The sequence below is a fragment of the Bos indicus x Bos taurus genome, chromosome 6 (assembly GCF_003369695.1).
Source record: "Bos indicus x Bos taurus breed Angus x Brahman F1 hybrid chromosome 6, Bos_hybrid_MaternalHap_v2.0, whole genome shotgun sequence".
Taxonomy (NCBI): Eukaryota; Metazoa; Chordata; class Mammalia; order Artiodactyla; family Bovidae; genus Bos; species Bos indicus x Bos taurus.
Genome location: NC_040081.1, coordinates 218,933 through 291,021, shown reverse-complemented (window position 1 = coordinate 291,021; position 72,089 = coordinate 218,933). Strand labels below are relative to the sequence as shown.

General features: G+C 42.4%; 1 protein-coding gene across 1 annotated transcript; it reads left to right on the top strand.

The window, feature by feature from the left end:
- The first annotated feature begins 24,924 nt into the window (after positions 1-24,924).
- APELA (apelin receptor early endogenous ligand) lies at positions 24,925-50,988 on the top strand. Its single transcript, XM_027543677.1, has 3 exons — positions 24,925-25,200; positions 26,479-26,568; positions 49,019-50,988. Exons 1-2 carry the CDS (start codon positions 25,125-25,127, stop codon positions 26,565-26,567), a joined length of 165 nt encoding a protein of 54 aa, XP_027399478.1. The 5' UTR covers positions 24,925-25,124; the 3' UTR covers position 26,568; positions 49,019-50,988.
- The last annotated feature ends 21,101 nt before the right edge of the window (positions 50,989-72,089 follow it).

Sequence of the window (72,089 nt, the reverse complement as noted above, 5' to 3'; positions counted from 1 at the left end):
GATTCTTGTCCAAGAGCATTGCAGATGAACTTTGTCCAGTAGAGATATGACATATTTCTATTAAAAAGATAAGTCAAAGGTTACATTTTTATTGCCCTGTAGGACCTTAACCAGTTGCATAATTAATGTAACAATCTTATTTCATCATACTTCCTTTCAAAAACTATGAACATTCTTTTTCCCCTATAACCCTTTGAACCTGCTTTGCCATCCTTCTGGCTTCCTCATTAATGAGTTACATAAATCTCTGAAACATGCTCACTTTATATTTGTAAAAGGCATGGGAACTTTTAGGTTTTTTTTTTTTTTTAAATTTAAGGATTTTACAAATTTTAAAGGTTATTTTCCATTTACAGTTATTATGAAATATTGGCTATATTCCCCATGTTGTATCACATATTTTTGAGACTATCTTACACTCAGTAGTTTGTGTCTCCTTCCTCACCCCTATATTACATGTCTGTCCCCATCACAGTAACCATAAGTTTGTTCTCTGTATCTGTGATCCTGCTTCTCTTTGTTATATCTGCAAATTCATTGTACTTTTTAAGTTCCACATGTAAGTGATGTCATCAGTACTTGTCTTTCTCTGTCTGACTTACTTCACTTAGTATAATGTTTTCCAAGTCCATATATGTTTCTGCAAGTGGCAAAATTTCATTCTTTCTTATAGCTGAGTGATATTCCATTATATATCTATATATATCTATATCTATCTATCTATCTATCTATCTATATATATATATATCCCACCTTCTTTATCCAGTCTTCAGTTGATGGACACTAAGGTTGTTTCCATATCTTGGCAATGGTAAACAATAGTGTTATGGGTGATGGGACAATGTTTTAAAATTAGTATTTTTATTTTTTCAGATGTATGCCCAATAGTGGAATTGCTGGATAATGTGGTAGTTCCTTTTTTTAAAATTTTTTGAAGCCATCATAATGTTTTCCATCACGGCCACATTAATTTACATTTCCGCCAATACTATTGGAGGGTTCCCATTTCTCCACATCTTTACCAATATATGTTATTTTTGTCCTTTTTGATGACAGCCATTCTGCAAGATGTGAAGTGATAGCTCACTGTGGAAAGTCATATTTTTAATTTTTGTAAATTAAACTTGGGCAGATTTCAATCTACCCTTTTAAGTTCAGTTCAGTTGTTCAGTTGTGTCCAACTCTTTGCGACCCCATGAACTGCAGCACGCAAGGCTACCTTGTCCATCGCAAACTCCAAGAGCTTACTCAAACTCATGTCCACAGAGCCAGTGATGCCATCCGACTATCTCATCCAATGTCATCCCCTTCTCCTCCTGCCTTCAATCTTTCCCAGCATCAGGGTCTTTGCCAATGAGTAAGTTCTTGGCATTAAATGGCCAGAGTATTGGACTTTCAGCTTCAGCATCAGTCCTTCCATAAATATTCAAGATTGATCTCCTTTAGGATGGACTAGTTGGATCTCCTTGCAGTCCAAGGGACTCTACAGAGTTTTCTCCAACACCATAGTTAAAAAGCATCAGTTCTTTGGCACTCAGCTTTCTTTATGGTCCAACTCTCACATCCATACATGACTACTAGAAAAACCATAGCTTTCACTAGATGGACCGTTATTGGCAAAGTAATGTCTGCTTTTTAATATGCTGTCAAGGATTGTCATAGCTTTTCTTCCAAGGAACAAGTGTCTTTTAATTTCATGGCTGCAGTCAACATCTTCAGAGATTTTTGAACACAAAAAATAAAGTCTCTCACTGTCTGCATTGTTTCCCAAACTATTTACCATGAAGTGATAGGACTGGATGCCATGATGTTAGTTTTCTGAATGTTGAGTTTTAAGTCAACTTTTTCACTCTTCTCTTTCACTTTCATCAAAAGGCTCTTCAGATCTTCTCTTTCTGCCATAAGGGTGGTGTCATCTGCTTATCTGAGGTTATTAGTATTTCTCCTGGCAATCTTGATTCCAGCTTGTGCTTTCATTCAGCCCAGCATTTCACATGATGTACTCTGCACATAAATTAAATAAGCAGGGTGACAATACACAGCTTTGACGTACTCCTTTCCCAGTTTGGATCCAGTCTGTTTTTCCATGTCCAGTTCTAACTGTTGTTTCCTGGCCTGCATACAGATTTCTTAGGAGGCAGGTATGATGGTCTGGTGTTCCCATCTCTTTAAGAATTTTCCACAGTTTGTTGTGATCCACACAATCAAAGGATTTGGGTAGTCAATAAAGCAGAAATAGATGTTTTTCTGGAACTCTCTTGCTCTTTCAGTGATCCAGTGGATATTGGCAATTTGATCTCTGGTTCCTCTGCCTTTTCTAAATCCAGCTTGTACATCTGGAAGTTCACAGTTCATGTAATGTTGAAGCCTGGCTTGGAGATTTTTGAGCATCACTTATTGGTGTGTGAGATGAGTGCAATTGTGTGGTAGTTTGAACATTCTTTGGCAGTGCCTTTCTTTGGGACTGGAATGAAAACTGACCTTTTCCAGTTCTGTGACTACTGCCGAGTTTTCCAAATTTGCTGGCATATTGAGTGCAGCACTTTCACAACACCATCTCTTAGGATTTAAAATAGCTCAACTGGAATTCCATCACCCCCACTAGCTTTGTTTATAGTGATGCTTCCTAAGGCCCACTAGACTTTGCATTCCAGGATATCTGCCTCTAGGTGAGTGATCACACCATTGTGCTAACCTGGGTCATGCAGATCTTTTGTGTATAGTTCTTCTGGGTATTCTTGACACCTCTTTCTTTCTTTTTTTGTTTAATTTCTAGCACAGTTTTTTTTTTTAATCAATTTTTTTGAAGGATAACGGCTTTACAAAATTTTGCTGTTTTCTCTCAAACTTCAACATGAATCAGCCATAGGTATACATATATCCCCTCCCTTTTGAACCTCCCTCCCATCTCCCTCCCCAGCCCACCCCTCTAGGTTGATACAGAGCTCCTGTTTGAGTTTCTTGAGCCAAACAGCAAATTTCTGTTGATTATCTATTTTACATACAGTAAGGTAAGTTTTCACCTTACTCTTTCCATACATCACACTCTCTCCTCCCCTCTCCCAATGTCCATAAATCTATTCTCTATGTCTGTTTCTCCATTGTTGCCCTGGAAATAAATTCTTCAGTACCATTTTTCTAGATTCCATATATATGTGTTGCTGCTGCTGCTGCTAAGTCGCTTCAGTTGTGTCCAACTCTGTGCGACCCCATAGACGGCAGCCCACCAGGCTCCCCCGTCCCTGGGATTCTCCAGGCAAGAATACTGGAGTGGGTTGCCATTGCCTTCTCCAATATGTGTTAGAATATGGTATTTATCTTTTTCTGACTCACTTCACTCTGTCTAGTCAAGGCTATGGTTTTTCCAGTGGTCATGTATGGATATGAGAGTTAGACTGTGAAGAAAGCTGAGCGCCAAAGAATTGATGCTTTTGAACTGTGGAGTTGGAGAAGACTCTTGAGAGTCCCTTGGACTGCAAGGAGATCCAACCAGTCCATTCTGAAGGAGATCAGCCCTGGGTGTTATTTGGAAGGAATGATGCTAAAGCTGAAACTACAGTACTTTGGCCAGCTCATGCGAAGAGTTGACCCATTGGAAAAGATTCTGATGCTGGGAGGGATTGGGGGTAGGAGGAGAAGGGGACGACAGAGGATGAGATGGTTGGATGACATCACTGACTCGATGGATGTGAGTCTGAGTGAACTCCGGGAGTTGGTAATGGACAGGGAGGCCTGCCGTGCTGAGATTCATGGGGTCTCAAAGAGTCAGACATGACTGAGCGACTGAACTGAACTCACTCTGTATAATAAGAATTGACTCAAATGCATTCCTTTTTATGCATGAGTAATATTGCATTGTATATAGATACCACATTTCTTTATCCATTCATCTGTTGATGGACATCTAGGTTGCTTCCATGTTTTAGCTATTGGCAATAATAGTGCTGCAATGAACAGTGGGATACATGGGTCTCTTTCAATTTTGGTTTCCTCATGGTGGCACCCCACTCTACTACTCTTGCCTGGAAAATCCCATGGACGGAGGAGACTGGTAGGCTGCAGTCCATGGGGCCGCTCAGAGTCAGACAAGACTGAATGACTTCATTTTCACTTTTCACTTTCATGCATTGGAGAAGGAAATGACAACCCACTCCAGTGTTCTTGCCTGGAGAATCCCAGGGAGGAGTCAGCCTGCTGGGTTGCCATCCATGGGGTCATACAGAGTCGGACAGGACTGAGGTGACTTAGCAACAGCACGGTATATGCTTAGGATGAGATTGCTGGGTCATGGTGGTTTTATTCCTAGTTTTTCTAGGAATCTCCATACCATCCTCCATAGTGGCTGTATCAGTTTATATTCCCACCAACAGTATAAGAGTGTTCCATTTTCTCCACAATCTTTACAGCATTTATTGTTTGTAGACATTTTGATGAGGGCCATTCTGACTGGTGTGAGGTGATATCTTATTGTGGTTTTGATTTGCATTTCTCTAATAATGAATGATGTTGAGCATCTTTCATGTGTTTTTTAGCCATCTGTATGTTATCCTTTGTCAGTTGTTTCATTTGCGATTATTTTCTCCTATTCTGAGGTTGTCTTTTCACCCTGCTTATAGTTTCTTTTGCTGTGCAAAAGCTTTTAAGTTCAATCAGGTCCCACTTATTTACTTTTGTTTCTATTTCCATTACTCTAGGAGGTGGGTCAAAGAGGATCTTGCTTTGATTTATGTCATTGAATGTTCTGTCTATATCTTCCTTTAAGAGTTTTATAGCTTCTGGCCTTACACTTAGGTCTTTAATCCATTTTAAGTTTATCTGCACCCCACTCCAGTACTCTTGCCTAGAAAATCCCATGGGCGGAGGAGCCTGGTAGGCTGCAGTCCATGGGGTCGTGAAGAGTCAGACATGACTGAGTGACTTCACTTTCATTTTTCACTCTCATGCATTGGAGAAGGAAATGGCAACCCTCTCCAGTGTTCTTGCCTGGAGAATCACAGGGACGGGGGAGCCTTGTGGGCTGCTGTCTATGGGGTCACACAGACTTGGACACGACTGAAGGACTTAGCAGCAGAAGCAGTAGCAGGTGTTAGGAAGTGTTCTAATTTCATTCTTTCACATGTAGCTGTCCAGTTTTCCCAGCACCATTTACTGAAGAGGCTGTATTTGACCCATTGCATATCCTGCCTCCTTTGTCAAAAATAAGGTACCCATAGGTGCATAGGTTTATTTCTCAGCTCTCTATCTTGTTCCAGTGGTCTATATTTCTGTTTTTCTGCCAGTACCATACTTTCTTGATGGCTGCAGCTTTGTAATATCACCTGAAGTCAGGAAGCTTGATTCCCCCAGCTCCATTCTTCTTTCCCAAGACTGCTTTGGCTCTTCAGGGTCTTTTGTGTTTCCATATGAATTGTGAAATATTTTGTTCTTGTTGTGTGAAAAATGCCATTTGTAATTTGATAGGGATTGCATTAAATTTGTAGATTGCATTTCATAGTATAGTCATTTTCACAATATTGCTTCTTCCTACCCAGGGACAAGGAATATCTCTCCATCCATTTATGTCATCTTTGATTTCCTTCATTAGTGCTTTATAATTTTCTGTGTACAGTACTTTTGTCTCCTTAGATAAGTTTATTCTTAGATATTTATTTTTGCTGCAATGGTGAATGGGATTGATTCCTTAATTGCTCTTTCTGATTTTTCATTATTAGTATATAGAAATGCAAAGGACTTCTGTGTTTTGATTTTGTATCTTGCAACTTTGCGAAATTCACTGAATCAGTTCAGTTCAGTTCAGTCGCTCAGTCATGTCCAACTCTTTGCGACCCCATGAACCACAGCATGCCAGGCCTCCCTGTCCATCACCAACTCCCGGAGTTCACTCAGACTCACGTCCATTGAGTCAGTGATGCCATCCAGCCATCTCATCCTCTGTCGTCTCCTTCTCCTCCTGCCCCCAATCCCTCCCAGTATCAAAGTCTTTTCCAATGAGTCAACTCTTCGCATGAGGTGGCCAAAGTACTGCAGTTTCAGCTTTAGCGTCATTCCTTCCAAAGAAATCCCAGGGCTGATCTCCTTCAGAATGGACTGGTTGGATCTCCTTGCAGTCCAAGGGACTCTCAAGAGTCTTCTCCAACACCACAGTTCAAAAGCATCAATTCTTCGGCTCTCAGCCTTCTTCACAGTCCAACTCTCACATCCATACATGACCACAGGAAAAACCATAGCCTTGACTAGACGAACCTTTGTTGGCAAAGTAATGTCTGTGCTTTTGAACATGCTATCTAGGTTGGTCATAACTTTCCTTCCAAGGAGTAAGCGTCTTTTAATTTCATGGCTGCAGTCACCATCTGCAGTGATTTTGGAGCCCCCCAAAATAAAGTCTGACACTGTTTCCACTGTTTCCCCATCTATTTCCCATGAAGTGATGGGCCCAGATGCCATGATCTTCGTTTTCTGAATGTTGAGCTTTAAGCCAACTTTTTCACTCTCCACTTTCACTTTCATCAAGAGGCTTTTGAGTTCCTCTTCACTTTCTGCCATAAGGGTGGTGTCATCTGCATATCTGAGGTTATTGATATTTCTCCCGGTAATCTTGATTCCATATTGATTAGCTCTAGTAATTTGGTAATACTATCTTTAGGGTGTTCTATGTACAGTATCACAAAACAGTGAGAGATTTACTCCTTTTCTGATCAGGATTCTTTTATTTCTTTTTCTTCTCTGATTGTTGTATCTAGGACTTCCAGAACTATGTTGAATGTTAGTGGTAAAATGGACACCTTTTTCTTTTTCCTGATCTTAGGGAGAATGCTTTCAGTTTTTCACCATTGAGAATAATATTTGCTGTAGGCTTATCACATATGGCCTTTGCTATGTTGAGGTAGATTCCTTTATGCCCATGTTTTGAAGAGTTTTAATCATAAATAGGTGCTGAATTTTGCCAAAGGCTTTTTCTACATCTATTGAGACAATCATGTGGTTTTTATCTTTCAATTTGTTAATATGGTGTATCACATAGATTGATTTTCATGTATTGTAAAATCCTTGCATCCCTGGAATAAACCCAACTTGATCATGCACTTTTAGATGTGTTGCTGAATCCTGTTTGCTAAAATTTTATTTAGGATTTTTTAATCTGGGTTCATCAGTGATATTGGCCTGTAGTTTTCTTTTTTGTGTGTTGTTTTTGTCTGGTTTTGATATCAGAGTGATGGTGGCCTCATAGAATGAGTCTGGAAGTGTTCTTTCCTCTGCAATTTTTGGAAAGAGTTTTAGAAGGATAGTCATTAGCTCTTCTCTAAATGTTTGATAGAATTCTCCTGTGAAGCCATCTGGTGCTGAGTTTTTGTTTTTGAGGAGATCTTTTTTTATCACTACTTCAATTTCAGTGCTTATAATTGGGTTTTTCATAATTTCTATTTCTTCATGGTTCAGTCTTGGAAAACTGAACTTTTCTACAAATCAGTCCATTTCGTCCAGGTTATCTATTGTATTGCCATATGATTGTTTTTATAATCCTTTGTATTTCTGCATTGTCTATTGTAACCTCTCCTTTTTCATTTCTAGCTTTGTTGATTTAATTCTTCTCTCTTTTTTTCTTGATGAGTCTGGCTAAGTATTTGTCAATTTTGTTTATCTTCTCAAAGAACCAGGTTTTAGTTTTATTAATCTTTCCTATTGCTTCTTTCATTTCTTTTTCATTTATTTCTGCTAGGATATTTATGATTTCTTTCCTTCTACTAATTCTTCTTCTTCTTTTTTCAGTTGCTTTATGTGTAAAGTTAGGTTGTCCATTCAATGTTTTTCTTGTTTCTTGAGGTAAGATTGTATTGCTATAAACTTCCCTCTTAGAACTGGTTTTGCTGCATTCCATAGATTTCAGTTGTCATGTTTTCATTGTCATTCATTTCTAGGATTCTTTTTTATTTCCCTTTTGATTTCTTCAGTAAACTGTTAGTTATTTAGAAACGTGTTGTTTAACCTCCATATGTTTGTGTTTCTTACAGTTTTTTTTTCTTTTAATTGATATCTAGTCTCATAGCATTGTGGTCAGAGAAGATGTTTGATACAATTTCAGTTTTCTTAAATTTACTGAGTTTTGATTTGTGACCCAGGATATGTTATTCCTGGAGAATGTTCCATGTGCACTTGAAAAGAAGGTGTGTTCTTCTGAGTTTGGATGGAATGTCCTAAAGATATTAGTGAGATCCATCTCATCTAACATATCATTTAAGACTTGTGTTTCCTTATTGATTTTCAGTTTTGATGATCTGTCCATTGGTGCAAGTACGGTGTTAAAGTCTCCTACTATTATTGTGTTACTGTCAATTTCTCACTATGTGATACTCCCTAGGGTTAATTCTCTGGTAGTCCAAGGTCTTGGAGTCAGTGTTCCCACTCCAAAGGCTCAGGGTCTGATCTGTGGTCAGGAACAAAGATTCCACAAGTGGTTTGTTATGGCATTAAAGGAGAGTAAAACAAATATCCAAAAACAAGAAACCAAAGATGAACCCCAGACAAATGGCAGTTGCAAAACCAGGCAAATAATAATTAAAATCATGGAATATACACATATACACCCATGAGCAAAGTGAAAACTGTCCAACAAAAATAAAGTACAGTAGATTGATCTGGTGAACAAAGGAAATAAAAAAATATATATATTTACCAGTTAAGAACAAAACTAACTTAAGCACAAACTCGAAAACAAAACTAAAACAAGGTGCCAAGTGGGGAATAAAGCATTGAAAACAAAACTAACAAATATGTTGAGAAGAAAGGAAAGAAAGAAAGAATAGATATGCAAAGTTAAATAGAGGCAGATGAAGAAGATTTATATACATTAAAGATTAACTGCAAGGGGAAAAGTGCAGTAGGAAAGGCAAAAGAAGGAATAAATGCAGAAAAAATATAATAGGTTTTTAAAAAGTAAAAATTAAAATTATACAAAAGAGTAAAGAGAATAAAATGGAAGAAGAAAGAAAAAAAGGGAAAAAAAAGAAAACTCCATAGAACTGCAAAAGCCCAATGGAGAGGCAGAGGTTCATAACAACAATAGAAAGTGTGGCTGAATATACACATATACATACACACCTATAAGCAAAATCAAACAGTTAACAAAAACTAAGTACAATAGATTGACCCAGTGAACACAGGAAACCAAAAATTATATCTACCAGAACAAAACTAATTAAAGTACAAACTGGAAAACAAAACTAAACCAAGGTGCCAGTTGGGGAATAAAGCAGTGAAAATAAAACTAACAAATATGCTGAAAGGAAAGGAGAGATAGAAAAGAAAGAGTAGATATGCAAAGTTAGATAGAGGAAGATAAAAAAAGATTTATATACATTAAAGATTAACTGCAAGGGGAAAAGAACAGTAGGAAAAGCAAGCAAAGGAATAAATGTAGAAAAATTAATAATAGACTTTAAAAATTAAAAATGGAAATTAAAAAAAAAAAAACAGGAAAACTCCACAGAATTGCAAAAGCCCAACGTAGAGACAGAGGTTTATGACAGCAATAAAAAATGTTACTGAGGAAAAAGAAAAAAAAAAAAGAAAACCTCAAAAGCTTAATTGTATTTCTTAGTGCCATAAAATCGACAACTACAATGGGGTGGGGGGTGGGTGGTGAAGGGAAAAAAAAAAAAAAAACCTCCAAAAGAATCTACAGAACAAGTCAAAAAATAAAAATAATATATGTTTTTCTTGAGTCACTGCTGTCAGAGTACTTTCCCTCACTGGAAACCACAGTCCACCTTACCTTCCTAGGGTGCCCTCCAACATGTACTGATCTCTGGACCTGCTGTGGGGGCTGCTCAGATTCTAATCTGGTCCTACTCCTGTGTATTCTTGCCTCCAATGTCCACAGCTATCAGAGTATTTTCTTTTGTGGGAGCTCTCAATGACCTTTTATATATTCCATAGACACAGTCTGCTTAGTTGATCGTGCGGATTTAATTTGCAGCTTGTACAGTTGGTGGGAAGGTTTTGGGTCTTCCTTAGCCACACTGCCCCTGGGTTTCAATTGTGGTTTTATTTCCACAACCACAGGTGGGTTATCCACTGGGGTTTAGCTCCTGAAGCTTCCCTGGAGGGCTTGGATTTGCCCCTGTGAGGGCCAGGTGTGGAAATGGTGCAGCTGCTTGAGTTGTATGGTTTCTGGCAACACCAGGTTCTCAGGGGGATTGGCAGCTAGGGTAGCAGGAAATATAATGCTGTAGCCTGGAAAATCCCATGGGCAGAGGAGCCTGATAGGCTGCAGTCCATGGGGTCGTGAAGAGTCAGACACGACTGAGCAACTTCACTTTCACTTTTCACTTTCATGCATTGGAGAAGGAAATGGCAACCCACTCCAGTGTTCTTGCCTGGAGAATCACAGGGACGGGGGAGCCTGATGGGCTGCCGTCTATGGGGTCGCACACAGTCAGACACGACTAAAGTGACTTAGCAGCAGAAGGGTATGGCAACCAGTATTGGTATTCTTGCCTGGAGAACCCCCTCTCTGACAGAGAAGGCTGGCAGGCCACAGTCTTCAGGGCTGCAAAGAGTCAGACAGGACCAAAGCGACCCTGGGCACATAAATATAAGATTTTTTATTGTTTTTGCTGGTGGCAGCCCTGTGCCAATGAGAGTTGAGCATGAAGGTGGTGCAGCTGCTCGGCTTGCAGTGACCCTGGCAGCACCAAGTGTTCAGGGACACAGACTGCCTCCACGGAAGGAGTTATGGCCCTATTAGAGTCTTTTTTGGAGCCTCTTGTAGCTGGCGATCAGAAGCCTCTTTGGCCGGTCTTTCTCTGTAGCTCCTTCCATTCAGGCATTTAGAGGGATCCCTTGCCTGGGATCCTTTCCTGTTGTTCAGCACGTCAGACACATAGAGGGGACCCCCCTGACTGGGATCCTACTCTGCAGATCAGCACATCACGCACTTAAAGGGGGACCCTGGGTGGGGTCCTACTCTGTAGTTCAATATGTCAGGCGCTTGATGGGCCAGCCTCTCTATTGTTCAGCTGCCGATGCTGGCCTGTGGAGAGAGAGAGGCTATGCTGATGGCTCCACCCCCTATGCATGACTCAGCAGTATCGCCTTGCTTCCATGGCTTCCTGGCTTTCTTCCACAGGCATTTCCCACCCCAGTCTCCTCCCTCACATCCCTTTGATCCATCATTCTGCAGTCAACAGCAGCCTTCACACTGGGATTGCTTGACAATCCTCAAGGTCCAGCTCCCAGCCACTGCCCCTTCCAGGAAATCCAGATTCCTGCCTGGCATATGTATGGCTGTGGCAAGGACTGTTTGATTCTCATTCCATTTAGGCTGCCACATATCTGCTATTTCACTCTCAGCCTTAAATGTTTTTCCTCTGACTCAGACAATTGCCCCACTGTGGCGATCAGAACCCTGCTTCAGTTCCCCCAGCCACCAAGGGCAGGTCCAGTCCTACTAACCCTCCTGTTTTTTTTCCCCTAGTTCCTTTGTCCTACCAAGTTTTGCGTGGTTCTATATATTCTTTTCCACTGGTCAGGTCCTCCTGTCTGCTCTAAGCTGGTGTTCTGCATGCACTTCTGTGTCTGAAGGTATATTCCTGATGTATCCATGGAGAGAGATAAACTCCACATCCACCTACTCCTCCACCATCTTGTTCTCCCCTACAATGTCTACATTTTTTATTGACTATATTTGCTGACACCACACTTACTCCCAAGAAGCCCCAATAGCCACTTGAAGTATTAGTCTATGTTTCAAGTGGTTTTTATTTTCTAACATTTTCTAGCTTAGCTTCTAAACGCTTTAGTGTGAAAAATTTAAACATTAAAGAAGAAAGAATAGTATAACAAATCTCAGTTTTCAACAATGATCAACTATTTTTAATTGCACAGGCAATACATGCTCTCTATAAACAAAACAAAACCCTCAATGATGAAAAGAGCATTTAAAATTGCCCTGTGCAGACAGAGCCAATGATAACTACAGGATAATGCTACATTTTATTTTTTCGTATGCATACATAAGATGGGGATTTTGTGTTTCTTGTTTTTTGTTGTCAAGATGAGTCTATGCTGTACATGCTATTTTGGAAGCTTAGACAACCTTTAAGCCATTTCTTGAATTCTCTTCTCACATTTTCAATGGAATTCTTTATTTTATCTAGGCCTATGACACACTTAAATTGAAGAAAGTAGGGAAAACCACCAGACCATTCAGGTATGACCTAAATCAAATCCCTTATGTTTATACAGTGGAAGTGACAAATAGATTCAAGGGATTAGATCTGATGGACAGAGGGCCTAAAGAACTATGGACAAAGGTTTGTGACATTGTACAGGAGGCAGTGATCAAGACCATCCCCAAGAAAAATAAATGCAAAAAAGCAAAATGGTTGTCTTTTTTGTAAGGAGCCTGTACAAATAGCTGAGAAAAGAAGTGAAACTAAAGGCAAAGGAGAAAAGGAAAGATATTCCTTTTCTACATTCAGAGTAGAATCTGAATGTAGTGTTCCAAAGAATAGTAATGAGAGATAAGAAAGCCTTCTTCAGTCATCAGTGCAAAGAAATAGAGGACAACAATAGAATGGGAAAAACTTAGAGATCTCTTGAAGAAAAGACACCAAGGGAAAATTTCATGCAAAGATGGGCATAAAGGTCAGAAATAAATGACACAATAAAGGACAGAAATGGTGTGGACCTGACAGAAGCAAAGATATTAAGAAGAAATAGCAAGAATACATAGAAGAATTATACAAAAATATCTTCATAACTCAGATAACCACGATGGTGTGATCACTCAACTAGAGCCAGACATCCTGGAATGCAAAGTCTCGTGGGCCTTAGGAAGTATCACTATAAACAAAGCTAGTGGAGGTGATGGAATTCCAGTTGAGCTATTTCAAATCCTAAAAGATGATGCTGTGAAAGTGCTGTACTCAATATGTCAGCAATATGGAAAACTCATCAGTGGCTACAGTACTGGAAAAGGTCAGTTTTCATTCCAATCCCAAATAAAGGCACTACCAAAGAATGTTCAAACTACCACACAATTGCACTCATCTCAGATGCTAGTAAAGTAATGCTCAAAATTCTCCAAGCCAGGCTTCAACGGTACATGAACTGTGAACTTCCAGGTGTTCAAGCTGAATTTAGAAAAGGCAGAGGAACCAGAGATCAAATTGCCAATATCCACTGGATCACTGAAAGAGCAAGAGAGTTCCAGAAAAAACATCTATTTCTGCTTTATTGACTACCCAAAGCCTTTGTGTGGATCACAACAAACTGGAAAGTTCTTAAAGAGATGGGAATACCAGACCATCTGACCAGCCTTCTGAGAAATCTGTATGCAGGTCAAGAAACAACAGTTAGAAATGGAAATGGAACTACACACTGGTTCCAAATTGGGAAAGGAGTACATCAAGGTTGTATATTGTCACCCTGCTTATTTAACTTACACACAGACCATATCATGCAAAATGCCAGGACGGATGAAGCACAATCTGGAATCAAGATTGCCAGGAGAAATATCAGTAACCTCAGATATGCAGATAATACCACCCTTATGGCAGGATGTGAAGAAGAACTAAAGAGCCTCTTTATGAAAATGAAAGAGGAGAGTGAAAAAGATGGTTTAAAACTCAACATTCAGAAAACTAGGATCATGGCACCTGGTCCCATCACTTTATGAAAATAGATGGGGACACAATGGAAACATTGTGAGCCTTTATTTTGGGGGGCTCCAAAATCACTGTAGATGGTGACTTCAGCCATGAAATTAAAAGACATTTGCTCCCTAGAAGAAAAGTTATGACCAACCTAGACAGCATATTAAAGAGCAGAGGCATTACTTTGCCAACAAAGTTCTGTTAGTCAAAACTGGTTTTTCCAGTCCTCATGCATGGATGTGAGAGTTGGACTATAAAGTGGTGAAGAATTGATGCTTTTAAACTGTGGTGTTGGAGAAGACTCTGTAGAGTCCCCTGGACTGCAAGGAAATCCAGCCTGTCCATCCTAAAGGAAATCAGTCCTGAATATTCATTGAAAGGACTGATGTTGAAGCTGAAATTCCAATATTTTGGCCACCTGATGTGAAGAACTGCCTCATTGGAAAAGACCCTGATGCTGGGAAAGATTGAAGGTGGGAGGGGAAAGGGATGACAGAGGATGAGATGATTGGATGGTATCACTGACTCAATGGACATAGGTTGAGTAAACTCCAAGAGTTGGTGGTAGAATGGGAAGCCTGGTGTGCTGCAGTCCATGGGGTCACAAAGAGTTGAACACAACTGAGCAACTGGACTGGACTGAACTGAACACCTAATGATTATCTGTGCTTCATTCCTTACCTGTAGGTAGCACTGAAAAAAATTATTAAAAGAAATATGGTCTCCAAAATGGTGGAGGAGAAAGCCATCTCCTTAGTAATTCTGCTTTGCAATTTTCCTTCCACCCTATTTCACTGACATCAATCTTCCTGCATTAGATTTTTTCAAAGAATGAGACTAAACAGGAATAAGAGAAACAGAGCAGAATTACAGCAGAAAACTTAAAGTGAGGAGGTTGGTCACATTTTTTAATTTTATTTTTAAGGTGAGATTTTCATGGAAAATAACATTGTGTTGTCCTCTGTTATAATCAGGAGGAACCACTGAAATGTTAACCAGTCTTTTACCTCTCATGCTGAGATGTGGTTCGATGTCTAGGAAACTATTTTGAAAATTTAAAGTTGTTTCCATGAGATTGTAATTCCAGCTATACAACTTCCTTTAATGCATTTAACTCAGTGTGGCTTTAGTGTTATATTTTATCAGGTGCAACCATGCTGTATGGTAATTAAATTTGTGAAACATATTTTCCTTAAAGTAAACAAATAGACTCCATTGAAATTCCTTAATATGCAAGTTCCCTCCCTTTGTCTTGCTCCCTCTCCTTCTTTCTCTTTTCCTGGTTTGGTTTTCTTACTTGGTACTTTTTTGTTTTCCTTTCAAAATGACTAGATTACCATAAATATTTTCCACACACACACACACCTATAACACTCATTCAGTTGTGTCTGCTACTGATTGGCTTCCTCCAAAAAAGACAAAGGGTCAGTTAGAGGAGCCATCCTTCAGTTTGCAGTGGAGATCTGGCAAAATTGCTAAAATTGGTACAAGCAACTGCCCTTACAACTCTGCAGACAATTAAGTAATTGGATCCATATGTGTTGGCTTACAAAAGTTTTAAAAGAAATTAATGTGAGACTTTGCTTTCAGAAAGCAAAGGGACAGAAGTAAAAAGACACACAGTTATCCCCCTAGTTTAGTTCTTGATAAGTTAGTATTACATCTTCTACAGATATTTGTGCTTATATTACAGAGTAAGTAGATGTCTTAAAGCAGTTCACAAGAAAGTAATATCCTAACTTAAATTATTAAATGTCTCTGAGCACATACATACATGCATACATGTTCTACTACTATAACCATTTTATTTCTGAAAAATAACATTTGACTGGGAGTTCATCAGTCAGAAATCTAATATGATTTGTTCATTTGAAGACAAGATATGAATAAAACTTAAAATTCAAATAAAGTATTATTAAAAATATAAAATAGTTTTCACTGTAAATATTAAGGAAGGCTCCACAAAATCAAACACATAAAAGGATTGTTTTATTCCTGCAGCTGTGGTGAGATAGCTAGCAAATCAGAAGAGGGACTCTGATGTCTCACTGTCTGAGTTCAAACATTTTATTGTTTCAATCTTGACCTTTATTTCTCTCCCTAGTAACATCCTGCAAGATATCATTTCTCTTTCCCAGAGAATCCAGTCTGAGTTCTAGTTATGTACGCTTGGAAAACTGTTTCTCTATACCTAATTTGTAAAACAGACATAAGTGTTTTGCTGTGAGGATTAAATTAGTTAATTCAAGTAAAAAGTTCTTACAATAATGTTTGGCATATAGAAGGTGATAGAAGTTTAATGGGATAGACACATTAAACTTGTATCTAGCAAGAATCGTTATGGTGCATGTTTGTTCTATCATTAACTTACTTTCACCTTCTGAAAGCCTTTTAATGCCAGTTTTCTCATTTGTATGAAGTAAGAAATTGAATTTCATTTCCAACATTCCAGTTCAGTTCAGTTGCCCCGTCATGTCTGACTCTTTGTGATCCCATGGACTGCAGCACATCAGGCTTCCCTGTCCATCACCAACTCCCAGGGCTTGCTCAAACTCATGTCCATTGAGTCAGTGATGCCATCCAACCATCTCATCCCCTGTCGTCCCCAATACCCATAGAATATTTATATTTCTAGGATCTTTATTGGACTTCAATAGTATATAAATTAGTTTGAATATTGTTGTGTGTGATATGGGTTCAACAAATCTGAAACAGTCACAATAATTGAGTAATCACAAACATTTCTAGTTCAGGTGCCAAGTTTGGGGAATGCAGAGGTAGCATCATAATAAATAATAATAAAATTATCCTTCCAGCTGGGTCAAGAGACATGACAAACAACTGTAAACAGGATCCTTGTCAAATAGCTTATGTGGGTATTCACTGTAGAAAAGAGAGAGTTGAAAATTCTTCTTGATTAGTTATTGGGAAGAGAGTCAGGCAAAATGCAGCAATGCTAGATACCTCACCAACCACCCTGGGATAACATTAAATGGACTGGATTCTCTGGGAAAGAGAAATGAAATTTTTCAGGATGTTACTAGGGAGTGAAATAAAGGTCAGGATTGAAAGGGCGAAATGCTTGGAAATTGACAAACAAATTTTTCTGTACTTCATTAACTACACATCAATTAGTGTGTAACCTCTGAGAAGTCAATTTAAGACATGGATGCCTTGGGCTTACGTTTTTCTTTCTCATAAAATGCAACAAAATCCCTGCATATAACAACCTTTCACTTCATCTTTATTAAATCAGTTAATGAACCCTCTAAAATTTTCAGCCAAAGGAAATTGAAGCAGAGCCAAACATTAGGGTTTCAGAGAACTTAGAATTTGTAAATTTAAAGACTAAATACTTCATAGTTATAAAAAGAACTGATAAAATAACTTGATGAAAACCATATGACTTAGTGACAGGAGTTAGGACTAAAATTTCAATTATCTTAGCCTGACTCCTAAAATAATCCTATTCCCATCACACCAAATTACCTTCACTTTTGGTGATGAACAAAATCATCACAAGCCAAGATTCAAATATCAAGATTCTGCTCTATCATTTGAATGTTAAAATCTAGACCATTTGAGCTCTGTGGTTCAAAAGAGATTAAAAATTCCAAGATTATCAAAGTCTTAAATACACCTTCAAAGAATACCAACACATGTATGTATGATATAAAGTTACTAGCAACTTTATATCATACATAATTCATCCAATAAAAAAAATAACTGTTATCTTGGAGTCATTTGGATTTATTTTGAAAATTCTTGAGACTATTTTTGACTAAAACAAACATATAAACAAGGTTAAAAGAAGGGGTGAGACAGTAAATCCAAAAATATCTCACTTCTTTCTTTTAAAAAAAATATATTACTAATTGGGATTTTTCCTATGCAATTGACTGATTTTTACCTAATTTATTCTTCATTACAAAAACATATAAAGATCACCTATATACCTTTTTAACCTGCCACAATGACAACATTTTTCTTGATGCCATATGGTCAACAATTTTAACCCAGTAGCTTGAGTAACAATCGCCACAATGTAGTGGTGTCTGAATGTTTCACACATGTTGCTACCTCTATTATTTTTGTTCCAAATAAAAATGAGAGTCTGTGCTGTGCTTAGCCACTCAGTTGTGTCTGACTCTTCCTGACCCAGGAATGGAACCAGGGTCTCCTGCATTACAGGTGGATTCTTTACCCGCTGAGCTACCAGGGAAGCCCAGTTGAGAGTCTAGAGCAAATAATTGTTCCCTTCTACTCGCCCCCACCACAGTTTTTCAGGCATATGAGGGCTAGAAAGGTATCCATACTCTCAATAGTGTGTGCCTTTTTTGGAGTTATGGTTTCTTGTGAAAACATGTGTTTTGACTTAGATATTAGCTTGATGCAGCATTTATGCGGAGAAGGCACTGGCAACCCACTCCAGTACTCTTGCCTGGAAATTCCCATGGAGGGAGGAGCCTGGTAGGCTGCAGTCCATGGGGTCGCTAAGAGTCGGACACGACTGAGCGACTTCCCTTTTACTTTCCACTTTCATGCACTGGAGAAGGAAGTGGCAACCCACTCCAGTGTTCTTGCCTGGAGAATCCCAGGGACGGATGAGCCTGATGGGCTGCCATCTATGGGGTCTCACAGAGTCGGACACAACTGAGGCGACTTAGCAACAGCAGCAGCAGCAGCATTTATGATTGGTGATGTTTTTCCAGCTAGCCACATGTAGCCAAGAAGATGCTGGGGAAATTTTTGAGTGAGCGTTGTACTGAATACATACTTTATCACACTCAATGTTTTAGTTTTATACATTCGATATCTCTAACATGTCTAATTCACCATTTCCTCTAAGTAGAAAGAATGCAAATTTTTGTCACACATACTTTCAGAATCAATCAGTTTGTTGTCACACATGCTTTCAGAATCAATCAATTTTTTATTTGCTAGGATTCTGTTTTCTACAACTTCTGTTATTAGTTTTATTCTTCAGCATTAATTAGGGACCCAAGATTAGCAGTAGATAATTAAGGAGCCCTAGGAGAGCTAATACAGGAAATGAAAACTAAAAGGCATGGAGTTAGTGTAGACCCAGAAGTGGTCAAAATGGAACTAAGGATCAAAAGCCAGAGGTAGGTCAGTGTACTGGTGTGAAATCCAGAGTCAGAAAGCATAGAAGTAGAAGGAAATGAGGCCACAGGCAGTTAAATAAAGTCAGAGCAAGACTGGGAATGGGAAATAACATCATCTACCTAAGCAATCAGGAATCAAAGAAGAAACACTCTTGGGAAGGGAGACTCTAAATTAAGCAGTATTCTGTCTCCACCAGGATTAGTTTTAAATGTTTCCATCTATGGGCAGGAGCTAATCCCACCGCGAAGAGAGACAGATGATTAACCAGAAATCAAGAGCAGATCCTGGTAATATTAACATTTACTTTCCTAGGATAGAGTGGAATTTTATTCAACAGAAAGTTAGATAATGAATGTGTAATAATGAATATAACATAAAATTTCCTACAAGTTTTGGAGAATAGTTACAGAATATATCTTTTCAGATTTGAATGGCAACCTAATTTCTATCTTTGTCTAGGACAAAATCCATAAATAGCTATCCTAGTATTTGATCTAATTCCTGATTTTCTCTTTTTTCCCCACTATTTATCTTTTCTAGAATTTTTTTTCACGTATTAATTTTCTTTATTCCTATAATCATTTCTGCTTCCCTCATAGCTCAGCTGGTGAAGAATCCACCTGCAATGCTGGAGACCCCCGTTTGATTTCTGGATCCAGAAGTTCCCCTGCAGAAGGGATAAGCTATCCACTCCAGTATTCTTGGGCTTTCCTAGTGGCTCAGATGTTAAGGAATCTACCTGCAATGCAGGAGACCTGGGTTTGATCCTTGGGTTGGGAAGACCTGGAGGAGGACATGGCTATCCACCCAAGTATTCTTGCCTGGAGAATCCCCATGGATAGAGGAGCCTGGCAGGCTACAATCCATGGGGTCACAAAGAGTCGGACACGGACACGACTGAGTGACTAAGCACATAATCACTTCTAGAATCATTCTTGTTTTAAGTTCTCTTTCTTTTTTTTTAATATCTCATGATTTCCAAATTCAAGTCAACATGAATTCAATATTTCTAGGCTCCAGAAAACACATCAAAAAGAGAAAGGGAAAGTCTCTCCACTCAGGGAGTTTTATTTGTGTCCATGTGTCCTCAGGAAACTGTCAGACCAGGATGAATGTTTGATGGCACACAATGGAGGCACTAAGTGCTGTGGTTGTGAAAAGGCAGTGATAACAGAGGACATTTTCCAGATTCCTAGAACAGAATTGAAATCATGTTTAGTTGACAAGAATCAGGAAATGCTTATAGAGGAAATCTAGTGAATTTATAAGAAAATTAAATTAGATAAAGTTTAATGAGTAAACATTGAGTTTAAGAGTAAGGACCATGTCTGATTCCTCATTTTATTCATATGTAGTACCTAGAACCAGACTCTGGAATATGGCAATACTTTAAGTACACAACAAATATTTGTTGAACTGATCTTGAGTGATTGGATTAAACCCTGAACAACTAGTAGGATTTCAGTTAAGAAAAATTGGGATAAACAGAGCAAGTCTTTTCAAAGAAAAGAAACACATGGCATTAACAAAAATAAATAAGAGAAAATATGAGCTGAGAGTAGCCTAATTTAGATGGTTAGAAGTGTTTACAGAAAGAGCCTATTTGAGAGTTTAATGTTATTTTATACAAAACACTTTGGTTTCAGGATTCTGGTGAAAGTGTGAGCCCCGTACCGAGGACAAGGGGGCATAGAGTACGACAATCAGGCAGACTCTGTTTTAAGATGTCTGACCAAATGATCCTGAATGAGAGGCAGCCTAGGAGAGAGGCTGCAAGCTGGAGAGTACACTGTCGTAGGGAGAGAGCTACAGGAGCAAAAAGGGAGATGTGAGTGGAGACGAAGGTAAGACAGATGGGGTAGAACTGCAAGACAAATGGGTACAGGACTAAAAACAGGAGGAAAAAGCACTGAGTTGGGTGAAGACAAGCCTCACCTTGCCTTTGCCATCAGCTATTTAATTTCAGCAAGTCACTTCTCTGAGTTTGTTCTCTCGTCTGTAAAATGGAGATGAAACTCATCATATTATCATGTCTAAATAAGACATTTGTGAAATACTTGACATATAGAGCATACCACCATACAAAATAAGTGCGTTTATATAGAATTATATACAGAATATATTTATTTATAGAAAATATGAATATATAAAAGTATATTGATTTCCTAGGGCTGCTGTAACAAAGCACCCACAAACTGCTAGTTTAAAACAACAAGAACTGCATTATCTCATCAATCCAGGAGGCAGAAGGCTAAAATCAAGTGTTAGCAGGGTTGATTTTTTCTTAGAAGCTCAGGGATAATCTTGCCTCTCTCTTAACTTCTGGTGGTTGCTGGTGATCTTGGGTATCTTGTGCTTGTAGCTGCCTAACTCCAACCTCCACCTCTGTTGTCATGTGGCATTCTCCGTTTGTCCTTATGTGTCCCCATGTTTCTCCTTTTCTCATAAGAATGCCAGTCATTTTGGATTGAGGGCCCAGTCTACCCTACTATGGTTGGGAAGGTCCCCTGGAGGAGGACATGGGAAAATTAACAAGATGGCACCAGTTAGGCTCTCTAGCCCCATGCTCTCATGCCCTCTCTCCCTGTGTCCTGTAAACAGTGACTCTGCATGGTTATGTAACAGCTAAGATCACTTATAGCACTGTGCAGGCATATCAGGAGGTACTCATTTGGTCACAGGCTACTTGGTGTGGTTCACCTGTATGAGCTTCACCATGAAAGCCCTGGATACTGCTGCACTGGGGCTACATTGGAGCAACATCATGGTTATGTTACATGAGGTTATGTTTTGGCTGTTATGGCTATGTTATGGTTATGTTGTGTCCGCTGCTATGGCTGCTGCACCAGTCAGGAGAGAATAAATGCATCTGCAGTTCCTACAGCTCCTCACATATTCTTCCAGCTTCTCAGCTTGCATCTTGCCCGCCATGGGTTCAGTGAACAGTATGCACAGTGAGATACAGCAAGACAATTGGCACTGTGAGCAAGATCAGCAAGAGAGAGGCCATGACAACCCACTCCAGTATTCTTGCCTGGAGAATTCCCATGGACAGAGAAGCTTGGTGGGCTACAGTCCATGGGGTCACAAAGAATCAGACAGGATTGAAGCGACCTAGCATGCACACACTACCCCATTATGACCTCATCTTTTATTACATCTACAAAGAATCCATTTCCAAATAAGGTCACTTTCTCAGGTTCCAGGCTGAAATGAATTTGGGGAGGACACTATTGAACCCAGCATTAAAAGTATATTTTTAACATACCCTTATTTTCCCAATAGCTTAAATAGGCTGTTGTTACAAGAACTAGAATTTGGCTCTTAGAACGGAGGAGAAACAAATGATTAACAGTCTAGGTCAGGGAATTTGAATTCCACCTATTCTTCTTCCTGTTTATGTAGCCTTAGAAGCTGTACTCTCTTTAGTAGTTGCTCTTTCATCAGATCAACAGGGAGCTGAGTGTTTGGGGAGGACTAAGAACAGAAATGTGTACAATGTACTTGGCACAGTACTGGCCCAAAGGGATAGTGCTTACCTCTCCACTCCAAGATCAACTTGTGCTATGTGTGTGTTTGAGGTGGGGATGGTGAGGTGGGGCATGGGGAGGGGTCTGGTCTGCTCAAGTGAATGAGACGACTCACTATTTCATCCAGCCACAGGCTACATGCACTGCCTGCAGAGCCACTTGCACCTTTACAATTAAGACTTCCCCAGGCTGGCTTGTTCAATACTATCCTGAATGATTTGCACAGCTATTGACCCACATCCCACAGAAATGCTGGGTCACTTATCACTGTTCCATTTCTAGCATTTGTTTGCCCATCAGTTTTATACATAATATTGAAGTGAAAGTGAAAGTTGTTCAGTCGTATCCTACTCTTTGCAATCCCATGAACTGTACAGTCCATGGAATTCTCCAGGCCAGAATGCTGGAGTGGGTAGCCATTCTCTTCACCAGGGGATCTTCCCAACCTAAGGATAGAACCCAGGTCCCCCACACAGTGTGGGCAGATTCTTTACCAGCTAAGCCACAAGGGAAGCCCAAGAATACTTGAGTGGGTAGCCTATCCCTTCTCCAGCTGATCTTCCCAAACCAGGAATCAAACAAAGGTCTCCTGCAATGCAGGTGGATTCTTTACCAATTGAGCTATGAGGGAAGCCTATGCATGATATTTTTATACTGTGAAAATCAACTGCTTCATCATCATCTTCTTCCTAAGTTATTTTTGGAAACAATAATTTAAAATAGGCTTTGTAAATAGGTAATTATGTACATAAGTAATGACTTAACTTTCATACATTTGTAACACATTATCTTGCTAATCCTTTATAATTATTTCAGGTGGAGAACAAGGATTTTTATCTCAATTTAAAAAAATGAGAATGTTGATGTTCAAACTGGTTACATGACTTAAATACAGCAGTTTGCTGTATCCTGACTAGTGGAATATCTTCCACAGTACTTGTTTACATCCTAGGAGTTAACTGTTGGTCACCTGGTAATGAAACATAAAAATTTTAATCAGTATACACAGTTTGTGGTAGTTACTATATTATCCATAAAGAAGGCTGACTACTATATCTTTGAGTAGACCTAAGACTTGGCCTGAAGTTATAGTATCAAAATCTATATTGACCTGTTGCTGAATATAACACTTAAATTTATATTTGCTCAGTTTAACACTCTGTGTTTCCAGCTTGAAGCTTTCCAGTCTGCTGTGCTGAGAAGCTTGGGGGGAAGGGGAAGCAACAATATCTTCGCTATTCATGAGGCAGCTTTATATCACAAATCCATACTCTTGTATTCAACTGATGTTATAGAGTCATGTACAAATGCAGCACAGGTACATGGTGCCCTTTAACCCCATACTTTCAGTCTCCAGATGGGCAAATGTTCTCAAAATTTTAAGAAAATGATTTAAAAATTTCTGTATGTTCTTGCTTGTTGTGGTAAAGAATCTACCTGCCAATGAGGAGGCGCAAGGGACATAATTTCAATCCCTAGGTTGGGAAGATCTCCTGGAGTAAGAAATGGTGACTTGCCTGGAGAATTCCATGGACAGAGGGAGCCTGATGGACTATAGTCCACGGAATCATGAAGAGTTGGACACGACTGAGTGACTAAGCACAAACATGCTTGTTATGAAGTACTTGCATAAGCAGGTAGGCCAGAATTCCTACAGACTGATGTTGAAGATAAGCAAATTATGCATTAATATCAAACCTCAGGAAGCCCAAGGTTAAGTAGCAAGTGCCTGAATCTAGAAAAGTGAAATGCAACAAAATTCCTGGCAATTCACAATTTGCTTATGCTTTAAATTTGCTATTTGGGATCTACCTGTATTCAAGTGTATCTTCACTATCATTTCAGTTTGCTTTATTGTAAGTACAGTCATTTTCATTTATAACAGCTATATATGACAGGCAATAAATAAAACTACAAGCAATCTTGGAGTGTGTGTGAAAAAGATGACAAGAGATGCTTTGTCTTCTGAGCTCATTCATAATTACTGTGTCTGAAATATATCAGCTACCATATGTAAATCTTAACAGAATCTAGATTTCATAAGTTTATGGCTTGGCTGAACTTCCTTTTTTAAAATCCTGGGTGTACTGCAGATGAAAACTATCTGCATTACTTTAGAAACGGCACTTTATAGAATAAAAAAAAAATTCTGATTTATTTCAGAACATTCTAAATTCTAAGAATGTTTATTGATGTAAACCCTCATAGATTAAGCTATTTTGAGACTTGGGGCAAACAGTCACCACTTTGCAATAGGTTTGGAAAAGATAAAGTATTTCGGCACTTGCTTTGCCACAAAGCATTCGACGGTCTAAATTAGAGCTTCATAATGCCTTCTGAAAGGAAAAACAGACGTCCTGTCATTCCTCTGGGTTTCTGGATATGGCACCAATGTGCACAACGCAAAGTGTAAACAGATGTAAATAGTGAGGGAGGAGGCCAAGCCAGTGTGTTATTGCACACACTCCCCACAGCCTGATCAGACTCAGGCAGCCTCTCCCAGGGGCTGGCAGCTGACATTTCCACTCAAATCCTGGACTCTTGGCATCACCAATATTTACTTATGGAAATAAAGGGGTGTGGCCTTGGCCGGAGAGGCGGGTGGAGGAGGGGTCTGGGGCCTAAGGGGCTCTGACCGCCTCACAGCACCAGAAACCTTCTCTGCTGTGATCATTAACCTTTCTGGAGAACACAACAAGCTGTGCTCTGAGGTCTGTCTTTAGAATGTGAGGAGAGCCACACAGATACCACAGAGACTATTCAAAGAGGGGTTACCTTGTGAGCTTTAGCTCCACTGTGGATTGGCAGAAAAATGAGATTTCACCAGTTCTTTCTTCTATTTGTTATTTTTATGTTGAGTCTTCTACTTATCCACGGACAAAGACAAGGTAGGACTTTGCCCATTTGTAAAGGAGTAACTTGATTTCATATCTGTTTGTGTGAATGGGCTTCTGAGCCTGACTGTGTTTCTGTTGAAAATCACTTAGATGTGTGCTTGTTGGGGATGGGGTGGGGGAGGGGGGAGGGGGGAGGTGGGGTGGAAGGGAGGGTCGGTGGTTGAAGGGGGTTGGGAGTGAGTGTGTAGGAGTTCAGAAGTATGTTTTCTATCCTGTTAGGTCTGTTATTTGGATATTTTAAAATAATAGCTGGCTTTTAAAATGATGACAAATATTCTACCACTGTTTTTTCTAAATTCAAAGAAAATCGATCCCCAAACTATCATAGTTACATTGTCCTTATAAGTAAAAAGAGTTATTTCTAGATATATAGTTAGATGTGTCACTTTAAAAAGTGCCATTTGTAGTAGTAGTATGCTTATAGAGCCAAACAAACAAACAAACAAAAAGTCAAAACTGTGTATGGTCAGGATAATATTAAATTACTTGACACATTTTTCAAAGATTATATCTGTTCTGTTGTTCTTAATAGGAACTTAGTAAACAAAGTTATTTTAAAGTGTTTTTACTTCAAAACTAAACATCTAGGAGTTCAAAGCACTGGCAGATTAAAAAAAAATAAATTAGACAGTTTTTTAAGGAAAAAAGCCAAACCTAATTTAAATAGAGAGATGATAACATAGAAATCCAAATATGTTAGATTATTTCCTTGATAATATACTTATCCATTTACAACAGAAAATGGTGCATAACTAATTAAACATTCAGTTTCTGCCTTTTAGTTAACCAGAAGTTAGATCACGGAGATTAGTTCAAATGAGGTCTCTTGATCTGCCCTTTTTACATAAATAAGAAAAATGTTTCAAATTAGCAACTCTGGAAACAGATGATCCCTTCTTACTGTTTATAGCAATTGAATTGCTATTCAAATTGTTTCCCTTCTAAAATTAGAGAACAATTTGGAAAATATTCTTGTGAAATATTTGTGCTTAATTCACAACATAAACTAAAAGGTCTAGGAGTATTTAGAAAGAAGTCATGTAGGTGGAGAATTTTACTATTAGATCCCAGCATCAATATAAACTGTTAGGAATACCTGCCATGCATTTACATCCCATTAATTTTTTATATCACAATCATATATGAACAGATAGCAGATAATCACAGCATAATTTGGATCCAGAATATTCCCTCACAATCTTCAGATTAAACAGCAACTAATTTTCTGTAAATGCTCTAACATTTTCCTTCCGTCCTCCCCCTCCCCAGCTAATTTGGCAATGAGAAGAAAATTGCACAGACACAACTGCCTTCAGAGGAGATGTATGCCTCTCCATTCACGAGTGCCCTTCCCCTGAGGTATTTCTAATGGAAAATGGTTTTGGCAATGTTTACATTTTGGCAGTGTTCCAGATCAGCTATACCTGAGAATGTTTGTTCATATTTTGAATATGTGATAATGACTTTACTGTGATGTCCCTTGAAGTAATGCATACTATGGTTTGCATACTAACAGAGAAATGAAATGATATTTGGGAATTGCTCTAATAATTTGATGGGATGGATGAGGAAAATGCAGGAAAATCTTGATAACTGTTGAATCTGAGTGATAGTTATATGAGGATTAATACTATTTTGTGTGTTTGAAAATTTTCATAATTAAAAAATCAGGCAGCAGGAGAATTTAGTTAATAATAGATGTATCTGTAACTAGTGTTTTGAAAAAATCTGAATATCTCCCTATGTTATTCAGAACAAGCATATTTCCCATGAACACCATTCTAGGCTTGAAAACATTTAGACAACTTTTCCCAGCTCCATCAAATGGATGATGTATTAACCTCAATATTTAGTAGTATATTCTTCCTGAAAATATTTATTTTCAGATATGAAATCAACTTAATGACATAGCAGTTTTCCAGCTTCACTAATAGAATTAATATTGATGGTTGCATTTTTAAGGATATACTCTGAATAGAATTTTGTTCCTGATTTTACACCACCACCATCACCAGTAGTGTTGTTTGAATCAGTTAACTTCAAACATCACCCAAGTTTAAATAACTTCATACAAAAATAAGAAATTGACATTCCATTGTAATTATTTTAAGCTCTTCAATTCTAATGAAGTATATCTTTTTTTAAAAAAAAGTCATAGAAATTTCCTTCAGCCTGGTTAACATAACACAGGCAATTGCTAAATTAGTCTATTAATTTGGCCTGTGGACTGGAGCATTTATGGCACTATTCATTCAGGGGAATAATGGTTGCTGTTCAGTTCAGTCACTCAGTCGTGTCCGGCTCTTTGCAATTCCATGGACTGCAGCACGCCATGGACAGCCTCCCTGTCCATCACCAACTCCCAGAGCTTACTCAAATGCATCTCCACTGAGTGGGTGATGCCATCCAACCATCTCATTCTCTGTTGTCTCCTTCTTCTCCCGCCTTCAATCTTTCCTAGCATTAGGATCTTTTCAAATGAGTAAGCTCTTCACATCAGGTGGCCAAAATATTGGAGTTTCAGCTTCAACATCAGTCCTTTCAATGAATATTCAGGACTGATCTCCTTTAGGATGGCCTGGTTGGATCTCCTTGCAGTCCAAGGGACTATCAAGAGTCTTCTCCAACACCACAGTTCAAAAGCATCAATTCTTTGGCCCTCAGCTTTCTTTATAGTCCAACTCTTACATCCATACTGGAAAAATCAGTATGGATTACTGGAAAGACCATAGCCTTGACTAGATGGACCTTTGTTGCCAAAGTAATGCATCTGCTTTTTAATATGCTGTCTAGTTTGGTCATAACTTTCCTTCCAAGGAGTAAGCATCTTTTAATTTCATGGCTGCAGTCACCATCTGAAGTGATTTTGAAGCCAAAAATAAATAAATAAATGATTGCTGTAGCTAATATGTAATACATGCTTTTCAAACCAGTGAAGACTGTAGTAGAGCATTACATAAAGAAAGAGCAGTTCAGTAATAAGCATTTATCAAGAGGGCTGAGATAAAAAGCCAAAGTCTCTACACCTGCATCTGTAACAAGTTACTCTTTACTATCAAAATATGAAAAATAAATTTGGTCGCAAAATCCAGAAAAATACAGGAGGAAGTTCTTGATCAGCCAATTAGTAGAAACTAAAGCATGCTTTAAAAGTTTTTTATATATTAAAAATCCCTTGGTGTGTGTTGATAATGAATTTCAGTCTCAAATAAATAATGGTAAAATCTGTGCTTAGAAGGAATGGAAGTTCAAGATTTTTCCAGGACTTTTTGAAAGTAACAAGAGGCGTCTCACAGTAGCCAGGAAATTCCTGCATGTTCAGGAAAAGATGCCTCACAAATGCAAACAAAAGCCCTTTAGTAAGTCACAGGTTGTATTGGCTTTCTCCACAAACCACCTGCCATAAAAACTAGGGCTGTAGGTAAATAAGATAGAGTAGTGAAATTTGAACTGTCAAAGTTAAGGAAGATTTTGACCTGTAAACTAAATCTGTAAACCAAAGGGAAACCTAAGTTGAAAGCCATATAAAACATTTAATAATGGCAATACTTTACAAAAGGTAGGTAATCCTTTTAAAGAACTGCTCATGTTACAGCATCCATTTTCTCAGTGTTTAGGCTAGTCCTGCGTTTAAGCTATAGTTCTTTGAAGAATGTGTAAAAGTCACATTTTGGAATCCAGTGATAGTATAACAGCCAATGAAAGAGAAACATTAAGATAATTTCCCCGTGGGAAACTATATTCAATATCCAGTGAACCATAATGGAAAATAATGTGAATAGAAATATATATATATTCCTGAGTCACTTTGCTGTACAGCAGAAATTAAAACAGTATACACCAACTATACTTCAATAATTTTGTTGTTAAAAAAAAAAAAAAAAAAAAAAGATACTTTCCCAAGATCTTGCCAAACCAGTGCTCTAAGTGTTGTCTTCAGGTTTCATAGCCTGATTCTCACTATCCTGAATATTTGCATGTTTTTCATATGTCTTACAACAAAGATACTTTGACAACTGGATAAAATGCTATAAATATTTGTAGTGGAACTCTGAGGCTGAACTTTCCTTCATTGGTCCACTTTGTTTTCTACATGCTTTAGATAAAATCACCTGTCTTGACTTGATTCGGTTAGGGTTAAGGAAGATTGTAAAAGGACAGGTCAAGTAAACAGTTGACTTTGAATTTTTACAAATTAACCCTTTAGAGTGGTTTAGACTTTCAGCTCACTTGATGGGAAAGCCATGTTATCTTCACTCTATTTTTGCTTCTTCCAGAGTCTTTTTCAAAGACCCCCAGTGAGATAGATTTCCTAATAGTTGAGTTAATTAAATAAAAAAATTAATATAGTTAATTAAATATAAATAAATAGTTAATTAAAATAGTTAATTCAATATAAAATTTATTTTCTTGATATTCTTTTTTCTCAAAAATACTTTGGCAACACTTTCAGCTGTAAGTGAATTAGAGTGAAGGAAAGCAAAAGAAGGGTGTCAGGAAATCCAAATTCAAAGGTTGATGTCAGCGCTACAAAGTGAAAATGAGGTAGGGGCTTTGGACTCTTGATATCCACTTCCAACAGTGTCATCCTGCTATAGGCCTGATTTTATTGATAGTATATGCAAAGGTAACTACACATCTTGTTAACACATACTTTTTCTAGCTTTTTAATAATAATTATAATATATATTCATGGTATAATATTTTTTTCTAACAGTCTGGAAGAATATCAAATCAAAAGTAAAATACTTTCACACTCCCTTATCATCCATGCTCTTTTCTCAGAGGTAATGGCTATGAAAATAGTTTTGGTAAAGCTAAATTAACACATTAAAGGTAAATTAACACATTAATTTAAACTGAGACCCTTGATTGCCATCCAAATACAAGTGTTTATAGTTCTGTATTTTTAATAAAACAGTTAATAAAACTGCTTTTTAATAAAACAATTTTATTGAATCATAGTTGATTTACAATAGTATGTTTGTTTCAGGTGTATAGCCAAGTGATTCAGTTATAAATTTTTTTCAGATTCTTTTCCATTGTAAATTATTATAAGCTACTGGATATAGTTCTTTGTTGCTTATGTATTTTATGTATAGTAGTTGCTTCTGTTAATCCTCATTCTCCTCATTTTGTCCCCCATTTGTAAACCATAAATTTGTTTTCTATGTCTGTGAGTCTATCTTATATATATAGGTTCATTTGTATTATTTCATTCCACTCCCACAGTGGGGCTTTGGTATGCTTTCTCCACACCCAAATACTCTTGTGTGTGATCAACTTTGGTTCTGTCTGCCTTATTCTTAATCACTTACAGTCATGGGCTTCTGATCCCCCATCCACGTCTACCAAATCTCTGTTCTACCTCCAAACCTTTCTGTCTTGTGTGGCCCTTCTCAGTCTTTGGCTTATCCAAAAGCCAACTTCTGCCTTTAGCACGGAATCTCCACTTCAGTGGAGCACTTTGTCTCCACATTAGCAGGGCTCTCTGGAAATAACTCTTCTTACTTTTGGGTATCTCTCAATCCCATCTGGTTATATTTCAAACCTTTAATGACCTCTAGTTCCCTTTAACTTTTTGAAATCCTTATCCAACTCACAGCAAGAGATAATTCCTCTTCCCAGAGAAAATGGAGATAATTAAGGTTCAAACTGGACCCTGCCCTCAAACTACATGCATCTACATCTGCGTAATGTCCTGTTTTCCCTTCCTGGCCTTTCATTAAGAGATTTCTCTCTTGGTTATGGGTAATCTCTTCATATCTCAGGAACCTCGATCCAACAATTACTCCCTTTCTTCCCCAGCAGATTCAATATGTTAAAACTGATCTATTTCATCTTTTTAAAAAAAAAGAAAAAAAGGTGTGCCATTTATCCCATGGTGCTCTTTAGTGACCAACCCAGGTTCTTTTCTGCACAATCAGATTTCTTGGAAAAAGTAGTACTTCCTTTTTTCCCATTTAGTTTCAATGCACTGCTCCTGTAGCATTCTGGGAAAGGTCTCTAGTGACTTCCTTCTTCTTGAATCCAATGAATACATCAGCTGTCTCTGTGTCAATAATAGAATGAACTTTCCTTGGTTTCAGTGATACCATGCTCCTTTTTGACCATCTCTGGAATAAATCACTCTGCTTTTCAGGCCCTGTATAGGGTGTCCAACTGCCTATCTGGAGTCACCGCAGCTGCCCTGCAGAAACTTGAAGCCCATGGCCATAGTAGATATATAGATATAAGCCATGGCTTCTGCACAGCTATTCCTATAACTCAGCTCTCCGTTCCAATACCAGTCATGTCATCAGGAAGGATTTCCCTGATGATATTTTATGTAAAAAAGAAGTACCAAAATAAAATCTTAAAACAGTTCTTCACCCTACCCAAGATACTTCTGTTTTCCTTTTATTGTTTTTCTCCATAAAACCTAATGCCATGTGACATACATAACATATATTTACTTTGTTGTTTGATTAGTATCTTCCTCTCTTGTTGGAATGTAAGTTTCATGAGAACAGGAATTTGCTCTGGTCATAGCTATATACCTGGTAACTGTCATCAACTCTTCAGAAATATTTGATGAGTTATTGAATGAATAGCTAAAAATAGGTTATTTAATTCTTCTCACTCAAATATTTCTCCTTTGTTCTCCAAATTACCATGTATTAGGCACTGTGCTGTGAAATATACATGTAACTGTCCCAGCCTAAACTTCTGAGCACGGTGCCCCAGTGTTCAGTTCTATGTGATTGCCCAGGCTTTCATTTCTACTTGATAACCTGCTTCTTCCTTTATCTCTGTGACTATCTCAGTGCCTCTTATAACTCTCCAGCATGACTTCTACACCTTAACTACTCACTCCAGCCTCCAGGTCTCTTTCTAGAAAGTCCATTTTTTGTTTTATCATATGGTCTTTTTAAACTGTAATATCATACCTTATGAGCTTGATTAAAGTGTCACATCTTGATTAAAATCCTTAACTGTCTGTAGCCTTCAGGAGGCTGAAGTGAGAACTTCCATAATTTAGCAAGCATCACTTTACAAAAGGTATCTTTCCAGGAGCACCTCTTCTCCCTTGTCCTCTCTCAGAGTGGGTAAGAGTTAAGAAGGGACTGCCTGAGTTCTAGCTCTGGCCACACAACTCATCCCTTGTGAGCCTCCCTTCACTTTCAGGCCTGTAAAATTAAGCTAATAAAGGCATGTACCTTATCATAACCATACCTACTACATAGTAAGTGTTAAACAGATAATAGCTAGAACTGTTACCATTACTTTAAAGTCAGTCCATTCTTCACATCTTACTTTATAGTTACACTTCTGTTCATTTATTCTTTTCCTTACTATCAAGTCATGCTTTGAGACACCTTCCCTGGTTTTGATACCTCCTACTGATTTTATTAAGTGCCCATTTTTTGCTCTCAGCACTGTTTGTATACTTTTGTCAAAGTACTGGACTCACTGCATTGTAATAATGTGTTAACTGACTGGACTCCTTCCCTCCCCCACCACCCCATGGTGAAATTCTCTGAAGGCAGAGTGTGGGTATTCTGACTTTGTTAAATTAACATCTGTTAAGTGGGGGCACAGTACAGAATAGTGAGCCTTATTTAAACAGCTGACCACAGATATGTTGAAATAGAGAAGTTTATTACTCACAGGTCTGAAGCAAGCACCCAGCATGCCTCAAGGGGCCACATGGGAAAGTAATTGGCAGAATGCAGACAGAGAGAAGGGCCGTCATGCATGCAGATGGTGGTTTGCTTTGGATTCCTAGGCAATGGGTCAAATTGACTGATCAATTCAGAACAAGAGTGAGGTTTTGGTCTGCCACAGGGGGTCTTATCTAAGAGGCACATACATAGGTAAACAGACCCTAGGGGCAGGGAGGGTGTTGGTCACAAGGGCTATTGGGAAATCGCCTCAGGAACTTCCATCTGCTTGTGATCTTTCACTACTATCCAGGGCATGCACTTCATTCAGAGTCTGATACTGGTTTAAGGCCCCCACACATAATGCATTCCTGGCAGCAATACCATGGGTCTAAGGCAATGGCACCCCACTCCAGTACTCTTGCCTGGAAAATCCCATGGACTGAGGAGCCTGGTAGGCTGCAGTCCATGGGGTCATGAAGAGTCAGACACAACTGAACGACTTTGCTTTCACTTTTCACTTTTCACTCATGCGTTGGAGAAGGAAATGGCAACCCACTCCAGTGTTCTTGCCTGGAGAATCCCAGGGATGGAGGAGCCTGGTGGGCTGCCATCTATGGGGTCACACAGAGTTGGACATGACTGAAGCGACTTAGCAGCAGCAGCAGCAGTGTTGCTAGACTGTCAACATTCAGTTCAGTTCAGTTGCACAGAGGGGTCCAACTCTTTGTGACCCCATGAACTACAGCACGTCAGGCTTCCCTTTCCATCACCAACTCCCAGAGCTTACTCAAACTCATGTCCATTGAGTCGGTGATGCCATAAAATCATTTCATCTTCTGTTGTCTCCTTCTCTTCCTGCCATCAATCTTTCCCAGCATCAGGTCTTTTCCAATGAGTCCATTCTTTGCATCAGGTGGCCAAAGTATCAGAGTTTCAGCTTCAGCATCAGTCCTTCCAATGAATATTCAGGACTGATTTCCTTTAGGATGGACTGGTTGGATCTCCTTGCAGTCCAAGGGACTCTCAAGAATCTTCTCCAACACCACAGTTCAAAAGCATCAATTCTTTGGCCCTCAGCTTTCTTTATAGTCCAACTCTCACATCTTTACATGACTACTGGAAAAACCACAGCTTTGACTAGATGAAACTCTGTAGAAAAAGTAATGTCTCTGCTTTTTAATATGCTGTCTAGATTTGCCATAGCTTTTCTACCAAGGAGCAAGTGTCTTTTAATTTCACAGCTGCAGTCACCATCTACAGTGATTTTAGAGCCCAAGAGAATAAAGTCTGTCGCTGTTTCCATGGTTTCTCTATCTATTTGCCATGAAGTGGCAAATAGTGATGGGACTTGATGCCATGATCGTAGTTTTCTGAATGTTGAGTTTTAAGCCAACTTTTTCACTTTCTTTTTCACTTTCATCAAGATGCTCTTTAGTTCTTCTTCACTTTCTGCCATAATGGTAATATCATCTGCATATCTGAGGTTACTGATATTTCTCCCAGCAATCTTGATTCCAGTTTGTGCTTTGTCCCACTTGGCTTTTCACATGATGTACTCTGCATATAAGTTAAATAAGCAGGGTGACAATATACAGCCTTGATGTACTACTTTCCCTATTTGGAACCAGTCTGTTGTTCCGTGTCAAGTTCTAACTGTTGCTTCTTGACCTGCATACAGATTTCTCAGGAGGCAGGTAAGGTGGTCTGGTATTCCCATCTCTTGAAGAATTTTCCACAGTTTCTCCTGGTCTACACAGTCAAAGGCTTTGGCGTAATCAATAAAGCAGAAGTAGACATTTTTCTGGAATTCACTTGCTTTTTTTATGATCCAACAGATGTTGGCAATTTGATCTCTGGTTCCTCTGACTTTTCTAAAACCAGCTGGAACATCTGGAAGTTGATGGCTCACATACTGTTGAAGGAAGCATGTCTTGGAGAATTTTGAGCTTTACTTTGCCAGAATGTGAGATGAGTGCAGTTGTGCAGTAGTTTGAGCATTCTTTGGCATTGCCTTTCTTGGGGATTGAAATGAAAACTGACCTTTTCCAGTCCTGTGGCACTGCGGAGTTTTCCAAATTTGCTGGCATATTGAGTGCATTACTTTAACAGCATCATCTTTTAGGATTTGAAGTAGCTCAACTGGAATTCCATCACCTCCACTAGCTTTGTTTGTAGCAATGATTCCTAAGGCCCACTTGACTTCACATTCCAAAATGTCTGGCTCTAGGTGTGATCACACCATTGTCATTATCTGGGCCATGAAGATCTTTTTTTATAGTTCTGTGTTTTCTTGCCACCTCTTCTTAATATCTTCTGCTTCTGTTAGTTCCATACTGTTTCTGTCCTTTGTTGTTCCCATCTTTGAATGAAATGCCAAACTGAACTTTTGCTTCCCTACATCTATGCTGTAAGTGTCTGCACTTCCAGGTATGGCTCCGTCATCTTACCAGGTTCAAACTCTGCCTCTCTCCCCTAGGATTCTCTTCCAACTCTATTTTCTGTATGAGGCCCACGCTGATCCAAATAGTTTGAAATAATTTTCCACTCTCAACAATCACTATATTTTTACCAGTAGTTATTTAAAGGAATTTATCATATTCTACTTTATTTCATCAAATCATTAATATTGGAATACAAGCTCATTGACAATAAGACTTGGCCCCTAACATTTAGACTATAATCATCTATAGCCTGAAAGTAGCTTCAAGTATAGGGAATTCTTGAATGGAGTATAATATCTGTAGAATGTCTTGCTCAAAACTAAATATAATATAGAAAATTACTGTATTCTTGATCATAGCCCAGTTGAAACTGTTTACCTCAGACTGGGGCTTGAACCCATGTGCTAGTACTTGAATCCAGCCAAAACCCAGCTTGAGACTCGAAGCCGTGTGGCCATGACTTGAACTTAGCCAAAACCCGCAGCACCTTGTTTCCTTTATTAGGAAGCTCAGGTTCTTGATGTCTCATCACAGAAAGAATTCAGTGAGAGAAAAAGTGATACATAAGAAGATATATTCAGATTCAGAGAGAAGCAAACTCCACAGACCTCTGTGGCATTGTAGAGGGCAAGTGCAGCTGAAAAATGTGGCATGTGGCATGTGGTTAATTTGTATGGGCTGAGTAATTTAATATGCTAATGAACAGGAGGATTATTCCAACTATTTTGGGGAAGAGGTGGAGATTTCCAGGAATTGGGCCATCACCCATTCTCTGGTCTTTTGACAGTGCCTTGTATCTGTCATGGTACCTCTGGATGTGTCATTTAGCTTGCTAACTGAGGATCAAAGTCTAGTCAAAGTCGAATTGGCTGCCATCTTGGACCCTTTGATTCTAATCTGTTTATGTTGTGTCCTTGGGCTATGTCATTCTTCAAAAAGTCGTGCCCTGTCCCTTTCCCTCCTGTTACAGTGTCCAAGAATCATGTCAGAGAAAATCTTTAAAGTTCCTAATTTACTGATGATATCAAGCTCTTTTATAAAGACCCTGATGCCTTAATGATAATGCATACAATGTACTGAATTTATAAATATATAAAATATAGTAGTTATATATATTATTATAATAAATGTTTATTTCCCTATATGAAAAAATATATATATATGATAGACTAAAGCCTAATTTCAGAGTTTTCTTCACTTTGGAAACTGCTTCCTCATTACAAAGTGTATAATAATTCTTTTTGGAGATATTTGGTTAAAGTAGCTATTCTAGGGACTTCCTTAGTGGTCCAGCAGTTAAGACTGAACTTTTAATGCAAAATGTGAGGGTTGCATCCCTGGTCAAGGAACGTGGATCCCACATGTCTCATGGTGCAGCCAAAAAATTAAAATGAAAAACAAAAAATAGAGTACCTGTTCTCTATCATGTTCAGGAATCTAAAATATCTTTGTAGCATAACTTTTTTGTTCTCTGTTATTCAATTAGTGATATCAGTTAAAATTTATTATTACATAGCAGTAATATATTTGAAAAATATGCTGTTCTTAATAGCAAAAGAGTATTTAAGTGACTTGAGAAAAACTTTTTATTAACAACTTTTTATCAACACATTTCATTCTTGGATGTATTTTTTTTTTCTTTTTAATAGTGATGTATGGTATTAAATGCCACAGTTCTCTTGACATTATCATTAATATCAAAATATTAGATGAATTCTAAACTTTCCTGATCTTAAAATTATAAGCAGTTATCAACAGAAACTGCAGCCTGGTTTGCTGCAGTCCTTGTGGTTGCAAAGAGTTGGACACAACTGAGCGACTGAACTGACTGACAGATCAAAAGAAATGTTCCAAATCTTTTCAGTGTATCTACAGTTCCTCAGAATATTGCTAATTTATAAATAAAACCCCTGATAATATTTTAATTATAAATTAAATCCTGTTACCACTCAAAATAAAATAACAAGGCAAACCACATATCTTCTGCTTTGCTTTGTTAAAATTCTATTAGAGAAGAAAAATAAGCAGAATATACAGTCTTTCCCAAGGATTCCTCTACTGATTTCAGCCCTGCACACCTGTTGTCATATCCAGAGCTTGGTCACACACTGTCACTATTCCAACCTCATTCCAATGAAGCATTGACCATTGACTGGTCCCTTTCTTTTGCTAAGATTATATAATTCATTATTTCCATAATTGCTGCCAATATTACAGGTTTTCCTGATGCTCTGTCTTCATCTCATTGTTTTGGAAGAATTCTGAAGTCTTCAGACAGGCATTTTATTACTGTTGGAGAATATACAAGCAGTCGGATTGGAAATGCTTCAAATTCTTCATCCAGTCCCAAATTGTCTGGAAAAACCTGCATTTCTGTGGTCAACTTGCTGCATTGCACTCCACAATAACTGTTTCTAACTTTTTCTACTCACTTTAAGTTTTAGACCATTATTTTAAAGAAGATGGCCTTGCCTCATATCATAGAGAAAAGAGAAGTCAGCACATCGTATATCCCTCAGCTTCCAAGTATAAAACAAGACTCCTACCTAATCTAGTCCCCACTCTACCCACACCAACCCTCCTTTTCCTCTATGTGTCATAGAAGGTGTTACCTCCATCTATGCATGGATCCCTTTCCTTCTGACTTTCTCAGGAACCTCAAACTGCCACATCTTCTCAATGAGAATAAGAAAAGTTTATTTATTTAGAACTTGCTATAGCAAGGGAGTCAATTACTGTCACTCTTTGTCTATTATGAATAATTCTGTTCTGGACATTCATGTACAAGTTTTTGTTTGTACATATGTTTTCAGGTATTTGGGGTATATATCCAAGAGTGAGATTGTTGGATTATATAGTGTTTCTATGTTTAACTTATAGAGGAACTGCCACAATGGTTGCAGCAATTTATATTCCTAACAGCATTATATAAGGGTTCCAATTTTTCTATATTCTTACCAATAGTTGTTATTATAGCCATAGTAGTGGATGTTAAATGATGATTAACATTACAGTGATTTTGATTACATTTCTCTAATGATTAACCATACTGAGCATCTTTTCATGTTCTCATTGACCATGTGTCTATCTCCTTTAGAGAACTGTCTATCCAAATTCTTTGCACATTTTTTTTTCAATTAACTTACTTGTCTTTTAATAGTTAAGATGTAAAGTTCAGTTAAGTGCTCAGTTGTGTCCAACTCAATGCGACCCCATGGACTGCAGCATGCCAGGCTTCCCTGTCCATCACCATCTCCTGGAGCTTGCTCAAACTCATGTCCATCGAGTCAGTGATGCCATCCAGCCATCTCATCTTCTGTCATCCCCTTCTCCTCCTGCCTTCAATCTTTCCCAGATCAGGGTCTTTTCCAGTGAGTCAGTACTTCACATCATGTGGCCAGAGTAGCCTCAGCACCAGTCCTTCCAATGAATATTCAGGACTGATTTCCTTTAGTATTGAATGGCTTGATCTTACAGTCCAAGAGGCTGTCAAGAGTCTTCTCCAATACTACAGTTCAAAAGCATCAATTCTTCGGCACTCAGCTTTCTTTATGGTCCAGCTTTCACATCCATACTTTTATATATTTGAATACATAGCCCTCATCAGGTACATGATTTGAAAATTAGTTTCTTCCATCCTATTAGCTGTCCTTTCATTTTCTGTGTTGTCTTTTGAGCACAAAAGTTTTTAGTTTTGGTAAAGTTCCATTTGTCTATTTTTCCCCCCTTTGGTTGTTTGTGCTTTATGTGTTGTATTAAAAATACCATTGACTAATCCAAGGTCACAAATAATTTATATTTACATTTATATTTCCTTCCAAGAGTTTTATAGTTTTGTCTTTTATATTTATGCCTGTAATATTTAGAGTTAAATTTTGTGTATGGTGTGAGGAAGGGGTTCAACTTCTTTTGCATGAAGATATCCAAATTCTCTAACACCATTTGTTGAAATTACTATTTTTCACCCACTGAATTACCCTAGCACTACTGGCATTAATGTCAAAAATCTGTAGATCACAAATGTAAGAATTTATATCTGGACTTTCAGTTCTGTTTCATTGATCTGTATGTCACTCCTTGAATTAATCCTATGAGTCCTATTGATTATTGTAATATTGTAGCATGTTTTAAAATCAGAATGTGTGAGTCTTCCAATTTTGTAGTTATTCAAGATTGTTTTGGTTATTCTAGTTCCCTTGAATTCCCATACAGATTTTAACATTAGGTTGTAGTTTCTGCAAAAAGTCAGCTGTGACTTGGATAGCAGTATGTTTAATTTGGAGATCAATGTGAAAAATATTGCCTTTTTTTAAATTAATGAATTAGTTTTTGGACAGTGTTGGCTATTTGTTGCTGAAGGTGAGCCTTCTCTAGTTGTGATGAGTGAACTTCTCATTGCAGTGGCTTCTCTTGTGGAGCATGAATTCTAGGTGTGCAGGCTTCAGTAGATGTGGCTTGCAGGCTCAGTTGTTGTGGCACAGGGCTTCATTGTACCTATCATATGCTAAATCAAAACAACAACAAAAATCAATAATTTAAAAAGACTGAAATCATCAAGCAACTTTTCCAACCACAATGGTATGAGACAAGAAATCACCTATAAGAAGGGGAAAAAAAAATGCAAGAAACCATAATTGCCTTCTCCAATAAGCATATGTAGGTTAAACAATATATGACTAAGCAAACACAGTTAGTCACTGTTGAAATCAAAGAGGAAATTTTAAAATACCTTGAGACAGAGAAGATGGAAATGTAATTATCCAAAATCTGTGGGACATAGCAAAAGCAGTTCAAAGAGGGACGTTTATAGTGATACAAACCTACCTCAGAATCAAGAAAAATCTCAAGTAAATAATCTAACATTATACCTGAAGGATTTAGAAGAAAATAAAAACCCAAAATTAGTTGAAAAAAATGAAGAATAAAAGTAGAATAAAGATTAGGGCAGAAATAAATTAAATAGAGACAAAATTTTTAAATAAAAAAGATAAGTGAAATAGATTTTTTTAAAAATTAATAAACATTTAGCCAGACTCATGAAGGAAAAAACAAAAAAATAAAGAGGGCCCAAATAAATAAAATTAGAAATGAAAAGGTAGCAGATACAACCAACACCACAGACAGAAATACAAAGACTCATAAGAAATTACTATGTACAATGATACTCCAATAAAATGGTCAACGTGGAAGAAATGTATAAATACCTAGAAATGTACAGTCTCATAAGACTAACTAAATAAGGAAAAATAGAAAACATGAACAAACTAATTACAAGTAATCAAATTTATCAGTAATCAAAAAACTCCCAACAAACAAAAGTCTAGGACCAGAGGCCTTCACAGGTGAATTCTACCCAACAGTTGAAGAAAAGTTAACAACTCTCTTCTCATAGTAATCTAAAAAACTGAAGAATAAACACTGAAAATCTTTCTATGAAGCCATAGTATCATCAGTTCAATTCAGTTCAGTCGTTCAGTCGGGTCCGACTCTTTGTGACCCCATGAATCACAGCACGCCAGGCATCCCTGTCCATCACCAACTCCCGGAGTTCACTCAAACTCAGGTCCATCAAGTCGGTGATGCCATCCAGCCATCTCATCCTCTGTGCTCCCCTTCTCCTCCTGTCCCCAATCCCTCCCAGCATCAGAGTCTTTTCCAATGAGTCAACACTTTGTATGAGGTGGCCAAAGTATTGGAGTTTCAGCTTCAACATCAGTCCTTCCAATGAACACCCAGGACTGACCTCATTTAGGATGGACTGGTTGGATCTCCTTGCAGTCCAAGGGACTCTCAAGAGTCTTCTCCAACAAAGCATCAGTTCTTCAGCGCTCAGCTTTATTCACAGTCCAACTCTCACATCCATACATGACATTGGAAAAACCATAGCCTTGACTAGACGGAACTTTGCTGGCAAAGTAATGTCTCTGCTTTTGAATATGCTATCTAGGTTGGTCATAACTTGCCTTCCAAGAAGTAAGTATATAATTTCATGGCTGCAATCACCATCTGCAGTGATTTTGGAGCCAAAAATAAATAAATAAATAAAGTCTGACACTGTTTCCACTGTTTACCCATCTATTTACTAAAGTCAGAAAAAGACACCAAAAGTAAAATAATTATAGGCCAATATCACTAATGAACATAGATGCAAAAGTTCTCAACATAATATTAGCAAACCAAATTCAACAATCTAGTAAAAGGATAACACATCATGATCAAGTGGGATTTATCACAGTGATGGTTCCATATCCACAAATAAATCAATATAATAGAACTGCATTAACATATTGAATAAAAATTGTATGCCTTTCTCAATAGGTGGAACAAGAGTTTTTGACAAAGTGCAGGGTATATTTTTGATTAAAAGTTTCAAAAGAGTGGGAATAGGGAGAACATACCTAAGCATAATAAAGATCATATATGACAAAATTAGAGCTTTTCCTTTACAGTGAAAAGCTGAAAGCATTCTTCCAAGATCAGGAACAAGAAAAAATTGCCCACTCTTGCTAATGTAATTCAACATAGTATTAAAAGTACTTGCCACAACACTCAGACAAAAAAAGAAATAAAAGGATTCTAATTTGGAAAGAAATAAATCAAACTGTTACTGCCTGTGGATGAGATGATGCTATATATAAGTAGTCCCCAGCCATTGTGGCACATGGGATGTGTTTTGTGAAAGACAGTTTTTCCATGGACTTCAGGTGGGAGGTTTCAAAATGATTCAAGTGCATTACATTTATTGTGCACTTTATTTCTATTATTATTATGTATAAAAATAAAGCTCCACCTCAGATCATCAGGAATTAGGTCCCAGAGGCTTGGGACCCATGCTATATGCAGAATTCTAAGGATATCATAAAAACTACTAGAACTCATCAATGAATTCAATAAAGTAGCAGGATACAAATTACACAGAAATCTACTGCATTTATATGGGTTAGTAGACGGAGAAGGTAATGGCACCCCACTCCAGTACTCTTGCCTGGAAAATCCCATGGACGGAGGGGCCTGGTGGGCTGCAGTCCATGGGGTTGCTAGGAGTCGGACACAGCTGAGCAACTTCACTTTCACTTTTCACTTTCATGCATTGGAGAAGGAAATGGCAACCCATTCCAGTGTTCTTGCCTGGAGAATCCCAGGGACAGGGGAGCCTGGTGGGCTGCCATCTATGGGGTCGCACAGAGTCGGACACGACTGAAGCGACTTAGCAGCAGGGTTAGTAGAAAGAGAAATTACGGATACAATCCTATTTACAATTCCATCAAGAATGAACTACCTAGGAATAAATGCAAGTAAGAAGGTAAAATCTATATTCATAAAACTATAAGATATTGATTTAAAAAAAAGTAAAGATTAATACAAATGAAAGATATACCATGTTCATGAACTGGAAGAATTAATATTGTTAAAGTTACCACATTACCCAAGAGAATCTACAGAGTCAATGCAATTCCCATCAAAATACCAATGGCATTTTTCTTACGAATAATTCTAAAAGTTCTATGGAAACGTGAGAAACCCTAAATAACCAGAACAATCTTGAGAAAGAAGAAAATGCTTGCAGATAATGGTTCCTGATTTCAAACTCTATTATAAAGACACAGTAATCAAAACAGTATAGTAGTGGCACAAAAACAGACACATAGACCAATGGAACTAAATAGTGAGGCCAGAAATAAACTCATACACGTATGACCAGTTAATCTACAATGAAGGAGGCAAGGGTTTACAATGGGGTAAAGAGAGCTGCTTCAACAATTTAGGAGAACTGGACAGCTATATGCAAAAAAATATACTATTTTTTAAATATACTATAGTCAAAAAAAGGAATATACTACTCTAAAAAAAAAAAAAAAACTACTTTTGACATCATATAAAAAATTAACTTAAGTGTAAGGCCTGAAACCATAAAACTCCTAGAAGAAAAAAATAGATGGTATGCTCTTTGACATCAGTCTTAGCAATATTTTTTTGGATCTGTCTCCTCAGGCAAATGCAACAAAATGAAAAATAAACAAATGGGACCATATCAAATTAAAAAAAATTTGCACATTGTAGGAAACTATAAACAAGCCAAAAATATAGCCTACTCAATGGGGGAAGATATTTTTCAAAGGATAATGCAATAAAGGGTAATATTCAAAATATACAAAGAACTCACAACTCACAACAGAGTGGTTCCAAATAGGAAAAGGAGTATGTCAAGGCTGTATATTGTCACCCTGCTTATTTAACTTATATGCAGAGTACATCATGAGAAACGCTGGGCTGGAGGAAGCACAAGCTGGAATCAAGATTGCTGGGAGAAGTATCAATAACCTCAGATATGTAGGTGACACCACCCTTATGGCAGAAAGTGAAGAGGAACTAAAGAGCCTCTTGATGAAAGTGAAAGAGGAGAGTGAAAAAGTTGGCTTAAAGCTCAACATTCAGAAAACTAAGAATATGACATCCGATGCCATCACTTCATGGGAAATAGATGGGGAAACAGTGGAAACAGTGGCTGACTTTATTTTTTGGTGTTCCCAAATCACTGCAGATGGTGATTGCAGCCACGAAATTAAAAGACATTTACTCCTTGGAAGGAAAGTTATGACCAACCTAGACAGCATATTAAAAAGCAGAGACGTTACTTTGCCAACAAAGGTCCGTCTAGTCAAGGCTACGGTTTTTCCAGTAGTCATGTGTGGATCTGAGACTTGGATTATAAAGAAAGCTGAGTGCAGAAGAATTGATGCTTTTGAACTGTGGTGTTGGAGAGGACTCTCCAGAGTCCCTTGGACTGCAAGGAGATCCAACCAGTCCATCCTAAAGGAGATCAGTCCTGGGTGTTCATTGGAAGGACTGATGTTGAAGCTGAAACTCCAGTATTTTGGCCACCTGATGCGAAGAGCTGACTCATTTGAAAAGACCTTGATGTTGGGAAAGATTGAAGGCAGGATGAGAAGGGGACAACAGAGGATGAGATGGTTAAATGGCATCACCGATTCGATGGACATGAGTTTGGGTAAACTCTGGGAGTTGGTGATAGACAGGGAGGTCTGGCTTGCTGCAGTTCATGGGGTCACAATGAGTCAGACACGACTGAGCAACTGAACTGAACAGAACTGAACATACAACTCAACGTCAGAAACAAAGAAAAACAAATAACTTGATTAAAAAATAGGCAGAGGACCTGAATAGACGTTTTTCAGAAGATATACATATATAGCCACATACATATGAAATGATTCTCAACAGTCTCCAATAATCAGGAAATGCAAATCCAAACCACAATGAAATTTTACTCCTAAGTGAAAATTAGTTATATTTTGCTCTACCATATATTTAAAATGCATTGCTTTTGTTGTCATTCAGTCACTCAGTTGTTTCTGACTCTTTGTGACCCAATGGACTGTAGAATGCCAGGCTACTATCTCCTGAGTTTGCTCAAACTCAACCCCATTGAGTCAATGATGCCACCCAACCATCTCATCCTCTGTTGCCCCTTCTATTTCTGCCCTCAATCTTTCCCAGCATCTGCGTATTTTCAAATGAGTCAGCTTTTTGCATCATGTGGCCAAAATATTTAAGCTTCAGCTTCAGCATCAGTTGTTCCAATGAATATTCAGGGTTGATTCCCTTTAGGGTTGACTGGTTTGATCTCCTTGCTATCCAAGGAACTCTGAAGAGTCTTCTCCAGCACCACAGTTCAAAAGCATCAATTCTTTGTCTCTCAGCCTTTTTTATTGTCCAGCCCTCACATCTTCGATCCTTGGGTTGGGAAGATCCCCTGGAGAAAGGAATGGCTATCCGCTCCAGTGTTCTGGCTTGGAGAATTCCACGGACCGTCTAGACCATGGGGTCGCAAAGAGTCAGGCACAACTGAGCGACTTTCACTCTCACATCTGTACGTGACTACTGGAAAAACCATAGCTTTGACTATATGGACTTTGTAGACAAAGTAATTTATCTGCTTTTCTTCCAAGGAACAAGCATCTTTTAATTTCATGGCTGCAGACACAATCCACGGTTGTTTTGGAGCCCAAGAAAACAAAATCGGTCACTGTTTCCCCATCTGTTGCCGTAAAGTGATGGGACTGGATGCCATGAATGTTGAGTTTTAGGCCAGCTTTTTCACTCTCCTCTTTCATCTCATCAAGATGCTCTTTAGTTCCTCTTCACTTTCTGCCATTAAGGGTAGTGTCATCTGCATATGTGAGGTTACTGGTATTTCTCCCAGCAATCTTGATTCCAGTTTGTACTTCATTGAGCTTGACACTTCTCATGATGTACTCTGCATGTAAGTTACATAAGCAGAGTGACAATATACAGCCTTGATGTACTCCTTTCCCAATTTGGAACCAGTTCATTGCTCAATGTCCAGTTCCAACTGTTCCTTTTTGACCTGCATACAGATTTCTCAGGAGGCAGGTAAGATCGTCTGATATTCCCATCTCTTGAAGAATTTTCCACAGTTTGTTGTGGTCTACACAGTCAAAGGCTTTAGCATAGTGAATGAAGCAGAAGTAGATTTTTTTTCTGGTATTTTCTAGCTTTATCTATGATCCAACAGATATTGGCAATTTGATCTCTGGTTCCTCTGCCTTTTCTAAATCTAACTTGTCCATCTGGAAGTTCTCAGTTCACATACTGTTGAAATCTGGCTTGAAGGATTTTGAGCATTGCTAGCATGTGAAATGAGTGCAATTGTGCAGTAGTTTGAACATTCTTTGACATTGCCCTTCTTTGAATTGGAATGAAAACTGACTTTTTCCAGTCCTGTGGCCATTGCTGAGTTCTCCAAATTTGTTGGCATATTGAGTGCAGCACTTTAACAGCATCATCTTTTAGGATTTGAAATCGCTTTTTGACCTGCATACAGGTTTCCTAGGAGGCAGGTACGGTGGCCTGGTATTCCCATCTCTTAAGAATTTTTCATAGTTAGTTGTGATCCACACAATCAAAGGCTTTAGTATAGTCAATGAAGCAGAAGTAGATGTTTTTCTTAAAATCGCTTGCTTTTTCTATGATCCAGTGGATGCTGGCAACTTGATCTCTGGTTCCTCTGCCTTTTCTAAATCCATTGCTTTCTAAGTCTAATGCATTACTAAGTGCTACTGCTGCTGCTGCTAAGTCGCTTCAGTCATGTCCAACTCTGTGCGACCCCATAGACGGCAGCCCACCAGGCTCCCCCATCCCTGGGATTCTCCAGGCAAGAATACTGGAGTGGGTTGCCATTTCCTTCTCCAATGCATGAAAGTGAAAAGTGAAGTGAAGTCGCTCAGTCATGTCCAACTCTTCACGACCTCATGGACTGCAGCCTACCAGGCTCCTCCGTCCATGGGATTTTCTAGGCAAGAGTACTGGAGTGGAGTGCCATCGCCTTCTCCATACTAAGTCCTAAGCAATAGTCTAATAGTACTAAAATTAGTACTATTCTAGTACTAAATTGTCTTATAGTACTAAGATTCCTCAGGACCATTTTAAAAAATTGAACTATAAAAATAGAAAGCCCAGAGATAAATCCATGCACCTATGGACACCTTATCTTTGACAAAGGAGGCAAGAATATACAATGGAGAAAAGACAAATCTCTTTAACAAGTGGTGCTGGGAAAACTGGTCAACCACTTGTAAAAGAATGGAACTTTCTAACACCATACACAAAAATAAATTCAAAATGGATTAAAGATCTAAATGTAATACCAGAAACTATAAAACTCCTAGAGGAAAACATAGGCAAAATACTCTCTGACTTAAATCATAGCAGGATCCTCTATGACCCACCTCCCAGAGTAATGGAAATAAAAGCAAAAATAAACAAATGGGACCTAACTAAACTTAAAAGCTTTTGCACAAGGAAGGAAACTATAAGCAAGGTGAAAAGATAGCCTTCAGAATGGGAGAAAATAATAGCAAATGAAGCAACTGACAAAGAATTAATCTCAAAAATATACAAGCAACTCCTGCAGCCCAATTCCAGAAAAATAAGTGACACAAACAAAGCATAGGCCAAAGACTTAAACAGATGTTTCTCCAAAGAAGACATACAGATGTCTAACAAACACATGAAAAGATGCTCAACATCACTCATTATCAGAGAAAATCAAATCAAAACCACAATGAGGTATCATATCACGTCAGTCAGAATGGCTGCTATCCAAAAGTCTACAAACAATAAATGATGGAAAGGGTGTGGAGAAAAGGGAACCCTCTTACACTGTTGGTGGGAATGCAAACTAGTACAGCCACTATGGAGAACAGTGTGGAGAGTCCTTTAAAAACTGAAAATAGAATCACCATATGACCCAGCAAGCCCACTGCTGGGCATACACACTGAGGAAACCAGAAGGGAAAGAGACACATGTACCCCAATGTTCATCGCAGCACTGTTTACAATAGCTAGGACATGGAAGCTACCTAGGTGTCCATTGGCAGATGAATGGATAAGAAAGCTGTGGTACATATACACAATGGAATATTACTCAGCCATTAAAAAGAATGCATTTGAATCAGTTCTAATGAGGTGGATGAAACTGGAGCCTATTATTCAGAGTGAAGTAAATCAGAAAGAAAAACACCAATACAGTATACTAACGCATATATATGGGATTTAGAAAGATGGTAACAATGACCCTATATTCAAGATAGCAAAGAGACACAGATGTAAAGAACAGACTTTTGGACTCTGTGGGAGAAGGCAAGGGTGGGATGATTTCAGAGAATAACATTGAAACATGTATATTGTCATATGTGAAATAAATCACGAGTCCAGGTTCAATGCATGAGACAGGGTGCTCAGAACTGGTGCACTGGGATGACCCTGAGGCACAGGATGGGGAGGGAGGTGGGAGGGAGGTTCAGGATGGGGAACACATGTACATCCGTGGCTTATTCATGTGAATGTACAGCAAAAACCATCACAATATTGTAAAGTAATTAGCCTCCAGTTAAAATAAATAAATAAAAAATAAAATTACAAAATTGAATTATAGTTTATGTATGTTACAGGTATACAATATACTGATTCACAATTTTGGAATTTTATGCCCCATGTATAATTATTATAAATATTAGCTATATTTTCCTGTGTTGTACCATATATCTTTGTAGTTTGTTTTATACATGATAGTTTGTAACTCTTGACCTCCTTATCCCCACCTTGCCCTTCTCTGCTTCCCTGTCCTCACTGGTAATCACTAGTTTGGTCTCTTTATCCATGAGTTTGTTTTGTTGTTGTTGTTATATTCACTAGTTTGTTGTATTTTTTAGGTTCTACATATAAGTTATATCATACAAAGAAAAGACAAAATGTTTGTCTTTTTTGGGGACAATTTTATGAGTTAGATAAAATACACCTAATTAAGATTTGGGTCCTGATATCTTTGATTTGATCCCAGTAACTTTCTTAGCGGGTGTAAGTATTAGGATCAATATCCAAAATGTTTTTTAAAAATAGTTAAGACTACCAGTGTGGGTCACTGAGTAAAGAAAGTTTATTAGATGAAAAATAATTTAACATAAAACCCTCTTTAATAGCATAAGTTCAGACTTCTAAAGAAATACAATGCTGTACTTATATTGAAAGGTAAGTAAATATGAAGTTAATTTCAGCACTAAAAACCTTAGCAAATTTTCATAATTAATTGGCTATAAAAAGAAATTAAGAATGAGTAAATTGGTTTGCTAGATAACGTTTCTTATTATATGTTTCTTTCTCCTTTGCTTCCAAATACAGATCTTCTCTATCTAACTTCACTGAGTCTGTCAGAAGAAGACTGAAGGAAAAGATACCCACCCACATAATACTGTGATTGTTTAGAAGTTCCTGTATGAAAAGAAGTTGTTTGAAAGCACCTGGCAGTTTATTAGTTTCACCTGGATTCCCTTCTGCCTGGTTCTCTTGTAGGGAGAAAATATCAAATTCAAATGCAATTCCAGTCTGAAGTATAATTACTTGCTTGCAGAGCAAAATTGTTTATCTTTCTCTGCACATTGTTATTCTTACTTGGTTTAAGAAGAAAAACCGTTTAATGTTTTAGAACTTTATAATAGTAAAATATATGAGTTTAGAATTGTTCTTTCCTAGTCTTAAAATTTTCCAAAGGTATTAAAATTACTTTGTATATGTATGAATATTTTTTTAAAAAATCCTAAATTTGAGATCAATTGCATTGACTATCTGGTTTTGCAGAATAAGGAGAAAACAATTAGTTAATTATTTATATAGAAACACTAAGAAATAAACTTAATTGCTGCCAGTTTTATGTAATAGGCTTTAATGTTTATGAATGTTTTTTTTTACTTTGAATATAATATCCATTTAAACTTGTAAAAGAAAGTCTGAAATACTAATTGTAGCTCATTTTATATTACAACCAAAGTGTTCATTTCTGAACCTGTTCTTCAACATGTCATCATAAGAAGCCAGTGTTTGATTTCTTTTGAAATTCTGTTTAATGCTCTTTTTCTTCATTTGTATAGATAGCTTCCTAGAAAGGCCAACTAAGAAGTGACATTTAAAATACACTTATGCCAATGAAGTCTCAAGCAGAGCAATGTTTATCAGTACACATCACTCTGTTGGGCTTTATATTAGTATTATCAACTGGTAGTGGTGAGGCATGTAAATAAGATATCAGAAGGAATTCAATAATATGATATCCCAAGAAAGGCACTATCCTAGGTCTGAATTGTATTGATAATTAGTTGTTCTCAAGTTAAGTATACTTTTAATTTGTATTTATCAAAGACTGTTAGCTCAGTGACATATTTTACAATAAGTTAATTCTAGGTATGAAGCTTACCTATTTATGTCTTGACTATAAATTTTACTTTGTAAACATTCTAGAATGGGAGAATCCATTAACCCTTAACCCCTATTTGCCAAAACAGAAGATTGGGATTTATATATAAAGATTTTGAAATAGAAATTATGATATGAAAATTTGTCTCCCTTTCATAGCTTATTCACAGTGTTTTGGTGGCTAGAAGGTGCTTATTAATATTACTGTTATTAAATTTACACACAAAAGATTTTTATGAAATGTGTTATTAAATTATTTAAATTATATATTTGGGGGAAACTCTAAATTATTTTCCAATGAATTAGAATTCCTTCACACAAGTTCATTTAAGTAGAAACATAAGCTATTAACCATGATATTTATGTTTAAAACATATATGTGCTTGTTTATGTAATTTGTACAAAAAAAAGAAAAGATTCATACAGTTCAGTTACATCTCATGGAATATAAGCCATACTTCTGCAAGTACAGATTCTCACATTCACAGGAAAAATTGAAAACCAGTCATAATTAAATGCTTATAGATTTCTACATATACAATTTCAGTAATTGTTTAATAAAACACTCAGCGATTTGAGTGCCTAGTTGACCTTACTTGTATAAGTTCCAAGTGTTGAACATAGCATGGTTTTCTTGATACTTGTCTCTTTTTTCATTGTTCCTTTTCATTGGGACATTTATGACTGATCATACCCTGCCAATGGAGATCTTTTACTTAATTCAAGATTATCAGAGGAAAGGCAAAGTTCCTCTCAAAATTTATAAAAATCTCAACTAGTGGTATTTATGTTGAAGGTGGCATACTAGAACAAGTCTGTGGCAATAGAGCTGTACTTTATTCTTTACTGGCAAGATGAAGGGCAAACCATAGGAGTGTCAAATACATGTACTTTAAACTCTACCTTCCCTGTGATTTGGTGTTTGTTTTATTTTTCTCTTAAAAGTTCTTTGCAATTTCTAACATTTTCAGAAGACAAAAAGAAAATGTATACAGTTTAATCAAGATGGCTAAGGAGATCAGAAGTAACTGTGCCACCTCAATTTAGGGTCATGGGTGAGTCAGTGAAGTGGAGCAGATAGAGAGTAGTGTATGAAAGAAAAGTTGTAATCTCTTCTTTCTTGGTTCAGTCCTTTCTAAACTCTATGAAATCAGTGAAGGTTTTGGTTCCTTCATCATTTTCACTTTCCTTCACAGAGCCAGTGATCACGTCACATGTCCACAGTGCCCAGGGTCACCCCACCACCCAGACCCAGTACCTGGGCTCACACGTCAAGTCTTCAGGGTTACCCCCTCCCAGACCTTGTACCTAGGGTCACATGTCCACAGTCTCCAGGGTGTCATCCCACCCCACCCTGTATACTGGTCACATGGCCACATTCTCCATGGTGACACCCCACCCAGACACTGTACCTGGATTTTAATGTCTGCAATATCCAGGGTGACCCCCAAGACCATATACATGGGATCACACTTCCACAGTCTCCAGGGTCAGCCTCTTCCCAGACACTGCACTTTGGGTCACAAGTCCATAGTCCCCAGGGTGACTCCTCCCTCCCAGAACCTGTACCCGGGAATATGAGTACACAGTCTCCAGGGAGACTACATCTCCCAGACCCTGCAGCTGGGGTCATATGTCCAAAATCTCCAGGGTGTCCCACATCCCAGGCCGTGGCCTTGGGGTCATTCGTCCAGATTCCAGGGTGAACCCATCTCCCAACCCTGTACCTGTGGTTGCACATCCACACTCCCTAAGGTGACCCCAGCTCTCAGACCCTGCACCTGGTTCTCACATCCAGTCTCCAGGGTGACTCCCCTTCTCAGACCCTACACCTGGGGACACAGGTCCACAGAATCCAGGCTGAACCTCTCCCAGACCCTGTACCTATGGTTACAAGTCCACAGTCTCCATGGTAATCCCCTCCCATACACTGTACCTGGTGTCACACATTCATGTCTCCAGGGTGAGCTGGGTTCATGTATCCAACGTCTCCCATGTGACCCACATCCAGTCCCTTGTACATAGGGTCACACGTCCACAGTCTCCAGGGTGATGCCCCTTTCTGGCCCTGCACCTGGGGTCACATGTCCACAGTTGGCAGGGTGCCCCATATCACCACACCATGCACCTGGAGTCACATGCCAACAGTCTCCAGGGTGAGCCCTCTCCCAAGACCCTGCACCCAGGGCCACACATCCACAGTCTCCACGGTGACCCCCCTCCTAGGCCTTTGACCTGAGACCACATTTCCACAGGCTCCAGGGTGAACTCCTCCCAGACGGTCCTCCTGAGGTCACATGTCCACAGTATCCTAGGTGGCACCCCTCACACAAAATGTTTCTGGGGTCTCATGTCCACAGTTTCCAGGGTAACTCCCTCTCTCACGCTAGACCTGGAGTGACATGTCCGTAGGCTCTAGGTTGAGCCCCCCTCACCAGACCTTTTAACTCTGGTCACAAGTGTACATTTTCCAGGGTGACCACCGCTCCCAGACCCTGAACCTGGGGTCCCATCAAAAATCTCAAGTGTGACACCCCGCAAGACCCTGTATCTGAGGTCATACGTCCACCATCTCCAGGGTGACACCTTTCCAGACCATGTTCTGAGGTCACATGTCTACAGTCCCCAGTGTGATCTCTCCCAGGCACTGTACCAGGTGTCACATGTCCACCGTCCTCAGGGTGACCACCTCCTCACAGACCCTTCCCCTGGGGTTTCATCTCCAAAGTCTCCAGGATAACAAATGTCCCAGACACTGCACCTGGTCTCACATGTCCGCAGTGTCCAGTGCCCACCTCACAAGAACTTGTACCTGGTGTAACTGATCCATAATGTCTAGGTTACCACATCTCACTAGACCTTATAAGTGTCACATGTCCATAATCTCCAGGGTGCCCACTGTTCCCAGGCCCTGAATCTGTGGTCACATGTCCACAGTTTCCATGGTGACACCCCCCAGACTCTATAAGTGGGGTCACACGTCTACAGTCTTCACAGCGACCCCACCAAACCAGACCCTGCAACTGGAGTCACAAGTCCACAATGTCCATATTGATCCCCTCCCAGACCCTGTACCTGCAGTCACATGTCTAGAGTCCCCAGGGTGACCTCTCCCAGGCACTGCACCTGGGGTCACAGTACCACAGTATGCAGGATGACCCCCACCTGACCCTTCACCTGGGGTTACATTTCCACAGTACCCTGGGTGACACCTCTCCCCAGACCCTTTACCTGGGGTCACACATGCACAGTCTTCACAGTGACCACCCACAAACCCTGTACCTGGGGTTAAAGGTCTGCAGTATCCAGGGTGAACCCCCCCAGACCATATACATGGGGTCACATGTCCACAGTCTCCAGGGTCAGCCTCTACCCCAGACACTGCATTTTGGGTCACACGTCCATTTTATCCAGGGAGAAAGCACGTCACAGACCCTGCACCTGGGGTCACACATTTGCAGTCTCCAGGGAGACGCCTCCCTGAAACTGCACCTGCAGTCACATTTCCACAGTATATAGAGTGGTACAGTCCCCCTTGACCATGTACTTGGAATCACAAGTACAGAATCTCCAGGTTGACGCCCCTATCCAGATCCTGCACCTGGTGTCACATGTCCACCGTCTCCAGCAATGACTTCCTTCACAGACCTTGCATCTGGGGTAACATATCCATTCTCCAAATGACCCCACCTCCCAGATGATGTACCTGAGGTCAGATGTCACAGTTTCCAGGGTGACTTCACTCCCCAGACCATGTATCTGGGATCACATTTTCAGTTTCCAGAGTAACCCCCCTCCCAGATCCTACACCTGGGGTCACATGTCCAGTCTCCATGGTCAACCCCTCCCAGAACCTACACCTAGGGAATATGTTCACAGTCCGCAGGGTGACCCACCTCCCAGACCCTGCACCTGGGGTCACGTGTCCATAGTCTCCATGGTGAACCTCTCCCAATCCTGTACTTGGGGTTGGATGTCCACTAGCTCCAGGGTGACACCATCCCAGACCCTGGACTGAGGCCACATGTCTACATGCTGAAACATGACCCCATCTCCAAGACCCTGCACCTGGTGTCACACTTAAGCAGTTATCAGGGTGACCTCCTCCTGACCCTGCACTTGGTGTCACATTTCTATAGTCCACTGGGTGACACCTCTTCATTGTCCTGTACCTGATGACACATGTTCTTAGTCCTCATGGTGATCCCCCTCCCAGATCCTGTACCTGGGGTTACATGTCCACTCTCTCCAGGGTGACCCCCTCCCAGACCCTGTACCTTGGTATCATGTTCAGTGTCTACAGGGTGACAAACCTTCTAAGGCACTTTACTTGGGGTCACATGTCCACAGTCTCCTGGATGAGCCCACCTCCAGGCAAAGTAACTGAGGTCACATGACCACAGTGTACAGGGTGACACCACCTCCCAGACCCTGCACCTATTGTCACACATCCACATACTCCAGGGTGTCTCTTTGCCAGACCATCCACCTGCGGTAACCTGTCAACAATCCCAAGAGTGACCCCACTTCCAATACCCTGAACCAGAGGTCACATGTCCACAGTGTCCATGGTGACCCCCTCCCAGATCATATACATTGGGACACACATTCACACTTTTCAGGGTCAGCCTCTTCTCCAGACACTGCATGTTGTGTCTCATGCCCACAGTCTCCAGGGAGACCCTACCTCACAGACCCTGCATCTGGGATTTCACAGCCAAAGTCTCCAGGGTGAACCCACCTTCTAGACCCTACACCTGGGTCACAGTACCTAGAGTAACCCCCTTTTGACCCTGGACGTGGAGTCACATTTCCACAGTGTCCTGAGTGACATTCCACAGACACTATACATGGGATCACACATCCACATTCTCTAGGATGATCCAACCCTCCCAGACTGAGCAACTAGGATCATATGTCCACAATCTAGGGTAACTCCACCTCCCAGACACTATACCTGGAGTCGCACGTCCACAGTCTCCATGGAGATCCCTTCCCTGACCAGTCACCTGGGAGCACACCACCACTGTCTCCAAGAAGAGCCCCCTCCCCAAACCCTGCAGCTTTATTAAACATCCACAGCCCCAGAGTGACCCCACCTCGCAGGTTCTGTACCTGGGGTCACATGTTCACAGTCTTCAGTGAGAGACCTCTCCCGAGAACCTGCACCTGGGGTCACATGTCCAGTCTCCAGGGTGACCCCTTTGAAGTACCTGCACCTGGGGTCACATGTCTAGTCTCCTTGGTGACAACCTTCCCAGATCTTGTACCTAGGGTCACATTTTGAGTTTCCTTGGTAGCCTATCCTCCCAGACCCTATACCTGGGGTTACTTGTCCACAGTCTCCATGGTAACAAACATCCCAGACCCTTCACCTTGGGTGACACGTCCACATCACCAGGGTGACCACCATTCCTAGACCCTGAACCTGTGGTCACAAGTCCACCATATCCAGGATAACCTCACTTTTCAGACCCTACACAGGGGGTCACATGTCCACACCTTACAGGGTGACACCCTCCCAGACTCTGTACCTGAGGTCACATGTCTTCAGTTCCCAGGGTGACCTCTCCCAGGCACTGTATTTGGGGTTACATGCCCACAGTCTCTGCTGTGATCATCTTCCCAAACCATTACCTGTGGTCACATGACTGTAGTCTCCAGGGTGACACCCTTTCCAAGATCCTTTAGCTGGGTCACATGTCCACTGACTTCAGGGTGACCACCCACCCAGACCTTGTACCTGTGGTCAAACGTATTCAGTCTTCAGAGTGACACCCTCACAGACCCTGTACCTGGAGGTAGACTTCTTCAATATCCAGGTTAACTCACCTGCCCAGATCCTCCACCTGGTGTCACATATCCACAGTGTCCAGTGCGACTTACCTCCCAGACCCAGGACCTGGAGTCACACTTCCTCAGTGTCTAGAGAGACACCTCTCTGCAAACACTATACATGTAGTCACATGTCCACAGTTTCCAGGATGACCCCATTCACCATACCAAACAACTAGGATCATGCATCCACAGTCTCCAGGGTAACTCCACCACCCAGACTCTATAACTGGAGTTGTACATCCATAGTCTCCATGGTGAACCCCTCCCAGACCATGCACCTGGGGTCACCAACCACTGTCCCCAGGGCTCCCCCTCCTATCCGTGCACCTGTCACATCTTCACAGTTTGTGGGGTGACCCCACACCCCAGACCCTGCACCTGGGGTCACATGTCCACAATTAACAGGGTAACCCCAAGTCCTACACACTATATCTGGATTCACAGGACCACAGTCTCTATGCTGACCCCCTCCCATGCCATGCACCTTGGATCACACATCCACAGTCTGCAGGGAGAGCCCCCTCCCCAAACCCTGTACTTTGAATCACTCATCCACAGTCCTCAGGGTGACCCCTTCTCCCAGACCCTGTACCTGGTGTCACATGTCCACAGTCTCCAGGGTGATCCTGCCTTCAAGACCCAGTACTTGCGGTCACACATCCACAGTTTCCAGGGTGACCCCCCCAGACCCTGCACCTAGGGTCACATGTCCAGTCTCCTGTTAACCCCTCCCAGATCCTACACCTGGTGTCACATGTTCACAGTCTCCAGGGTGACAATAATCTCCAGATCCTGTACTTGGGGTCACACGTCCACATTCTCCAGTGTGACCCAACTTCCCTGACCAAGTACTGGGGTATCACAACCAGTCTCCAGGGTCACCAAACTTCCCAACCCTGCACCTGGGTTCTCACATCCATGGTCTCCAGGGTGAAACCCTCCCATGCCCTGCACCTGAGGGAACATCTCCACAGTCTCCAGGGTGACCCCACCTCCCAGTCATGTACCTGGGGTCACACATCCACAGTCTCCTGGGTGAGCATACTCCCCAGACTCTGCACATGGGGTCACACGTCCACAGTCCCCAAGTGGTCCCAACTCTCAGACCCTGCACCTGGGTTCTCACATCCACGGTCTCCAGGGTGAAACCCTCCCATGCCCTGGACCTGAGGGAACATGTCCATAATCTCCAGGGTGACCCTACCTGCTAGTCATGTACCTGGGGTCATTTGTCCACAGTCTCCCGGGTGAGAACCCTCCCCAGAATCTGCACATAGAGTCACATGTCCACAGTCCCTGACGGACCCCAAATCCCAGACCCTGTACCTGGGGTCACATGTCCAGTCTCCAGGGTGACTCCAGTTCTCCAGACCTTGTATCTGAGGTCAATGTCCACTCTTTCCAGGGACAACACACTTTGCATACCATACACCTATGGTCACACCTTCACGGTCTCCATGGTGACCCCCTCCCCATTCTGTACCTGGATCACATTACCACAGTCTATAGGGTGACACACCTCTCCAGACCATGTACCTGGAATCACACATCCAGAATCTCCAGGGTGAACCATTTCCAGAACCTGCACCTTGGGTAACATGTCCAGAGTCCAAGCTGACCCCTCTACAGACCCTCCACCTGGGGTCACAAGGCCACAGAATTCAGGGTGACACCCTCTCGACCCTGGACCTGGGGACACATTTCCACAGTGTCTAGTATGACACTCCTCCATAAAAACTGTACCTAGGCTTACATGTCCAGAGTCCCCAGTGTGACCCTGCCCTCCAGACTGAATAACAAGGATCACATGTTCACAGTCCAGGGTAATAACCATCTCCCAAAACTTATACATGGATTCATACATCCACAGTCTCCATGGTGACCTCCTCCCAGACCATGCACCTGGGATCACACGTCCACAGTGTCAGGGTGACCCCACCTCCAAGACACTACACCTGGGGTCACATGTCCATGGTCCCCAGGGTTTACCCCTCTCAGACCCTATACCTGGGGTTACATTCCACAGTCTCCAAGGTGACTCTATCCAGACCATGCACCCAGGGTAACCTGTCAACAATCCCAAGGGTGACCCCACTTTTCAAACCCTGCAACCTGAGGTCACATGTTCATAGTCTCCATGGTGACCCCCCTCCCAGACCATGTACACTGGGACACATGTCCACACTTTCCAGGGTCAGTCTCTTCCCCAGACATTGAATTTTGTGTCTCACATGCACAGTCCCCAGGGTGATCTCACATCCCAGAACCTGTACTGGGGGACAAGCATACACAGTCTCCAGGGATATCCCAACTCACAGACCCTGAATCTGTGGTTGCACATCCAAAGACACCAGGGTGACCCCACCTTTTAGACCCTGCACCTGGGGTCATATGTCCACAGTATCCAGGGTGACCCCCTCTCGACCCTGGACCTGGGGACACATTTCTGCAGTGTTCTAGGGGACACCCCTCCATAGACCATATACCTGGGGTCACACGTCCACAGTCTCTAAGGTGATCCTAACCCCTAGACCGAGCAACTAGGATCACATGTCCCACAGTCTAGGGTAACTCCACCTCACAGACAGTATACCTGGCGTCACAGGTCCACAGTCTCCATGGTGACCCCTTCCCAGACAATTCACCTGGGATTATATAATCACCTTATCCAGAGAGAGCCCTATTCCCAAACCCTGCACTTTTAGTCACATGTCCACAGTCCCCAGGGTGACCTCACCTCCAAGACCCAGTAACTGGGGTCACACATCCACAGTCCCCAGGGTGACCCCACCTCCAAGACCCTGCACCTGGAGTCACATATATGTGACTCCATGTACGTGACAACATGTATATGGTCTGGGTTACCCGCTCCCAGACCATATACATGTTGTCACAAGCCCACAGTCTCCTGGGTCAGCCTCTTCCCCAGACAATGCACTTTGGGTCACATGTCCACAGTCCCCAAAATGAACCCACCTCCCAGAACCTGTAACGGGGGACATGTGTACTCAGTCTCCAGGGAGACCCCACCTCACAGACCCAGCACCCGGGGTCCCACACCCAAAGTCTCCAGGGTGACGGCACCTCCTATACCCTACACCTGGGGTCACGTGTCCACAGTATCCAAGGTGACCTCCTTTTGACCCTGGACCTGGGGTCACATTTCCATAGTGCCTAGGGTGACACCCCTCCACAGACACTGTACATGGGGTCACATGTCCACAGTCTCCAGGGTGACCACACCCCCTAGACTGAGCAACTAGGATCACATATCCACATTACAGGGTTACCCCACCTCCTAGAGCCTAAACCTGGAGTCGCACGTCCATAGTCTCCATGGTGACTCCATAGACCATGCACCTGGGATCATACGACCAGTCTCCAGGTTTACCCCCACCCAACCCTGCACCTGGGGCCACATGTCTACAATCAGCAGTGTAACTCCAAGCCCTACACACTGTATCTGGAGTCTCAGGTCCACAGTCTTTATAGTGACCCCCTCCCATACCATGCACCTTGGATCACATGTCCACAGTCTGCAGGAAGATCCCCCTCCCCAAACTGTGCACTTTGAATCACACATCCACAGTCCTCAGGGGGACCATACCTTCCAGACCCTGTATCTAGGGTCACATGTACAGTCTCCAGGGGACACCACCTCATAGAACCTGCACTTGGGGTCACATGTCCACAGTGTCCAGTGTGAACCCCCCTCTCACACCCTCTATGTGGGACACATCTCACACCCTCTACGTGGGACACATGTCCACAGTCTTAAGGGTGACCCCCTCCCAGACCCTGTACCTGGGAATAAATATCTTCAGCCTCCCAAGTGACACCCTCCCAGACCCTGTACCTGGGGTCACACTTCCACAATGTCCTATGTGACAGCCCTGCCTAGATCCTGAACCTGGTGTCACATGTCCAGAGTCTCCAGCATGACCTCCATCCCAGACCCTGTACCTGGGGTTACATGTCCACAGTCTCCAGGGTGACAATACTCTCCATATTTTGCACATGGTGTCACATCCACATTCTCCAGGGTGACCCAACCTCCCTGTGCCTGCACTGGGGTCTTACAACCACAGTCTACAGGAAACCTCTCCTCTCAGACCCTACACCTGGGGTCACATGTCCATTATCTCCAGGATGACCCCCCATCCCAGACCATGTACTTGGGGCCTATGTCTAACAGTCTGCCAGGTGAGCTTCCTCCCCAGAACCTGCACCTGGAGTCACATGTTGACAATCTCCAAGGTGACCCGTCTCCATACACCCAGCACCTGGGGCCAAACGTGCACATTCTCCAGGGTGACAACCCTCCAAGACCTTGTTCCTGGGGTTATATATCCACAATCTCCATTGTGACCCCCGCCTACCAGACTCTGCACCTGTGGTCACCTATCCACAGTCTCCATGGTGACAATACACCCCAGATTGTATGCATGGGGTCACACGTCTGCATTCTCCAGGGTGACCCAACCTCCCTGACCCTGTACTGGGTATCACAACCACACTTTTCCAGATGACCATCCTCCCAGACCCTGCACTTGGCTTCTCACGTCCATGGTCTCCAGGGTAAATCTTTCCCAGACCCTTCACCTGGGGTCACATGTCCATGGGCTCCAGGTTGAACTTTTAGAAGTACCTGCACCTGGGGTCACATGTCCACAGTCTCCTTGATGACACTCCTCCCAGACCCTATACCTGGGATCACATTTCCAGTTTCCAGGGTAACCTCCCCTCCCAGAACCTACATGTGGGGTCACACGTACATAGTCTCTAGGGTGACCCCACCTCACCAGAATTTTTACTTTGGGTCACATGACCACAGTCTCTAGGGTGACCCCACCTCTTCAGAACTTTTAGCTCTGGTCACACGTCCACAGTGTCCAGGGTGATACACCCCCCAGACCCTGTACCTGTGGTCACACATCCACAGACTTCAGGGTGACTCACCATACCTGTTTGAGCACCTGGGATTACCTGTCCAGTCTTCAGGGTAACCTCCCCTTACCAACCCTACACCTGATGTCACATGTCCACAGTTTCCAGGGTGACAACTTCTCAGACCTTGTACCTGAGGTCACATGTCTTCAGTCCCCAAGGTGACCCCTCCCAAGCACTGTCTTTGGGTTCACAGATCCACAGTCTCTTCTGTGACCTTCCTCTCATATGCTGTACCTGGGTCACACATCCACAGTCTCGAGGGTGATACCCTTTCCCAGATACTGTACGTGGGTCACATGTCCACAGTCTCCAGGGTGACAACCCTCCCAGACCCTGTACCTGTTGTCATACTTCCCCAATATCCAGGGTGATTCCCTATCCAGATACTGCACCTAGTGTCACATGTTCACAGTCTCCAGCATGACCTACCTCACAGACCCTGCACCTAGGATAACATGTACACCATCTCCAGGTGACCTCACCTCCCAGATGATGTACCTGGGGTCAGATGTCACTGACTCCAGAGTGAGTAATCTCTCAAGTCCCTGCACCTAAGGTTACACTTCCACACTCCTCAGAGTGACCCCACCTCCCAGACCCTACATCTGGGTTCAAACCTCCACAGTCTCCAGGGTGAACCCACCTCCCAGACCAGGTACCTGGCATTACATTTCCAGTTTCCAGAGTAAACCCACCTTCTAGACTCTACACCTGGGTTCACATGTCCACAGTTTCCATGATGAAACCCTCCCAATACTGTACCTGGGTTGCACGTCCACAAGCTCCAGGGTGACATCCTCCAAGACCCTGGACTGGGTTCACATGTCTACAGTCTGGAGGGTGACCCCACCTTCCAGACCCTACACCAGGCTCACACTTAAACAGTCTCCAGTGTGACTGCTCCTGATCCTGCACCTGGTGTCACATTTCTACAGTCCCCTGGATGACACCTCTCCTAGGTCCTGTACCTGGGGTCCCATGTGCATAGTCTCCATGGTGAGCACCCTTGAAGATCTTGTCCCCAGGGTCAAATATCTGCACCTCCACAATTTGTAGGATTAGCCCACCTCCAGGCCCTCTACCAGGGGTCACATGTCCACAGTCTGCAGGGTAACCCCAACTCCTAGGCCCTATACCTGAAGTCACAAGTCCACAGTCTCCATGGTGACCCCCTTCCAGACCATGCATCTTGGATCACACATCAGAGTCTCCAGGGAGAGCCCCTTCACCAAATTTGGCACTTTTAGTCACATGTCCACAATGACTCCACCTCACAGATTCTGTTCCTGGGGTCACATGTCCCCAGGTACTACTGTGTGACCCACCTCCAACACCCAATACCAGGGGTCACATGTCTACTCTTAAGTCCCTGCACATATCCACACTCTACAGAGTGACACCACCTCCCAGAATCTACATCTGGGGTCAAATGTCCACAGTCTCCAGGGTGGCCCCACCTCCCAGACAATGTACCTGGCATTACATTTCCAGTTTTCAGAGTAAACCCAGCTCCCAGACCCTACACCTGGGGTCACATGTCCACAGTCTTTGTGGTGAACCCCTCCCAGAACCTACTCCGGTGTACATCCACAGTCTCCTGGGTAACCCCCCTTCCCGGACCCTGTACCTGGGATTAAACTTCCAGTCTCCAAGGTGACCCCCCTACACACACCCTGCACCTGGGGTCACATGTCCAAAACCTCCAGGGTGACCCACCTCCCAGATCCTGCACCTACAGTCATGTGTCCACAGTCTCCACAGTGAAACTCTCCTGACCCTGCACCTGGGCCGCATGTCCACAAGCTCCAGTGTGACACCCTCCCTGACCCTGGATCAGGGTCACATGTCTACAGTCCCCTGGGTGATACCTCTCCCAGGTCCTGTACCTGGGGTCCCGTGTGCATAGTCTCCATGGTGAGCCCCCTTGCAGATCCTGTCCCTGGGGTCAAATATCTGCAGTATCCAGGGTAACCCCCAGACCATAAACATGGGGTGACACCTCCAGTTTCCAGGATGAGCCCACCTTCAGACCCTGTACCAGGATCACATGTTCACAGTCTTAGGGTAACCCCAACTCCTAGACCCCATACCTAGAGTCACAAGTCCACAGTCTCCTTGGTGACCCCCTCCCAGACCATTCACCTTGGATCACATGTCAGAGTCTCCGGGGAGAGGTGTCTCACCAAATCCTTCACTTTTAGTCACACGTCCACAGTCCCTGGGGTGACTCCACCTTGCAGACTCTGTACCTGGGGTCACATGTCTACAGTCTACTGTGTGACCCCACCTCCAACACCTAGTAGCTGGGGTCCCACTTTCACAGTCTCCAGGGTGACCCCACCTCTCAGACCCTGTACCAGGAGTCACATGTCTACAGTATTCATTGTGACACCCTCTAAACCCTTGACCTGCGGTCACATTTCCAGTGTCTAGTGTGATATCCCTCCACAAACACTGTATCTGGGCTCACACATCCACAGTCTCCAGTGTGACCCCACCTCCCACACTGAGTAACTGGGATCACATGTCCACAGTCCAGGGTAACCCCACCTCCCAGGCCGTATACCTGGAATCATTCACAGTCTCCATGGTGACCTCCTCCCAGACCATGCACCTGGGATCACATTTCCAGTCTCAAGGTGACCCCACCTCTGAGTCCCTACACCTGGAATCACATGTCCACAGTCCCCAGGGTTTACCCCTCCCAGACCCTGTACTTGGGGTAACATATCCACAGTCTCCACGGTGACCCGCTCCCAGATGCTGCACATTGGTAATATGTCCAGAGTCTATAGGGTGACAAGCCACCACAGACACTTTACCTGGGATCACACATCAACAGTTGCCTGGATAAGCTCACCTCCAGACCCAGTACCTGGGGTCACATGGCCAGTTTGCAGGGTGATAGCACCTCCCTGACCTTGCAGCTAGGATTGCAAGTCCATGGTCTACAAGGTGACTCTTTCCCACACCATGCACCTGGGGTAACCTGTCAGCAATCCCAAGAGTGATCCCACTTCCCAAACCCTGCACCTGGGCTCACATGTCCAGTCTCCAGGGTGAACCCCTCCCAGACCCTATACCTAGGGTTACATGTCCACAGTTTCCATGGTGACACCCCTTCACAGACCCTGAACCTGGGGTCACACATACACAATCTTCAGGGAGAGGACTCCCAAACAGTGCACGGGGTTCACATAACCAAAGCCTACTATGTGAACCCCCTCCAGACCATGAACCTGAATTCACAAGTCCCCAGTCTCCAGAGTGACATCCCTCCCAGACCCTGCACCTGGGGTCATATATCCACAGTCTCCATTGCGACACCCCGTGCCACAACCTGCATCTAGGGTCACATGTCCACAGTTCACCATGGACAGTCCTTCCCAGATTTGTACATAGGGTCACACATCCACATTCTCCAGGTGACCCAGCCTCCCTGACCCTGTACTGTGGTATCACAACCGCAGTGACCAAAACTCACAGACCTGGCACCTGGGTTCTCAGGTCCATGGTCTCCATGGTAAATCACTCCCAGACCCTGCACCTGAGGTAACATGTTCACAGTCTCCAGGGTTACCCCACCTCCCAAACCAGGTCCCTGGGGACATATGTCTACAGTGTCTCTGATGAGCCCCCTCCCCAGACTCTGCATATGGGGTCACATTTCCACAATGTCTGAGAGACCTCACCTCTCAGGCCCTGTACCTGGGATCACATGTCCAGTCTCCAGGGTGACCCCACTTCCCGAGACTCTGTACCTGGGGTCACACTTCCACAGTCTCCAGGGAAATCCCCTCCAAACCTGCACCTGGGTCATACTTCCACTGTCTCTATGGTGCCATTACTGCCCAGCCACTGTACCTGTGGTCACACATCCACTATCTTCAGGGTGAGGATGTGTACATGAGGTCACACGTCATCCACAGTCTACAGAGGGGACCCTGACTTCCAGACCCTTTACCTGGGATTATATGTCCACAGGCTCCAGGGTGAACCCACCTCATCAGAACTTTTAGCTGTGGTCACACATCCATAGTCTCCAGAGTAACACCCCGCCGCCCCCCCCTCCTCCAGGCTCTGTACATCCAGACTTCAGGGTGATCCCACCACACCAATCTGAGCACTGGGGATCACATGTCTACAATCTCCAGGGTAATCACTCCTAACAGACCTACACCTGGGGTCACATGTCCAGTTTCCAGGTTGACACCTTCCCAGACCCTTTTCTGGAGAAGACAATGGCAACCCACTCCAGTACTCTTGCCTGGAAAATCCCATGGATGGAGGAGCCTGGTGGGCTGCAGTCCATGGGGTTGTACGAATCAGACACAACTGAGCGACTTCACTTTCACTTTTTACTTTCATGCATTGGAGAAGGAAATGGCAACTCACTCCAGTATTCTTGTCTGGAGAATCCCAGGGACGGGGGAGCCTGGTGGGCTGCCATCTATGGAGTCGCACAGAGTCGGACATGACTGAAGCGACTTAGCAGCATCAGCAGCAGACCCTTTTCCTGAGATCACACGTCTTCAAATCCCAGGATGTCCTCTCCCAGGCACTGTACTTGAGGTCATACATCCAAAATCTGTACTGTGATTATCCTCCCAGACAGTGAAATTAGGTTCACATGTCCACAATTTCCAGGCTTACACCCTTTCCCAGACCCTGTGCCTGGTTCACACATCTGCAGTCTCCAGGCTGACACCCTTTTTAGACCCTGTACCTGGGTCACACGTCCACAGTATCCAGTCTGATGCCCTTTCCCAGACTCTGTACCTGGAGTCACACTTTCACAATATCCATGGTGACACCCCTGCCCAATCCTGCACCTGGTGTCACATTTCCACAATTTCCAGCATTATCTCCCTCCCAGACCCTTCACCTGGGATCATACTTCCACAGTCTCTAGTGTGACCCCCACCCAGACTCTGTACCTGGGGTCAAATATCTGCAGTCTCTGGTGTGGCACCCCTTACAAACCCTGCACCTGTAGGGTACAGTCTCCAAGGTGACCCACCTCCAAACACACTGCACCAGGGGTCAAATATGCACCGTTTCCAGGATGACACCCTTCCCAGATCCTGAACCTGGGGTCACACATCCACAGTTTAGGGCAAAGACTCCCAAACATAGCACTTAGGTTCCCATATCCAAAATCTCCTATGTTAACCCCACCAAATCCTGCACTGGGTTCACATGTCCACAGTTTCCTGGGACACACTCCCAGACCCTGTACCTGAAGTCACATGTCTTCAGTCCCCATGGCAACCCCTCATAGGCACTGTATTTGGGGTCACATGTCCACAGTCTTTTCTTTGACCATCCTCCCAGATCCTGTACTTGGGGTCACATGTCCACAGTCTCCAAATGACCCCACCTCCCAGATCCTGTGCCTGGAGTCACACGTCCACTGTTTCCAGGGAGACAACACCCCTCAGATCATGCACCTGGGGTCACACGTTCAGTCTCCAGGGTGACCCCTTCCTGAACCTGCACCTAGGGTCACATTTCCAATGTCTGTAGGGTGACACATGTACCCAGAGGCTGTACTTGGAATAATACATCCAGAATCTCCAGGGTGACCTCCTTCCAGAACCTGCACCTCGGGTAACAAATCCTGAGTCTTCAGGCTGACACCCTACCTTAGACCCTGTACCTGGGGTCACATGGCCATAGTCACCACGGAACCCCCTCACAGACCATGTACCTGAGGTCACATCTCCACCATCTCCAGGGTGACTCCCTTCCCAGACCACATACATGGGGTCTCATATCCAGTCTCCAGCCTGATTTCTCACCCCCTAGACTCTATACCAGGGTTCAAAACTGCACAGTCTCCAGTATGACCCCACCTCCCAGACACTATACTTGGGGTCACACGTCAGCAAACCCTGCACCTAGGGTCACATGTCAGTCTCTGGGGAGAATCTTCTTGCCAGATCCCGAACCTGGGGTCACACATCCACAGTCTCCAGGGTGACCCCACCTCCCAGACCCTTCACCTAGGGTCACAGGTCCACAGGCTCCAGGGTGACCCCTTCGAAATACCTGCACCTGGGTCACATGCCCATAGTCTCCTTGGTGACACCCCACCATGACTTGGGGTCACATTTCTAGTTTCCACAGTAACCTCCCCTCCCAGACCCTGCACTTGAGGTCACACCAACCTCCCAGACCCTGCACCTGGAGTCACACCACCACAGCCTCCAGGGTGACTGCACTTCACCAGTACTTGTACCTTGGGTTACATGTCCACAGTCTCTAGGGTGACCCTGCCTCATCAGAACTTTTACCTATGGTTATACCTCCACAGTCTCCAGAGTGACCACCACTCCCAGACAGTGAACATCTGGTCACACATCCATAGTCTCCAGGGTGACACCATCCAAGACACTGAACCTGTGGTCACATGTTCACAGACTTCAATGTGACTCCACAATTATAGTCCAAGCACCTGGGATCACACATCCACAGTCTCCAGGGTAACCTTGCCTCACAGATACTACACCTGGGGTCAAATTTCCACAGTCTTTACTGTGGCCATGCTCCCAGATCCTGTATGTGGGGTTACATGTCCACAGTCTCCAGGGTGACAATCCTCCCCACATCCTGTCTGGAGTGATAGATACATCCACATTCTCCAGGCTGACCCAACCTCCCTGACCCTGTACTGGGGTATCACAACCACTGTCTCTAGGGTGACCAAAACTCCCAGACCCGGTACCTATTCTAACATCCACGGTCACCAGGGTAAAGCCCTCCCAGACCCTGCACCTGTGCACATGTCCACATTCCCCAGGGTGACCCCACCTCCAAGACCCCTTACCTGGGGTCACATGTCCACTGTCTCCAGGGAGACCACACCTTGCAGACCATGTACGTGGGGTCACACATTCACAGCCTTCAGGGTGACCCCCTCCAGACCTGCACCTGGGGTAACATTTCCACTCTCTATAGGGTGACACACATCCCCAGACACTGTTCCTGGAATCACATGTTCAGAATCTCCAGGTTGACTCCCTTCCAGATCCTAACCTGGGGTAACATGTCCAGAGTCTCCAGGCTGACACCCTAACCCTAACCCTGTACTTAGAGTCTCATGGCTACAGTCTCCAGGGTGAACCCTCCCCCACACAGACCATGTACCTGAGGTCACACGTCCACCATATTCAGGGTGACATCCTTCCAAAACTATGAACATATGGTCGCATGTCCCATCTCCAGCATGAACCCACCTCCCAGAACTCCACAGTCTCCACAGTGATCCCAAACACCAAACTCTGCACCTGGGGTCACATGTCAACAGTGATCCCTCTCCTCAGACCCTGTAACTGGTGTCACACATCCACAGTATCCAGGGAGAGCCCTCTCCCAAGACCCTACACCTGTGTCACATGTTTACACTCTCCAGTGTCCTCACCTTCCAGCCCCTTCACCTGGTGTCACATGTCCACAGGCTCCAGGATGACCCCTTCAAAATACCTGCACCTGGGTCACATGTCCAGAATTTCCTTGGTGACTCCCCTCCAAGACTCTGTTTCTGGGGTCACATTTTCAGTTTCAAGGGTAACTCTCTCAAACCCTGCACATGGGGTCACACGTCCATGTCTCCAGGCTGACCGCACTTCACCAGAACTAGTACCTTGGGTCACATGTCCAGTCTCTAGGGTTACTCCACCTCATCAGAACTTTTACCTGTGGTCACACCTCCACAGTCTCTGGGGTGACCACCATTCCCACACTCTGAACATCTGGTCACAAGTCCATAGTCTCTAAGGTGACACCACCAAAGACGCTGAACCTGTGGTCACACATCCATGGATTTCAGGGTGATCCCACAACACTGGTTCAAGCACCTGGGATCACATGTCCACAGCCTCCAGGGTAACCTCCCGCTCAGTCACTACACATGGGGTCTTGCGTCCGCCATTTACAGGATGACAGCCTCCCAGACCCTGTACCTGAGGTCACATGTCTTCAGTTCCCAGGGTGACCCCTCCCAGGTACTGTATTTGGGATCACATGTCCACAGTCTCTACTGTGACCATCCTCCCAGACACTGTACCTGGGGTCACACATCCACAGTTTCCATCATGATGCCCTTTCCCAGACCCTGTACCTGGGTCACACGTCCACATTCTCCAGGGTGACTCCCTTCCCAGACCCTGTACCTGGGTTCTCACATCCATGGCCCAGGGTAAACCCCTCCCAGACCCTGAACCTGAGATAATATGTCCACAGTCTCCAGGGTGACCCCACCTCCCCCATCCTGCACTTGGGGTCACAAGTCCACTGGCCCCAAGTGACCCTAGCTCCCAGACCCTGGACCTGGGGTCACATGTCCACAGTCTCCAGGGTAACCCCAACTCCTAGACCCAATTACTGTAGTTGCAAGCCCACAGTCTCCTTGATGATCCCCTCTCAGATCACTCACCTTGGATCACACGTGCACAGTCTCCAGGGAGAGCCCCCTTCCCAAATGCTGCACTTTGAGTCACATGTCCACAGTCCCCAGGGTGACCCCACCTCCCAGACCCTGCACCTGTGGTCGCATACATAGTCTCCAGGGTTATCCCACCTCCAAGGCCCAGTATTGGGTTCACACTTCCTCAGTCTCCAGGGTGATCCCCTCCCAGACCCTGCATCTAGTGTCACATGTCCACAGTCTTCAGGGTGACCCCCTTCAAATATTGTATCTGGGGTCACACATCCACAGTCCCCAGGATGACAACCCTCCCCAGACCCTGTACTTGGGTCACATGGCCACAGTCTCCATTGTGACCCCCCTCCCAGGCCCTATACCTGGTATTAAATGTCTACAGTATCCACAATGACCCCCTCCCAGAGCATATATTTGGGTCACACATCCACAGTATCCAGAGTCAGCCTCTTCCCCAGACATTGCACTTTGGGTCATATGTCCATAGTCCCCATGGTGACTCCACCACCAAGACCCAATACCTGAGGTCCCACATCCACAGTCTCCAGGGTTACTCCAGCTCTCAGACCCAGCACCTGGGTTCACATCCACAGTGTCAAGGTGACCCCCCCATCCAGACCCTACACCTGTGGTCACATGTACATAGTCTCCAAGGTTACCCCCTCCCAGACCATATACATGTTGTCACAAGTCCACAGTCTTCAGGGTCAACCTTTTCCTCAGACACTGCACTTTAAGTCATATGTTCACTGTCCCAGAAATGAACTCACCTCCCAGAACCTGTAACGGAGGACATGTGTACACAGTCTCCTAGGATATCCCACCTCACAAACCCTGTATCTGGAGTCGCACATCCAAAGTCTCTAGGATACTCTACCTCCTAGACCCTACACCTGGGGTCAATGTCCACAGTATCAAGGTGACCCCCTCTTAACCCTGGATCTTGGGTCACATTTCCACAGTGTCTATTGGTGACAGCCCTCTGCAGACACTGTACCTGGGGTCACATGCCCACAGTCTCCAGGGTGACCCCACCCACCAGACTGAGCAACTAGGATCACATATCCACAGTCCAGGGTAACCCCACCTCCCAGACCCTATACCTGGAGTCACACGTCAATAATTTCCATGTTGACATCCTCCCAGACCATGCCCATAGGTTCACATAACCATTATTTCCAGCATGATCCCCTCCCAACCCTGCACCTGGGATCATATTTCCACAGTTTCTAGGGTGACACTTTTCTCCAGACCCTGTACCTGGGGTCACACCTGCACAAACTCTGGGTGACACCACACCCCAGACCCTGCACCTGGGGTCATGTGTTCCATTCGAGATGCTGCAGAGGAATCAGGCCTTATCTTGAGTTGAGGGGAACTCAGTGTTGTTTCGACTTGTGGCAGGAAACTCAGGGTTCCTCTCGAGTTGCGACGGGGATCTCTGGATTCCTCTCAAGTGGCAACAGGGGAGTCAGGACTCCTCTCGAGTTGAAGTGGGGGACTTGTGTTTCCCCTTGAGTTGCAGCAGGGGAGTCGGACCTCCTCTTGAGTTGCAGCAGAAACTCGGAGTTCCTCTCTAGTTGTTGCTGGAAACTCGAGGTTTCCTCTAGAGTTGCCCCAGGGAACTCAGAGCTCCTCTCCAATTGCAGCAGGAAATCAGTGTTCCTCTGGAGTTCCAGTGTGGGATGAAGGATTGCACTGGAGTCATGGTGGGAAACTCGGAGTTCTTCTCAAGCTTTGTTGGTACTCAGAGTTCCTCTTGACTCGTGATGGGACCTCCTGTCAAGTTTCCTTAGGGCAACTCGTCCCTAGCATGGATGTACAGGGTGGCTCCTATCTTGTTGCAATGACGGGTGGCTGCTCACCAGTTCTGGCAAGGGAATACTCTCTCCTTGTGGTCCGGGTCAACTCTGTAGTTGCAGAGGTTTCAATTTTCTCTAATCGTGATATTCAAGCTCTTCTCTCCTTGTGGTGTGAGGTTCATCTGTATTAGCAGAAGAGGGATTCTTCTCTCTGTGTGATGTCCAGTGGCCCCCTCTCAAGTTGTGGTGGAGGGCTCATCCTGAGGGTCGAGGCTGTGTCCTCCCTGGTTAGGATGTGCATGTCTCCAAGGGGGAGGTCCTCTCTACTTTTGGCTCTATAGGTTCCTCACTAATATTAGTGGGATTGCTGTTCTCTAGTTGTGAGGGCCTCAACTAGACTTCCTTTAGGGAGCTCATCTCCATTGGAGGCTGAGGGTCTTCTCTCAGTGTGATATCCTGGGAGACACCACTCTAGTTGTGCCTGGGGAATCTGCTTCAGTTTTGGCATGGGAGCCACTCCATCATTTGGTCCAGTGGCCCCTTTTCTTGTTACAGCCTAGGGATTCAATGAAATTTCAGCGGGGAACCTGGGGTGCCTTTTGAGTTGCAGCATGTGACTCAGGGTTCCTTTGGAGTTGTGGAGGACACTCCTCTGGAGCTGCAGTGGGACAGATCCTCTCTAGTAGTGATGTGCAGGCTGGTCCCTGTCTAAGTGCAATGTGTGGGAGGCTACACTCTAGATGCAGTATGGGTCCACTTTAATTGCAGTGGGGGTGCACTCTTTATTTGCTGTGGGTCGGCTCGTCTCTAGTTGTCATTTGCAGCCACCTCTTTAGTTGTGGCAGAGGAACTCCTCTTTAATTGTGGTAATTGGGCTGCTCTCTAGATGCTGTAGAGTGCTCTTCTCAAACTGGGAGTTGGGTGACTCTTCTATGGTTGTAATGAGAAGGGGCACTTTTTCTAGTTGTGA

What these genes read in the sequence shown, in the direction of transcription:
- APELA (XM_027543677.1), top strand. Translation starts at nt 25,125, where the DNA reads ATGAGATTTCACCAGTTCTTTCTTCTATTTGTTATTTTTATGTTGAGT. An exon ending in TATCCACGGACAAAGACAAG is followed by an intron (nt 25,201 to 26,478) that starts GTAGGACTTTGC and finishes CCCCCTCCCCAG; the next exon opens with CTAATTTGGCAATGAGAAGA.